General features: G+C 40.9%; 1 protein-coding gene and 4 long non-coding RNA genes across 5 annotated transcripts; 3 read left to right on the plus strand and 2 right to left on the minus strand.

Moving 5' to 3' along the window:
• Window positions 1-2261: 2261 nt before the first annotated feature.
• Window positions 2262-5670, minus strand: LOC146671352 (uncharacterized). Its single transcript, XR_014911441.1, has 2 exons — window positions 4766-5670; window positions 2262-4697 (listed from the first exon to the last, which is right to left on the minus strand). It is a non-coding gene; the product is annotated as an uncharacterized LOC146671352 (long non-coding RNA).
• Window positions 5671-7888: 2218 nt separating this feature from the next.
• On the plus strand, window positions 7889-50055 carry LOC146671353 (uncharacterized). Its single transcript, XR_014911446.1, has 6 exons — window positions 7889-7943; window positions 11483-11616; window positions 13108-13214; window positions 47226-47332; window positions 48578-49036; window positions 49183-50055. It is a non-coding gene; the product is annotated as an uncharacterized LOC146671353 (long non-coding RNA).
• On the plus strand, window positions 14464-15937 carry LOC146671354 (uncharacterized). The gene is made up of 3 exons (XR_014911597.1): window positions 14464-14595; window positions 14847-14918; window positions 15065-15937. It is a non-coding gene; the product is annotated as an uncharacterized LOC146671354 (long non-coding RNA).
• Window positions 22465-24311, plus strand: LOC146671355 (uncharacterized). The gene is made up of 2 exons (XM_085405004.1): window positions 22465-23211; window positions 23976-24311. The coding sequence occupies exons 1-2, from the start codon at window positions 22465-22467 to the stop codon at window positions 24309-24311; spliced, it is 1083 nt and encodes a 360-aa protein (XP_085261130.1).
• LOC146671356 (uncharacterized) lies at window positions 36379-39787 on the minus strand. Its single transcript, XR_014911440.1, has 2 exons — window positions 38883-39787; window positions 36379-38814 (listed from the first exon to the last, which is right to left on the minus strand). It is a non-coding gene; the product is annotated as an uncharacterized LOC146671356 (long non-coding RNA).
• Window positions 50056-72089: the final 22034 nt, after the last annotated feature.

Consider the following 72089-nt stretch of genomic DNA (forward strand, 5'->3'; position numbering starts at 1 on the left):
CACTGAGGTTGTCCGTCTGTAAGGATGCTGGTTCTTCGTCACTGCCAGTACAGTCTGGGGCTGGAACACGCGCGGCCTCCCAGAGAGTCCTTGGTTTTAGTGGCTTCTCCAACATGCATCTCCTTGTCTCCACTGGTGGAACTGTGGAGGGGAAAGGCTGAGAGAGACAAACTTTCTGATAGTTATTATTCAGTTTTTCTACCAGGTTGTGAACATCAGTGGACAATGCAATATACATCACCTTCTACTAGCGGTGCCCCTCTGGAAGCTGACCATTGTGTTGGAAATAGTCTTATTTCAAATGGAAATAATTTGGTTACTGTAGATTGAGTCATTCTAATCTCACACAGGACTTGAGTAAGTAATTTGACCCAGGTCATTAAAGTTTTAGCACACTTTTGAATTACTTCTAATGTGAATGAAGATCCTCTATCACTGTTAATCTGGTGAGGTATTCCGAATCTGGGTATTATTTCATTGCTCAACTTTTGACAGACTACTTCTGCAGTTTCTTTTGATGTTGGATAAGCTTCTACCCATTTACTAAATTGGTCCACTATTACCAGTAAGTACTTGATGCTTCCTTGCGCTGGCATATGTGTAAAATCAATTTGTAATGTATGAAATGGAAAATCTGGTTGTGGTAAATGCTGATGTTTTGCTTTTGAGCTACCTACATTAGTTCGCGCACATGTTAGACAGGTTGCTAATATGCTTTTTACTGCATGTGATGTTTTCTCAATTACAAATCTTAATTTTATTGCCCCTATTACCCCTCTTTGTCCGACATAACTCACACAGTGAAAATGTCGGGCAAGGACTGGCACCAGGGAATATGGGAGGGCAATCAAACCCTTAAGATTTTGTATAAGCCATCTCTGTCTTCTAAGGTACAGTCATTATTCTCACAATAGGTGTAATCACATGCACAGGCTTGCTCTTTTATAAATTTTAAATCAACATTTTTGTCTAAATAGTCTGGGAGTGTAACAAGTGGCAGCTGTAGGGGCACAGATAATACTTCCTGCGGAGGTGGGAGCTGTGATGCAGCTGCAGCCTTGGCTGTCACGTCTGCTAAGGCATTATCTGTTGCTTCGTCTGTGTCAGCTGTACTGTGTCCTTTCGTTTTTACAACTGCAACGGCCGATGGCAGCTGTATAGCCTGAAAAAGTCTTTCAACAAAATCAGAATTTAGCAATTTATTTTCCATCAGCAGATCTAAATCCTCTCTGTCTCCACAATGTGCCAAAGTCATGCACAACGCCAAATGCATAGCGGCTGTCTGCGTAAATTGTCACATGCTTATCCAAATGTAGCTCACAGGCGCGTATTAAAGCCATGAGCTCTGCTTTTTGTGCTGAGTGAAATGGTAATGAGTGAGCCTCTATTATCATGTCAGGCAATGTCACCACTGAATAGCCACAAAGAAATGAGTTGTCATTCGGCCTTGAACAGGACCCGTCCACATAAACCGTGGCTGAGTCTGGGATAGGTGTCTGCTCTAAATCTGGACGTGGTGCTGTGGATTCCTGTATACGTGTCATGCAGTCATGATCGTCAAGCCTGTCTGAGCCATCCTGTCGGTCAGAAGAACACAGCATAGGATCAATAAATGTACTGGCGAATTGTGTGCTGCTCGCTTTTACAGTGAGATTTGCATATGTTGTGTAGTTATGTTTGCTAGAATGGTCGTGACCTGGTGATTGGTGTGTAGAATAGTGTCATGTGAGAGTGTGAGCTTCTCGCAGTCCCTTATCATGATAGAGCAAGCTGCTACTGCCCTCAGGCAGGCCGGCATTCCTGAACAATTCAGGCAGCACCTTTGAGTGGCGGAGGTCAGCACTCCCTGTAATGCATTGAAAGAGGCAGTCATTTCTGTGGACCACAGTATTCGAGGAGGCTTGTCTTTTTTACAACAGTCACGCAGAATGTGGTCATGAAAAGAACAGTCTGGTATCCACTGTCTGCAATAGTTCACCATGCCCAGGAAGGACAACATTTCCTTCTGTGTAGTGGGCCGAGGGACAGAGGTCACAGCTTTGATCCTGTCTGCAGTCATGGAACGTTTTCCGTGAGACAGTGTGAATCCCAAATATTGAACAGAAGTCTGACAGTACTGCATTTTCTTTGCATATGCTTTGTGGCCAGTCTTTTGGAGGTGCTGGAGAAGCATGTGTGTAGCAGTTTGACACAGTTTTTCACTTTCAGCACAGAGGAGGAGGTCATCCACATGTGGATCAGGGTGTAGCCCTGGAGGAGTGAAGCACCATTGAGAAAGCAGCAGAGCTGTCTATCATGCCTTGGGGCAAACGAGTCCAAGTGTACTGCTTATTTCTATGTGTGAATGCAAATAACGGCTGTGTGTCACAGGTACTGAGAAAAAGGAGCGGAGCATAAATCCACCACGGTAAAATGTGTATGCAATGCATGTCAATATGCTGTGAACATCTGAAACGAGAGGTGGCAGAGGAATGTTGACTGCATTAATTTGCCTTAAGTCTTGTATGAAACGCCATACGCCAGGTTTGTTAGGCTTTGGCACAGGATTGACAGGAGTGTGGGCTTTATTGCTCCTGTAGTCAATAAATCTCCTATGATGACATCTAGAGCTGCGGCTTTTTCGGCAGAAATGGGATGTTGCTTGACATATACTGGCTTGTTGTGTTTTAATAGGTGTACGTGATAAAGTGTACAGTCAATAAATCCTATATCATTCTCACTTTTTGACCACAATGTCATATTCTGGTATTCAGCTGGCAACGTAAGTGCAGAAATAGTACAGTCGATAGGGTAGGTTAGATCTATGTGACGACATATTTCGTAACCTATGTCTGAGTTATGTAACAAAATCACTGTTTGACCTTCACTTGTGTGAGCAGTTATCATGTTGTTGAACAGTGTGAGAGAAACAAAAGTGTGGCTCCCAGTCATGGGATTACCTGGTAGTGGCGTCTGTACACGTTTTTTTGGCACAGTGTGTGACATAGAGTACCGGACAAAAAGGATGTTGAGTTCATTCTCTGCTGAGGGTCCAGCTGACACAGAGGATGTTCCTTCTCCATCATGTCGGTACATAGGGCAGAGAAAACATAAGCTGTTATCAGTGTCAGCAAACATTTCACACTTTGTGTTAAATTAAATACACAAATTCATTTTTGCTCTGGGTGTCTGCGGCTGCTGGAAAACTGAGCTAAATTTGCACCTCTAGCTTGTCCAACAGTGCATAAAGCGTTTTATGAATACTAGGATAGATTCATCAGGCTTCTGTTTACACATAGTTACTGCATTTAAGTCAATTTTGTCTCTGGACATTGTTAGCAGGAATTTCTTTAGATTCTTAAAGAAATCGGTGATTTTGTCATTATTTACCCACAAAAACTCTGCAGTTGTGGATGCTTTATCATGCTTTGGGTCTGTTTGTTTACTACCGCGAGTGTTGGCGTGAGGACCTTTGTCATTCCGGCTTTGTTTTTCCTTTTTTCCTTTTAGATAAGTCTTTATTAAAGTTCGGGTAACAGGTATTTCTTTAGCTACCTCTAAACCTCTAGCTACGATATCGTGGCGTTTCATGTGGGTGTCTATTGTGGACACTGCCTGATGCAAAAGTTTTTCTTCATAGTCGTCTGAATTGTTTTTCATAAGTTCCTCACATTCTTCTTTCAAAAGTTTTTCTCTCTTTTTTTTTATGTTCTGCTAATTCTTCCTTGCGGCGTATATATTGTTTTTCCTGATCCTGTTTAAAGAGATGGCTAAGATCCGTTGCATATGATTCAGGTTTTTTGTCACTGTCTTTTAAGCTGGTTGGATCAGAATGCTGACATTGTTTGCGTGCAGCTGCTACAGCGACTATTAATTCGGTCTCATCTTCGTAAGGCGGCGGGGCTGTGGGCTGAATGGCTGAGCATGCAAGACTAGCTTTTCCCGCGGTAGATTTATTTTCTATGCTAGAGCCTGCACTAGTTTTATTTGATGTAAAAGTATCTACGCCTGGTTCCGGTCCTTTTGTCCATAGCGGTAACATTTGATGCATCACGTCGCGGCATTCTATCATATTTTCTACAGGACTTTTTAAGCAGACTACTTTTCTTATCACAAATGATATTCAACATTTCTACTGACCTGGTTTCTGGCGATAATCGTTCGGGATAAGGCTCCGAAAAGAGATTAGAATGCATTGTACTCACAGTCCGTAAGTTGTAAACAAAGTCAGTCACATAAGCACTTCCGCATGTTCTGGATACGTAATCATGGAAGTCTTCGCCGATTCGTGGACGTGGGTTACACGTAACTGGAAATGGGAGTCGTACTGAGCTGTTGTTTGAGACTTTAAATTTAATTTTTTTTGGTTTTACAGGTAATTTTGATTTTTTATCGGACTTGTCTGTGGTTTTTGAATTATTCTGACCCATGTTCAGTGATTTCCAGAGGGGTTTACACGCTTGAAGGATTTATGTTAGTATTTTCGCTGCGGCACAGCTGAGGTCACTTTAAATTTATTGCTAGCAATTTTTTGTTTGTGTGAGCAACTCTCACTTAGCGAGCAACTTCTCGCTTAACGAGCAACTTCTCGTAAAACAACAGGCAACTTCCTGTGTCTTTCTGCTTTTAATTTACTGCTTTTAACCCTTGTATGGTAATCGGGTCTGTGAGACCCGTTCAACTTCTCCCTGTGTCACTCTTTGGTGAGCAACTTCTCACTTAACGAGAAGTATTTAAGACAACAGGCAACTTCCTGTGTCACTCTTTCTGAGTGAGCAACTTAAACAAAATTAAAATATTCAAGACAACAGGCAACTTCCTGTGTCCACCAACACCACACAAGGGTTAATTTACTTTATTCGGGGACTGAGGAAGTCAGTCAGTGTATCTCTCTGGATCACTAAGTGAAACTTCGTCAGCATATCCCGTTTTTTTATGGATCGATCACTGAGAGAGGTATAATAGGTCTTTATATAAATATGAAAGACGCATATTTACCTTCTGTCAGTCATCCCACTTCTGACACCAAAATTGAAGGAAATTGCCGTCCCGGGTTTCCTCCGTGGCGTGAGCGATAAGCAGAGTTTTGTCCTTTCCTTCTAAGATTCCTAATTATTTAAAGTAACACTCAGGTATGCCATTCAGCGTGTTAGTACGAGCTCGGGAGCAGCTTGGGAGAACAAGAAAACAGAGACTGCTTTAGGTTGCCTTCCCAATCGACTCAAAGGTTTATTTGATACACAGCAGTTTATATAGATGAAAAAAAAGGTTCGTGTGTCAGCTTTCCCAGTTCAAACCGGTACAGACTAAATAAGGAAACGTCTTCCTGCCTTGTGAGCAAAGAAGTATCCTGTGTGTAGTTTATCAGTTCAGCTATAATTTATGATCATCCCAGCAAAATACACTCCTAGACATAGAATACAGAGTTCTTTCATTAGTGAATTCTGAAACGAACCACCTAGCCTTTAACGAGCCTTTTCCAGGAGATAAAGAAAAAGGGAGGATGGGAGTAAGGAAGTGGTCTCATCTCTGTGGTGTTTTCGACCTTGGGGTACCAGCTTGTGAGTCTTACACCTTAATTCTTGGGTCAGAGAGAAAGAGAAAAACAACTAGTAGATGGGCCATATTGAGTAACAGTTTTCCTGTATAAAACAATCTTCTGTAAATGCTAACCGTGGTATCAAAATATCATAACAGTTTATTTTTATGAGTTTTACTGCATGTTTTTTATGGTATTTATTTGGTGACTTGTCCTGGAAAGACTCCGCCCCTACCTGATTATAAACCTGATCACACCTGGGAGGTCACAGAGGCCAATAAGAGGGCCTGGCAGACCATGGAGAAAGAGGCTTGAGAGACGGGCAGGCGTGAGTGGTGTCAGGCGGCGGCGCCTGCAAGCCCGGAGGGCTGGTGGAGCTTGGCGTTCAGGAGAGGAGGATACAGTGCCAGCAACACGGAGCGAGCGGTCCGACTGCTGCAGCAACAGGAGGCCAGATTACGTGTCTGCAGGGAATTAGAGGCGGCGAGGCGGGCCGGTGCCGATTGGCGGTTACAAAGAAGCGGCGGGCAGAGTTAAGAGCTCTGCCCACCCGGGGTAAGTCTTTTGACTTGTCCCCTTTAATGAATTATAGCTGCCTAAAAGAATAGTGACTACCGCTGCCTTCCTTTCTTTAGCGCACCGGGGCGCAGAACGCGGAGAGGAAGGCGAGGACGCCGCCGGGTTTCCCTCCTGCACCGCTTCACTGGATTTTTAATTCTTAGTGACTCTTATACACTCAAAGTGAAATTTGGTGGTTTATTGCATTTACAAGACTCTAACATGTAATTTGAACACAATGAATTTATGTTTCTAAGGTGAACGTAATAAAATCATATAAGATCTACATGAAATTCACCAACTAGCACCTCTTAAATTCTTGTTGATATGACATGATAAAATCTAACAAGAGTGGTTAGCTGCCTTAAAGACTCGCGATATCACAAGATCACGTGAGATTCTAAACAAGAGGCAGGAAAGCACATGGTTTGCTCCACAGTCATCTTGGAAAGGTAAGAGTGAATCTATCTTCATCCATCTTGATGAAAATACTTTTTGCACAAAGGTATCATTAGTTTGTCGATTCTTTTCAGTTCTATTTATTCACATTTGTTCTGTTGTTGTTGTTGTTTTTTTTAAATCTGTTTATGCCATTCTAGCTAGCTAACACGGCAGCACGGTGGTTAGCACTGTTGCCTCACAGCAAGAAGGTCCTGAGTTCAATTCCAACATCAGGCCGGGGTCTTTCTGTGTGGAGTTTGCATGTTCTCCCCGTGTTTGCGTGGGTTCTCTCCGGGTACTCCGGCTTCCTCCCACCGTCCAAAGACATGCAGCTTGTGGGGATAGGTTAATTGGATAATCCAAATTGCCACTAGGTGTGAATGTGCGAGTGAATGTGAGTGTGAATGGTTGTCTGTCCCTGTGTGTTAGCTCTGCGACAGACTGGCGACCTGTCCAGGGTGTACCCCGCCTTTCGCCCTATGACAGCTGGGATAGGCTCCAGCGACCCTGAAAAGGATAAGCGGAAGCGAATGGATGGATGGATGGATGGATAGCTAGCTAACACATTAGTGCAAGAATATAGCACAATGTCATGATAGCCTAATATGAAAGACTTAGCTACTCCAAATATAGATATTGTTTATAACTTAAACTCTGCACATAAGCTAGTTTGGCTCTACCACAGAGACTGTTGTGATAAATTTACATTTTACGTGTGGGTTGTTGAAATTTGTAAGTTGCAACTGATGGAGAGTGGTTTATTTAACAACTTGTGTTTTTAGTACACTGAGGAGGAAAGACAAAACATGAACAGATATGTTTTCCTGTTTTGTTTTTTGTTTTTTAAATTAAATATTTTTCTACTTAAACTTAGACTTGCAGTTCCCTCCTGTAAAGATAATAAATGTTTAATCTTATCAGGTGGTGAAAGGTCTGGAGAGCTGGCAGGCCCGTTCATCAAATTCATGGTGAGCTAATATTTTTCTTAAATTATCACATTCCCATGTTAAAAATTTAATATATTCATTTGTAAGTGACATAGTTTTGAGACCAAGAAAACATTGCATTCTGATTTTATGTACACATCTAAACTTTCTTGAATTGGGGGTATGGCATGATTAAATTAATACAAAGTAAAAAACAATATTAGAATGACAGAATTGTCTAAAATGCATGAATACTATTTGAAAAGATTAAGACTGTAAAACAATAGCCTCTGTATTTCTCACAAATTCCTGGTAATTCAGTTAAAAGTTCTTTAATCCCACTGCTAGGTCGTTGAGATGGATTTCCGTATATATTTGTTTCCCCCCCCCCTCCCCCCCCCACTCTGTGTACTGATGCTGTTGAAATCAGAAGAGAATACATTGCCAAAGGTCTTTGCGTGTACCTGAATGAAGATCCTGAGCTGGTGAAGGATTACCTGGTATGTTAACTTGCCTGTATCCTTAACTAAGGAGATGATCAAAGATAAGCTTGAACTACATGCAAAAAGTTTCAGGGGATGGGGTTTTCCTATAAATTACCGGTGGCTGTAAAAAAATAGCTTTTAAAATGGGAAAAGTAAGAGCTTTAAGTTTCTCACTGGATACTACACGTAGGGCTACTCGATTATGGCAAAAATGATAATCACGATTATTTTCACTGAAATTGAGGTCTCGATTATTTGACGATATTTAACCCTTTAAGACCTACTATAGAACAGTCCGCCAGAGCTTATATTATTTTTTTACATGTTATAGTGCCATTGGGAGCATTTCAAGTTGCTATACATCAATACAACTGTTATAGCCCATATTTTAATAATATGTATGCATTAAGTCCATAGTAACTACATTAAAATGGAGCACTGTAACAAAAAATAATTTCCCCCAGGGATCAATAAAGTATTCTGATTCTGATTAATTGCAAAAAGTGCAATAAACTACAAAAAAATTGAAAATGGTTTTTTACATATATTTCTACTTGGAGAAATTTAAGAGGTTTATCCCTCAAAACTTTAAATGCAAAAAATAGTTTACAACAACAGGAAATTTATTTTGAGTGTCTTCATAGTTTTATTTTGGAGATAAAGCAATTTTTATATACTGCAGGAAAAACAATCCTATGATTCAAATTTGCAAAGAAAACAGCATGTGCATCAAAATAAACTATTTCCAGCAGTGCAATATGAGTTCTAAGCATCCCAGAAACTATTCAGTAAAGTCTAACATGACTTATAAAAACACCAGTATAGGTGTTTAAGGCCTACAAGTAAAAAAACTACAGTTTCCGCGAAGATGACGTCACTTCGGGTTTCTGGCAGGAAATGGCGGACGTGCGATAGTTCGCGCTGACGTCTGTTTCAATGTGGGAAGTGTTGCGAACAGCTGATCAAATCGGCAAAGCGTGTTTCTGGAATATTGTGTTTGTTCCTGCTAGTGCGTTTTGTGCAATTTTTGCAACCGTGACCTAGGACAAGCTGATAGCATAAGATGTAAGTACAACTCCTCTGGTTTCATATGCAAAAAATTATTGCGCTAGCTTACGCGGTTCCGGTTCTACAGGGATTTAAAAATAGTTACGCAAAACGGAGCATGCCCGCTCTGACTGTAAAGGTTAACAATAACAATGTATTGAATAATGACTTTAACAAATAATATAAAATAGTGTGCAAATACTGATAACAGTGCAAATGTTTGCAATATAAGAAATAAATGTGAACATCTGTTTAGTGAACTTTGCAGTGGTGCAGCTACAACACCGTAGCAAAGTTTACACACGATGTCTGACTCGGCGAACCCATAATGTTTCCACACCACTGAAGTTTTTTTTGTTTTTGTTTTTTTACCCCTCTTTTCAACCAACGGCAGTCACTCTCCTCTCCAAATAACTTCTGCTTAGCTTTCCGAGCTTCCCTCGGGTCCTCTTAATTGTTGTGACACGTGTTGGAAACAAGAGGTGCGCTCGATTTGCCACACGGAGCAGCGCGAGAGTAAAGCACGAGGGAGGGGCTAATAATCGGCTCAGTCACTTTTAATGATCGTTGAAAGTAGGGCTGAACGATTATGGAAAATAATCTAATTGCGATTTTTTTTTTTTGCCCCAATACTGCGATTGCGATGCGATTATTATTTTTTTAAGGTCTTTGTCTTCTGTATTATTAAACAAAGACAAGCAATACATCATATAGTATGGCCAATACTATATTACATTAATTTTAAACTGTTCTTTCCTGGAAGACAGACCTCTGTTATGATGACATGAGGTGATGCATGAATTGATGACTGACATTTTTATTTAACTTCTTCAATCACAACAGTATATTTGAACATACACAATAGTTTATTTTTAGCTTACAAACATCTGAGCATAAAGTGCTGACAAGGAACCCTGGTGTAAACATTAAAATGAAAGTCAGTACAATGTGCAGATTGCAGAAATATACATAAAAAAAAAAAATCAGTGGCTTTACCACACTCAGTTTTTCGACATCTGTGAACTACTAGACAGTCATTCAATTAAAAAATAATATTAAATAAATAAAACTAATAAATAAAAAATACACACATCTTACTGATCTCTGCAGTCAGTAACATTACACATAAAGTGCAAACATAATAGCAATTGTATAAACACACACACAAACACGCCTTTAAAGTTTAAAGGCGTGAAATTGGACGGTCTAGCCTTCTGAATCAGAAGGCTAGTTCTGATTAGCGTCACCGCTGTCTCGGTGGAGTTTAATAAACTCGGACGTCTGCTTCTTGCTATCTAAAATATAACCAGACACTGGTGTAAATTCTCGACTGTCTCATACTTCTGTTTAATAAGTTTTCTGTTTGACGTTTAGTCAGCTGTGTGAAAACCAAGGAGGAACCCACCCGGGGGATTAATAAAGTTTTATTTTATCTAATCTAATAACTTTAATCTCAGCCAAACCGATTTACTCACGAACAAACAAAACACTGAAAAAAGCCCAACAATAACATTTTTAGGTTGTCTAAGTGACTTATATATTACGTTTAACCCGAGCAGCGAAACTCCGCGGTGATCTGAAAATAATGTGCCGGGAGTTGTGCCGTTCTCGGCCGCATCAGTAATCCTCGAGCTCCCGGCTAGCTGTCGAGCTGGTGGGTAGCAGACGCCTCTGAAAACGTCGAAGCACTTTTGCAAATATGGGATATCTTGATAAACCGAGCAGATATTTGATGTTTACACAACTACTTTCTCGCCTGAAAATATGTTAAAAGTTTATTTTGTGACCCAGAAAGATTAGTATGAGTAATTTTAAAACTTAGTAGCGGCCGCCATTGCTGGAAACTGGAGTTTGGCTGGGCCGCGCTATGAATTCTGGGATATGGTAGTTATTTGGACAGCCTTATAATCGCAGCCTTTGCGGTTAGAAAATTGCACTTGATCATGTCGCGATATTATCGCAAATGCGATATATCGTTCAGCCCTAGTTGAAAGCCCAGATCGTAATCGTGATTAAAATTCGATTAATTGAGCAGCCCTAACTACACGCAGCATTCTTGAGTGTTTTATACTATCATTATTATAATATCATTATAACAACCTCATTCATACAAGATTTTTATGTAACATTTACACTTCAATGGATGTATCAGGAGCAACTTGGGGTTCAGTGTGTTACCCATTGATAGTTTTAGTATCAGATTAGAGAAGCCAGGGATTAAAGCAGTAGACAACTTGCTCTACCTCCTGTGCCACAGTCACCCCTATCACAACTCAAGATTTTGAAAGACAGAACATTGTTGAGGTATTGAATGAACTTCTCTTGAGTGAGGAAAAATATCGGGCAGTCATTTTTGATTACATTTACATTATTATAAGGCTTGAATGAATAAAGCTTTTAGGTATTTTACATTAATGTAAAACAGATGTACTTTTAAAACTGTTTGCAATGGACATTAGTGAGAAATCATTATCTTTTTTTTAAATTTGTTTGTTTTATTGTCACAGGAAGTTGATAGAAAGCATGGCCACTGCCATAGCAGAGACAGTCTTTGGAATCTGTGTCATTCGGTCAGAGGGTGCGGAGCCTGGCGATGACCCTCAGGATGTTATGATTGTTCTAGAGGGGGTGGAAGTGATGGGTGAGTTGGGCAATGTAGTTTTTGCAGTGACAATGTTGCTTGGTCTGGTCTATTCACTGAACCTGAAATTTGCTAGAAATTGGAGAAAACAAAAAGATGTGTATGACAAATTTGTATTTACCTTTTAGATGTAATAGTGAAATGTATGTTAACCAGACTCTAGACTTTGTTAAATGCTCCAAAAAATTACTCTTTAAATTAACTTCAAATAATCATGGAAAGAATTTCCATGTGATTAAAGTGCTTTCTATTAGCATTAAAGACTTGTGTTGGAATAACTTAATTTGTATGAGTTGGTTTAACTCAATTAACTTAAGCTGGGACCAAATTTAGTAAATTAGTTGGAGAAAACCTGAATTGAGTTGGAACAAAACTCTTTGTTGGATCAACACTATTAAAATATATTGGATCAAAATGCAGTAAATACATTGATGAATCAATCTTTAATTAAGTTGGTCCGACTTGAGTGCATTAAGTTGGAGTAACAGAATTGCATAATGCTAAAATAAAGCAATTTAATCACGTGGAAATTCTTTCCATGATTTTTTTTTTTTTTTTTTTTTTTGTTCATTTAAAGAGTTGTTTTTTTGTTTTAGTGTACCGTGGCGGACGCCACTGGACTTTTAATGTTGTGTTTTATTGATTTTTATTGTGTTGTCCCCTGGCCAGGGTTGTTTTAATTCATTTTATATTTTTAACTATAAATATCAATCTGTCAATCCTTTCCGTGGCCGGGTGAGGTTTCCCATGTTGAGTCAAATTAAGCCGCAGGCTCCACAGTTTTTAATTTGTGTGCTTTCCCTTGGCGACTCCACTGCTCTGTCCGTTTGGAGGAAGGTTTCCCTCCTTTAAAAACACTGTGGAAAAAATAAAATCACCTTTGCTCCGTTACACACGCAGGAGCGAACCGCAGCCTTGGGCTGTATATTTTGCCCCTTGGTTTAATTTCCAGTGGTCTTTGGCTACTGCATTGTGCATTAGCATATGCGAAGGGCCTGTCCCCCAGCTCCATCTGTCCTCCTCAGAAATGGCAGTAGTGGCCCTCTGATGCCCTCTACCCAGTCGGTGTAGAATTACCTGGCAGACATTGTAAAAACAGCCCCTTGCTGCTGCTGCTGCTGCTGAAGGTTGAATGGCACTATTTGGGCCTCCCCAACAGAAAAAGCAAGAACTGCGACTGTTCTCGCTCCCATCGGCTGCTCATGGTGCATGGCAGTCCGCAGCTCTCTCCTCCAGGCCCCAGCGTTCCAACTGAAATAGGGGAGGCATGATTGAACAATGGCTGCCAGCCATGCTGAACCCACAGCACCACCCCTGGATGTTGCCTTGCATGGAGGGAGAATAAATAACAGACTGTGACACTTGCACTTCGATTAGTTGATTAGTAGTGTATGATAGCAATAAATCAACAAAAGGATCAATGAGTGCATTTCTGGCTCTGGTCACACCCCTCATTCTATGATGTCATTCTAATGGTATCATGTTGTCCAGGTCATGGAGGATGCCATCAGACTGAACAATGCTGTGGACACTCATCCGGAGTATTTTAAGGATGAGGAGGAAGTGGAGGAAATTCAGGAGTCACCATAAAACGCGAGGTTTTTTCTGCCCTTTATCCCCGTCCCTCTTCTCCACTGTTTCTCCCCCCTCTTCCTTTCTCCCTTTTCTTTTCCTCATTCAAGTCAGTCCCGTATCTAGCGAGTGAAAATAAAAAAATAAGATGCAGCAATTTTACGAGGAAAATACTAAAAAACTGGAAGACAAAGCCAATGCTGCAGACAGAAAGTTAGAAGAGGTCATTGAAATGTATGATTCCAAAATAAAGCTTAAGAGAACAGTAAAAAATAGTAGTGTGGCCGTCAATGCGGTTAAAGAACGCGAGGAACAACATCAATCCTCGCAGTGTGGATTGAGGGTCTTTTGACCTGTAATACAAAGTTACAGGACCAAACTGAAGATTTAACAGATGAGAGAGCAAATGGGCAAAGCGAGTGAAAATAAACCATAAAAGATGAATCAAATAGACCATTACGGCAAGGCTGGGATGGTCAATTTGGTAAAGTAAATCCGTTGGGCATCTTTTCTCGCCTTCAGACAATAATTCTGATGGCCAAAGAACCAAACGGGACAGGCAAAAAAAAAAGAATAAAATGCACTTGAGTTTGAAGTTGAGGAATAACTCAAAAGAAGCTATATGACAAGGGAGTGAATTATGGAAAAAAGAAAAAGTGATTGAAGTAGTTTTAAAAGAGTGACTTAGGAGTGCCCTCGTACTGAGTGATCAAAACCAGTGATCACTGTAGAAAGAAATAAAATAATTTAACAAGGTGGTAATGTTTGAACATGTATTTGTCTTGTCACAGCAACTTATTGAGAGATGACTGTGTGTGTGTGTGCGCCTCTCTTTCAGGAGAGGAAGCATAGCAGATTTGGATAGGAAATTTATAGTTTAGTGTTGATACGTTGTTGTAATGGGGTTATCTTATGCTGAATCTAAGTATGTTAAAGTGCATAAAGGGGGCGATTGTTGTGTGCAAATTGTGTGGTTTTAACAAGACTTTCGGTGTATTGAGGAGGTGAAATTACATGAGTTGACCTGGGAGTGTCAGGACTCTGGTGGCACAACTTTTTGTTTAAGATTTTTGAGGTTGTTGTGGAGATGGGTTGATTCTGTCAGTTAGGTTTGGGTTGTTTTTGTTTTTAATAGAGGGAGTTTTATTAAACATGGACGTCTAAGAAGGGGCCCATTATTTTTGTAACAGTGCACTTAAAGAAAACCTGTCAGGTGCTTTGATGAGCTAATAATCAGCTCTTTTTTTTTTTCTCATTTTTGTTCTAAGCAGGCCTGCAACAGTGAATAACAGCGGTGACAAATTCTCGGGAGAGCAAATATAAGGTGGGCTTTCCAGATTACAACTGGCTGAGGAGAAGGCTACCAGTGGGGACCTGATCAGATTGAAAGTCCCTGTCTAAAAGGAGGTATGGGTTCCCCAAGCGAATTCGGTCAGATAATGGGACCCATTTTAAAAACAAAGATTTGGCGGAGGCAGAACAGAGGCTGGGGGTGCAACACACGTTTGGAACTGTGTATCATCCTCAGTCCCAAGGGAAAGTAGAAAGGATGAATCTAAATTTGAAGAACAAAATTTGTGCTCAGACGGGGCTAAATTGGGTCGCATCCCTGCCCATTGCATTAATGATCATAAGATGTTCTGTTAACCAATCCACAGGCTTCACGCCGTACGAGCTGTTGACAGGACGACAGTTTCCAGGTCCCTGGACGGCAGTCCCGGCTGAAGAGAGTATAAAAAGTAACAGAACGCATGCAGAATATTGGAAAGAATTAAAAGCTCTTGTGTCTAGTTTCACACAACAGGTTGCAGCAGGAGTGACCACGGTGGACAGGTCCGCACCCGACGCCAAGGTGGTGTGGCTGAAGGTCATCAAGCGAAAGTGGAAAGACCCGAGGTGGACGGGGCCATTTGAAGTGAACGCTCGTACCACAACAGCGGTCCAGTTGAAGGGGAAAGGCCAGACCTGGTTCCATTGGTCTCAATGTGCAGTGGCAGACGAGAGCTTGGTGGAGACAAGCTCATCCCCAAATAGTCTACCTGGGAAGTCGAAGAAAGAAGAGAAGGATCCGGGGCGTCTCTTCACTCAAAGAGGAGGTGCCAAAGAGGCGTGAAGCGTGATAGGCTGGGGCTCCAGTCTAGAGTTAGAGGAGAGTAGGGGAACCAAAACCATGGGCTTGTGGGGAGATTGGAAAATAACTGGGGTGTTGGCGTGCGTGAGTGTTCTAATGTTTCTTTGTTTTTTGGCAGACAGGTGAATTGCCCAGACGCAGAGGTCTACCCGCTTCAGAGTCCAAATTGATTGCGTTGCCAAGGAAGGTTAAGCGTGAAGTCTCAGGTAAAAGGGATGAGTGCCTCAGCATATATGGTGGACTAGAATTAGACTATGTTAATGGGTCCACCACTTCATTCACGTTTGATTTGTGCAACGTTTTTATCTGTAAGGGAGCTGACAGTAGCTGGAGGGGATTTAATGTGTGGGTGTGTTGGGATTATGCTGTGAACACATATTGTGAAAGGGGAAGTCGTCCTTATGCCAATTGGTGTCGGAACTGGGATCAGGTAAAAGGTTACACTGGGGAAGATTGGGAGGCGTCAGAGCAGGGGCCAGAGAATGAGCTAAAACTTCAGAGAGATTATAGTCCGGCCCAGAATCCATTGACCTTGTCAATGGGGAACTGGTGGCGTCAAAATTCCTTATATTTAGTTCTGGGTGTGGAAACTGTAGGGATAGATCCAAAAAGGTTAATAAAAGTTAATTTTCTTAGTAAAGCTAAACCAATGAGGCCTGTAGTAAGGGACAATGGGACATCACTGATAAAAATTAACCAAAACTCAGATAGGAAGGTAGTTGCAGTTGACTACACTTGCCTGAAAAGATTTAATTGAACGTGCCACCGGATTCAGTGACAGCAATCTCTGGCTGGATTGGGTGGCTCAAAATGCTAGGGAACAGCATGTAGATGATTGTGTTGCCTGTGCTACAGCTAGACCTCGTTTGTTTACTGAGCCTGCGCCTCTGTATCCAGAGGATGAGTGGGGTTATAATTGCATGTTGAGATTAACTAGAGAAGCTGTGGCCACGGGTGACTGCATCACACTGTCAAGTTTATATCCACCAATTGACAAGCGTACGCAGACAGGTTCATTCATACCTAAACAAAATAATTACACGTTTTGAATTTTCTACGGACGCCGTGAAATACACTCTGGGAGAAATTGACCCTAGTTGGTGTGAGAGGACGCTCACGGGAAGGACCACAAATAATGTAAGTGACCCAAACACCATAATAGGTACATGGGCTAGAGGTGGGTTGTATTATTACTGTGGACATCACACCCTTTTGGTGCGTGTTCCTTTGGGGAGTGTGGGGACATGTGCTATGGTGCTGTTAGGAGCACCATTGATGCTAATAGGGAGTAGGGTAAAAGCCATTCCACAACATGACACGCGTACATTGACAGTCAGATGTAGGAGACGCATGTTGAGGGAAAGAAGCACAACGGGTACACAGATTTATGACCCGAGAACGGACTCGCCTACCTGGATTGACTCGATTGGAGTTCCCAGGGGAGTTCCTGATGAATATAAATTAGTTAACCAAATAGCAGCAGGATTTGAAAGTGTGTTCCTATGGATAACTCCAAATAAAAATGTTGATCGCATTAATTATGTTCATTATAATTTGCTGAGGCTCTCAAACCTTACCAGGGACGCCATGGTGGGCTTTGCAGAACAACTGGGGGGGAACATGCATGTTGTTTTTCATCTGCGGTGACGCATATTACTGGTCATCATATGCATGTTACACCCCAAGTATTGTTCGGGGAAGATCGCCGCTGTTTGAGTGATCGTGCTCTACTCCCCCCCCCCCCCCCCCCCCCCCCCCCCCCCATATATATTTCAATAAAATCCTTGTTTTGACGCACCTTATTGGGACTTTGTAGTCGTTTGTCTTTTCTTCAAAATACGAATCGGGACAATAATAGCGAGTCAATCCAGTCCAAAAGCATAAAGAACTATTTTACTATGACAAATAAAACAAATGAATGAGCTCATTTTGCTGAGAGTGGAGAATCTGATTACTTGCGCGGGAGGCTCCACTATTAGCAATACCTGGTGTGAATACATGGTGTGGATGTGTGTGACTGGATGACGGTGGGGATGAATAAATGTGGACAAACCACTTGCCATGCCAGCAAGAGAAAGGGTATGCTTTGCTTTGCTTTTGCCATAAGCAGGAGGAGTGGAAGGCTTAATTCTGGCGATGTTGATTTTGGGTTGCTGATGTTTGCTTTGAGAAAATTTCTGTTTTATTGACTGGGGTTAGATTATGGTATTATAGTATATTGTTGGGAGAATGCTAAAGGGGAAACATTTTTTTTGATATAACTCATGTTACCATTAACTGAAGAAACACATGACTGATAACTGTTCTAAGTTTATTTTTATAACACAGATTGGATCATAAGGGGGAAAACTGAGTATGGAATGTGAAGTTCAGGTTTTGTTTTTAGGAAGTTCCAAGGATGCAGGCTGTGGATAGAGCTGGGAGTTCGAAAAGATGTGACATGATGATTAAATGGATTTCATTCCTTAAAGACAGGTTTGCAGGGTCGGAGCAAATATACCTGAGAGGAGGATTGCTGAGGTGTTTTGAGGGATGATATGACTAACTGTATTTTTCTTTTAATTTCCTAAGCTTGGGTGGAGCATTTTTAGTTTGACACATGAGATGTGTCAAAAAAGGGGGAATTTAAGGTTTAATTTGAAATGGGTTTTAGGATTATTTTATAACTTTTGGGGTTTTTGATCATTTAGATATGGTAAAACTGAAGCAGAAATTGTTATTTTTATGTTAAGGTTAAAGGATTAAAGTGAACTGAATCCTGTTTAGAAGATACAATGCCGGTGTTTTTAAAGCTGTATACAAATCTTAGAGGGAAATTGTGGGACACTTTGACAAAAAGATATGCTTTGGGGAAAACTAGTGAAAGTTGTAGGAGTAGAAAATGTCTGAGTTCTTTTTGATTTCTAGAAGAAGTGGTTATAATGTTATTACAGATTTATTTTTAGGATAGAGGGGAGAGCTTATACGTAGAAATGATTTTATATACATTGCATTTTGATGCTTATTAAGGAGTTGTGGCTCAGTCTATTAAAATGAAGGTCAAAAGCTTTGTTTGGCGCGAATGTCCAGGCAATCTATTGTGCTAAGTGACTGGAGCATAGAAGGCCGCACATGCTTACAAACACATAGAATCCATAAACCTGTCAGGCCAGAGGCCTGAAATTCATTTAGCTTGTAACTGAACTTGAGCTGGCCCTGTAACAAGTGACAGAAAAGAGGAACTGGATAAGAGTTTCTTGCTTTAAAGAAGGACCAAAGGAAGGAAAGCATTTATTTTGGTTAAGTCTGATAAACTAGAATTAGAAGGTATTGTTACATTAAAAGGAGCAAAATGAAATAAAAAGGCTATACCAAAAACGGGTTATAACATAGGAAATGTGAGTGTTAAAATGAAGTTGGTGTTAACACACAGGAGTTGTTTTTAGGCAGCGTTTAGCTATGATAAAATGTATGCATGAGTAATTGCTTATATGCTTAAACTTAATTGATTAAAATGGTTGTTCTCTCTTGGATCTTTTAGTAGAATAGGCGCTTATAATGATTTTCTTGTGAAAGGTGACTTTAGATCAGAGTTAAGGCACTTGCAGCAGCGACAGTTTTGTGTACAGGATGTTGATGATCAGATAAGGCGAGCAATAGGAAACATGCAGGGACGTGAAAGCAGCGCTTAAAATGAGTAACGTTGAAGAGTATATATGTGTGTGTGTGTGTGTATGTATATACAAGTCAATAAGTCAAGAACATAATTAGGATCATGCTTTTGATTAAAGAGTCCCAAACATGATAAGTTAGGGAGGCGCAGGAAAAGCTGTTTTGTTTCCTTTGCAGAAGATCTCGGCGACCACAGGGGGGTGAGGATCCTGGAGGCCCGAGGCCTGATGGACCACGAGAGGGACGCAGAAAAAACCTAATCTTACGCATGGAGTGTTCTCAAGTGGGAGCTGGCATTTTATTATTGGACCACCTAGATGACATGAGGTTGTCTGATTTGCTGAGCCAGAGGATGGATGTCAGAGAAATGAAACAAGTAAAGTGTAGTGACCCTCTTTTTAGGGAAAGTGGGTCAAAAGAGGGAGTGTGGAGATCAGGGAAATTATTTTGCTGCTATTGTTAATAATCATCATCATTACCATTGCATTAATAATATAATCTACAGCACTGATATTGCATTCAGATGTTTAAACATATTGGCACCCAATTAGCCTTTGTTACAGGTGCAGTTATAACCAATTTAAACTGTTGAGTTGAATCTATAATAAATGCTTTTGATTGAATGCTTGTTATAATCTTAAGTGTGTATGTGCTGATTCTGTTGATTCTGAGTACACTCTGTGCAAAGTCAGAGTGACAGGAAACTCCGACTACTCCCCCCACGCGTGTGTTCATTAAAATCAATTGTTTGACCAAGCTCTTCTGGACCATGGTTGTTTTTACTCTCCTTCCTCAATATTTGAACTCTTAACAGTTGTCAAGTATAAAAGTTTTGCACTCTGTCACGGTCTCGATGTCTGCCCGGCCGGCTCCGCAAGGCTACATATGTTTATTGTGTTGCTGCTTTCTTCCACTCGTCATTCTGCCTGGGCGGAGCTCAGGCCCACGCACCTGTCTGCAATTACGCTGCAACGTGTCCTGTCTGTATGGAGCCTGAGAGCTGCCAGAGTAATAATGTAGATACAGGCCTCTTTCTCCTTCTGCTGGTGTTCATGGTTTTATTCCATTGATGTTGCTATCATTTGTAAATATATTTATTTGGTGTTATTTTATCAATTTTCTACTACTGTCGTTCATGTATTTATTTTTTTTTTGTATTTAAATATGATTTTTTTAAAGTAATGCTGCGAGTTAAAGGTTTCATTGAATAAAAAAAAAGATTTAAAGATGACTGGTGGCGGAAGCAGAGCACAGACTGTGAGAATCTATCGCCATCGTGTGGTGCAGAGATATATTTCCATTGAATTTAGACAACGAAAGCTTGGCTCACAGAGCAGCTGCAACACGAACAAAAAACATTAAATAGCAACATATTATATTATATTATATTATAGTGCAAACAGTGCAGGCTTCAGCTCTGGGGAAGAAGCTGTTCCTCAGTTTGGGTGGATTCTGTCACTCACAGCGTTGTTAGCCCTCTTGTGCGCGCAGACTGCAACCCCCCTCCCCCGCCCCCCCACTGTGCGTTGCCCTGATATCTGCAGTGTGAGGTTGGATCGCTCATTTTCATCCTCACACTGATGCCACTTATTTCGGTCTTTGTTTGACATAAAAGGGCATATTTGTCACTTTATTGCAACTATATTTGCACTCTTGAGCTCCTTCATTCACTGACTGATTATAAAGTTATTACTTGCGTTATGTATTCATCCTTTTGAACATAATTAATGAAGCCACATGTAATCACTAAAATTTGTATTTTGGGTACAATAAGAGTTTCAGATGTAATGCTGTTTTGTTTTGTTTAAATTTCACCAACTTGCTGATGCCCACGGTTGTGAGTGCAGCTTCTTACAGTACATGGGTGGATGGTTGTAAATCACATCACAGATGCCAAAAACCTCTCAAACCAAGCCCTCTTGCCGGTGATGCTGTGCGCAACCTCGTGACAACCACATGACTGATACTAACTCCTGAGCTGACTGTATGCTAACATGCGCCACAAATAAGGGTCATATTTGGATTTAAAACAATCACCGAGAAGCTTCCACTGAATGCTACTTTCCCCTGCATGACACTGAAATCATTAACACATACTAACCCTCCATACCCTGTAGGAAACTAACTTGCTTGGAATAACATTTCAACAGGGAAAGAGTTGAGAGCAAATGTCCTTCTCTTGAACCTTCTGTCAGTCAGACAAGTGTAGCTTGGGCTTTTCTTTGCACAGGACAGGATTAACAATGGCGACATAAACGAGCTAAGGAAGCATAGAAACTGCAGAAAGGGCGTATGGCTCCTGTGTCAGTGAATCCAAACTACCTCTATGTTTGAACAAATCCAGTTACACAGCTCAAGAAAATATTACTCTAACGGAAGAAAAAGGCAGTATGTGTCTCAGTAGTACTAAAAAGCTATTATATCAAAACGTAAAGGGAAAACAGTTTGATGAGCTGTATAGTGAACTGAAACTGAAAAAAAACGAAGCCTATCATTAGGAATACTGACTTTTTACAACTTCAGTTCTTTTTTCACTCAGTAGGTGGCAGCAAACTACAAACAATGGTTGCATTTTACACTCATCCGTTTTCATTAGAGGCAGAACCCAGAAGCACATCCAGGTTTAGGTCTACTGCTTGGTGCTACACAGAAACAGGCTGAACAGACTGGAACTCACATGAATTTGGACGAATCGAAGTAAGAACGTCACTTCTGCTCAATTGAATTGATTATCATGACCCTCACTAATAGCCACCTTAATAAGTTAAGAGCAATGTGCCAAAGTAGTATAAATATTTTAACTTTTGGCAAATCCAGCAGGTTGATTAAGTGATTTCACATCATGTGTTCAAACGGCTTGTCAGTTTTTAATATATCCCATGTGCGCATACTTAAGCTTTAAAAAAATACAGTCCAATGACCTGATAGATGTTTGCTGAACATTGTGGTTTACATCAGCACTTAAATTAAATCATAAAGAACCTGTTTTGTGTGGGCTGTTCGATACCATGAAGCAAGACCTCTGAACATCTCACTTTTTACACACAAACACACGCACGCAAGCAAACAGTGTTTTATGTTCTGTCGTCTAAAATATTATAAATTTGCCCAAAATAGAAGTGTTTAAAACTTCTATACAGATCCTGTGCAGCTGCAAAGCAAAAATAAAAAACTCCCTCCAGGCAGAAGCGGCCATTTTCGTATGTGGGGAAAACCCCCACAAAAACAGAGGGGACAGGCTGGCACCAGAACACCACGGATGTGCCCCGAGATGAGTGTGAAAATGTGATTATCAACAAGCCCACCTGGGCTTCAGGTAGGCCGCACGCTTGTCCAGAGTTCACTTTGTCTTCAAGCGTTTTAATTTAAAACATAAACTGAGGCCTACCCCAAGCTAAAAGAAGCTAAACCTATACACCATGGACAGAGACAGTCTGATTGAGTTTTATTTTAGGCTGGGAATGAGCTACAAACGCATTTTGAAAAGCCTGGCAATGCAAGGAACCATCATTACGGAGAGACATTTAAACCGGATATTGAGAGCCAAGTCGCTTTACAGACGTAAGTACGACCTGGACGCCGGGATAGATTTTATTGTGAACCAACTGCAAGGGCCTGGGAAGGATCACGGTTATCGGTGGATGTTTACAAAGTGCAAACAACACGGCACTGCGATCAGGAAAGAAGACGTCAGGATCCTCATCTCTTTACTGGACCCATTAGGTTCCCAGGTTCGCCAGACCACACGTCTCAGAAGGAGGCAATATTTTGCTCAGGGGCCTAACTTTGTGTGGCACATAGACTCTTATGACAAACTAAAGCCATATGGGATATGTATTAATGGATGCATCGACGGTTTCTCACGCAACATCATTTGGCTGCGGGCCGCACACACTAACAGTGACCCAAAGGTTATCGGAGCTTACTTTGTGGAAGCAGTGGAGAGTCGTGGGGGTTTCCCCAGGCTCGTACGAACTGACATGGGCACTGAGAACGTGTTGGTCAGAGACCTCCAGCGTTATTTACAGAGAAATGACGGGGATGATAGAGCAGGAGACAGAAGCTATGTCACAGGAGCAAGTACGGCAAACCAGAGAATTGAGAGCTGGTGGGCAGTGATGAGAAAAGAAGGAGTCGAGTCATGGATCAAGCTTCTAGGAGAACTGAAGGACGAAGGATTCTTCTTTGGGGATTTCATTGACAAAGCTCTGTCACAGTTCTGCTTCATGTCAATCATTCAGGTAAATGACCCATATTATGATAACCAGTGGTGGTAATTAATTACATTAAATTACGCTGTTTTAGCAGTAAGGGTAACAAAATAATCGTTTACATACCGTAGTTAAAACGACATTACCTTTACCGAACGGTAAATGCAATGTATTCCTAACGTTGTTGAAGTAGGTCAACTGCACTCTGTATGTGCGTAATGGAGGCTGAAGCATCGACCCAGCCAAAGTTTTTAAATCAGGGAACACTTTGCCAATTGAACTGATCAGAAGTCAGCACGACTTAAATGTTGTTTTTTTCTGATCGGAGGACATTATCCTTGTCTGCGCTCATTCTGCATCAGCAGTTATGCTGCAGCTACCGATCTGTCACTGCCAGTCTGTCAAAAGCAGTCAGAGGCTTCACGCATCAGTAACTCTTCAGCGCTCTATCATTGGTACATTCAGGACTCAGATGATATTGGATCCCCTCATGGGATTGAAAAATATTGATTTTGTCACCTGTATTATGCGCATAAAGTTGAAAAGCTTTGCGCATCCGGACCAAGATTAGTATTAGTATTAGTATAAAGCCCAGATCCCACAACTCAGTGGTTTGCCTGGTGTGGTTCTTTCTTTTCTTTTTTTGCAATCACTCCCTCTTCCTTTGGTTTTCATTAAACTGCATCCAAACATTGCTGCTTTTCAATTCATTTAAGGATGCACCACACTTATTGTCGACCATTTTAAAAATGCCTTGTATTACAGCTCTGACCTAATTCTTGTTTCTTCATCAGGAGGTATTGAATGACATCCGGAGTGTTTGGAATGCTCACCGTATAAGGCCCTCAAAGAATAACAACGTGCCCTGTGGGATACCTGATGTCATGTACATGGCCCCTCACCTTTGGGGTGCAGAAGACTGTCTCGTTCCACTGACAGAAGATTTGACCTTGTGTAAAAATAGTTGCACTTTTGTTAGTTCAGGCCCATGTGATGTGCAAGTGTTTGATTTGTGCACAATAATAATGGAGGAATCAAGCTTGGAATTCCCATCTACCATGTCCCAGGCCCTTGATTTATATTTTCATCTCAGGGATACAGTTCGTTCACAGTTATTTGAGGCTACTTAAATGGACACAAACATACAAATGTAGTACATTTTGTACTTCAGTACGTATTCCTACAGCTTAATGTACTTATTATTAAGTAATTATTTTTCTCCAGTGTGTACTTATCTTGTCTTTGTATCAAAATTATCAGAAAAGACTGTATAACATAATTTTCATTTTATCCATGTCAGTAAATTAACTCATCATGAAGTGTTGCTTGCTCTTGGTAGTGTTAAAATCTCCCAATTCTTTGAATCTTTGGGCTGAAGGAAGGACAATACTCGGTGTATAAATGCTCAATCAACAATCTTTTATTTCCATACAATCCAACACTTTATGAGCATAAGCCATCATGATGGGGAGACATGCATGAAGAGGATCACAGCAAATCTCAAAATGGTGACGGGCTACTCCGCTTCTTATAGCCTCTAGTGGCCCCCACCTAGTCGTAAAAGCCTAAACATTCACATTCTTTCTCTGTTACGGCGCCTAAGTTATGACCTCGGCTCCCTGTCTTTCTGCTCTCTGTAAAGGTGGGGGTATGGAATGTGGTCTGTCTCTTCTATTATCGGCACAAGGTCCTCTGCACACAACATTCTCTTCATGATTCAGCAGTATGAAATGTCAAGAAACAGTGTAACACATTCACAGCAGATCAAGGGTACAGGGTAATCCACACCTGTCTAACAAATCCAAAAATGGTCACATTCTTTTAACCTAAAAATATAAGGGAAACTAAGCTACATACTTTGCACACAATCTAGACTAAGGGATACATATATGTTCTACAGCTGTTAACATAATTCAACTACTTTAACTACAGATATAAGATAACATATGATAACAGAATAATCTCACAGTAGCTACAAAGCGTGGAGTATTAAACTAAAATATGATACAGGTTAGAAAAAAATAAATCCTTTTGGGATTGAGTTAAACTTATCAAACTGTTAAAGCATCAAAAGTTGTTCATAATAGTTTTTGGTAGCAAAAATGTGTTCATTTCTAACAAAAACAAGAGCACCTTGGATAACAACCACATAGACTGGCAATATAGCTAATGTTGTGATCAATTAGACAAGAAGACCAAGTAGGCTAAAGTGTAGAATCATAGTTGTGTCACCAATGCTCCAAATGTTTCTTGAGCCTATATTTTTGTTATTGTGGAATAGATTAAAGCAATCCCATGTTTGATAAAGAACGGCTTCTTTTCTTAAAAATCACAGCACGTGTATGACATTATAGAATGAGTAATTAAATAACTTTCAGCGGTGTCATTAGACATGTTCATGTTTAAAGATGTATAGAATGTAACAGAGAGGACAATGTTTTGTACAAATGAGAATGGTTTACTGGTGTCTTTCAAAATACACCATACTCAAAAACAGGTTGTATTTTGCATATAATAACAGGCTAAAATAACAGTTACATTGTGAAGAGGTTATACAAACCTCTTCACAATGTAACCAATCTCTGTAATTGACAACTTTTCTTCTAAACCCATTAGGAACATAAAGGTTCACATTCTTGTTTCTATTAAGATTTCTGCAAACATCTGAAATACTTTAATATAGAACATGCTTAATCAGTTGGAATATGGTATTTGTAATGGTGTTGTACTTATGTTTGTATATACAGTAGACAGCACTCAGCAATCTTCCAGTTTGTAGAACTGTTACTGTATGCTATATTGGAAATATTTGTTACTCTTCCTGTAGTAAAAAAGTATTAGAATGTTAAAATTAGTCATTTATTTTGGCACTAGCCAAAAACACAGTAACAATGTGTGCAGCAGGAACAGATGCACTTCTATGTTTAGTGTACGGATTCCTGCCAGGTGAAGCACTGAAAATTAAAATCATTTAAATATGTATATGTATTTTCAACTGGTGTTGTTTTGTGGTCTCATTCCCCAAGCAATTTGTTGCCTTATTTTGTCCCCAATATCTAACTGCTGCTTCTGCAAAGTCAGAGTGCTAAGTGCTGTCTACTACAGGCAACTCCACTTCAAATAACCTGAACATTCCCTTTAGCTTACTATTTTAATTAGCGGGAGAAACTAAGAAAGCACTTACTGACCAGATGAAAAAAAAGGCTGCACATGAAAAAGGCACAACGGGCTACACCGTTAAGAGAACTTAACGGCCCAGTCTATTGAACATTCACATTCATTCCTTCATGTTACTGTTAACTACACCCGTGTTTCTATGAACTGTTAGGGTGGAAAACCTAAAACGTGTAGGGCAGAGTGCCTTGAGGACCATGGTTGGGTAACACTGACCTACACCACATCCATCACCCACATAGAGCTTGCGAGAATGCTGTTAAATTCACTGCGAAAGTCTGGTTAGCTGTGATAACCAAGGGGCAGCTTTAGCACACATCCACATGTGTGGGATTGTGGTCTGCAGAGGAAATCTGTAGTTTCTATGAACTCAATTAGTATGGCTTTATCGAACAGATTGGATCCTGTACAGAACCGCAGGAAAAGCTGAAGATATCAATTTCTCCAATGTACCTTTTCAGGTAACGAGAAACTGTTGACTGGGCAGCTGTCATCTCCTCTGGAAAGATTAGAAGCTCCTTCACTGTTTTTACAGTTGGTTTTTTTTCTGCAATGAAATGATGCAGTCCTTCTGGTGGGAGTAAACCAGCTACAGAACCCACAACGGGACGCCAGCACTTGATTACAAACATTGGGGCCTGAATAAGTACTTTGTGTCCTATCTGTGATATTGACCTCAGATGAAATAATGTTTGAGTCCTCAAAGGCACTGATCAAATCAGTAAGACAATGACCTCTTCTAACAGTTAGTATTACGGGACAAGATCGTGGTTCAGGGGGTGCTTGGTCAGGAATATTGGCCTCTCCTGTCAGCCCCGGTGAGAGAGACAATGTGTGATGAGGTGGATCAGACTCTTTTTCTGTAAACAGTGTTTCAGGGTTTAGTTCAACCACACTAATATCCACCCTGTTATCCCCACTAATAATAACAACTGCATCAGAATCTTCACTTTCACCTACATTTGGCAGACCATCCCATGGTAATGTGTCATTCAGTTCCAAATATCCACTTATGGAAGCTCCATCATTAATTACAAAGTTTGATGGTTCTGAATTCACGTTTTCCACCAACAGATCATCAGCGGCCTGATTAGGTTCATTGTCAGTGAGATCTACCACAGAGGGCTGGGTTATTGCATGATCGGCCTCTACGTCTTGAGGCTGCTGTTGTGTTTTCTTTCTGGTACACAGATAAAGTCGCAGAATTTTGACCTTACTTTGCTTATACAACTCATCAACTGTACTGGAAGCATCCACATGCATCTGTGAGCTCTCAATATGAGTTGAATAGTGTGAAAGACTTTTGGTTTTTTTTGAGGTGCCATTGGGGAAAAACTGATTTTCAGCCATAAGTTTGATATTTGACACTGTTTCATTTTTATCTACAGATAAATGCCTTGTTGGGGCGACCATGGCTCAGGGGGTTGGGAAGCGTATCTGGGATACCAGAAGGTCGCCGGTTCGATCCCTGGGCTCTCTGTCCTGGTCGTTGTGTCCTTGGGCAAGACACTTTACCCTACTGCCTACTGGTGTTGGCCAGAGGGGCCGATGGCGCGATATGGCAGCCTCGCTTCTGTCAGTCTGCCCCAGGGCAGCTGTGGCTACAACTGTAGCTGCCTCCACCAGTGTGTGTGAATGTGAGAGTGAATGAATAGTGGCATTGTAAAGCACTTTGGGTGCCTTGAAAAGCACTATATAAATCCAATCCATTATTGTTCCACCACCACTTACACACGTCACCTGTTTGAACCCACCCTTCTCCTCATCAAAATCCATCCAGCCAACCTCAATTCGTCTCACTGTTCGTTTTGCATTTGTATTTTCTGCCCACTGAGACAATTTCTTTTTAGGAGGCATTCCCTCAGCTCCTGTCAGTCTTTGTCGTAGCCTTGAGAGTATAGATTCTTTCCTGGATGGTGACGTGTTGCTTGTCTGCAGAAGGCCACAGTGGAGACTCTATCGCCAACTTTGGGGATGTACTTTGCCAGGTCACTGTCTGTCATTAAGGGAATGAGAGTTTCATCAATCTGAAAAATATAAATAACAAATTAATAAAAGTGTCAATATTAAAAAAACAATGAATACATACAACTGCATATTTTAGAGTTGTTTTTTGCTATCTACTTTTGATAACAGATACTTTTGGTAATGTGGTACACATTTGTCCAACATAAGATGAACAAAAATTACTTTTTAAATTACTCTTTAAACATATCATGTCATTAATTAATGTCATTGATTAAACCAAAATATGAAATTCAATAATTTATTTTAGAATGTGCATAGTAAATTGTGGATTGCGGCTCTCCGTTCAAAAACAAACACACAGACACACGCACACAGCAACAGCTGCAGTGGCTTACATTCTCATCTTCAAGTTTCTTGATCACATCTTCTTCAACTTTACGCTCTGTTAAAAATTCTCGCAGCCGAGTATCCATAGCTGACCTCCAAACCACATGAAAATGAAATTAGTATTTTTACACTCGGTTATAAATTTTATGTAGCAGATTTTTACATGATAGCCTACCTATAAAATCACTTTATATATGGCAAATCAGAATTTGATAATGATTGTTTTATTACTTAGATATTATCTATGGTAATGAGGAATGGAGCGATTGTCTACTTGGAGTTTAAGTAGTTCAGTATTAGCAATGGCAACCTGCATCAATACAAAATCATTCTGATCACTGTATGCTTTATTAGTTCCCTTGGCAACGTGATACCTGCAGTGAGCTACTGTAACTGCAAGGCTTCATCCGGTGATGCATTGAAAGCTACGGCTCATTTAGCATGCATTACCTTGACAAGTGTGACTCACATGATGCTACTTTCAAAGGAGATGTTCAGCGAAAAAAAGAGGCAATTTTAAGATGCTTTCCGTCTAAAACTGTTATTATTGTCCAGACCAGATTAGTTGCACCAGCTAGTATGGTGATGTGGCCAGGGTAAAAGAGAGACAACTTCGTGACACAGAGAACTAAGGTTTTATGTTGAACATACCTCGTTTATTAGTAGCCTTCAGCCTTGCTCTACTTTGAAACGTCCTACAGTTAAAAATGAGTTTACGGCTACATATTAGCACAACAAAACAACGTGTAGTAGCAACATGAGGATACAACATTTGAAACGTCAGCAGATACAATTTAGAACATAGTAACAATATAGGTCTGAATAAATAACTGCCGAATTGCGGGATAACAATATGAAATAAATATAAAATATAATACACTCACCTTAAGGACATCACCAACAGCAAGGACTCCGTACTATGGCTGACGCAGGCTCTAGTGAATGTGCCCTGGGATGATATATATATATATATATCATCAAGTGTTTCGTGGGCACGTTATACCTATTTCGTGGCCTTGAAATGGTATTTCGTGGCCACAATTTATTTATTTTTTGTACCATGTCATCAGAGGGGCTCCGTACAGATCAGCTGCCTTTACACAGAGAAATGTGAATGCTCTAGAGTTATGGGCAGGGATAGCTCAGTAGGTACAGTGGTGGCCCTATGATTGGAAGGTTGGGGGTTCGAATCCACTGAACGGCTCCCCCGAGGTACCCCTGAGCAAGGTGCTGTCTCTACGCACTGCTCTTTGGGTGCCCAGTGTCTTCCCACTCCTTCTCTGAGTGAATGGGTTAAATGCAGAGAGGGATTTTCCCTCGGGGATCAATACAGTATTCATTATTATTATTATCTTATTAGTATTGGGCTAGGATAAATCAAGCTAGAAGCAGTCCATGAGCTAAAATGAGTGTGACGCTCCTGCAGTAACTGATCACCTACACACAGCTTGAACTGGATTGCCAAAAGGGTTGAAATTACATACAGAGTAAAGAGAGTGGTTCTTATATACAGAACATGCCTCATTCACCCATTCATAAAAGCAACTTTTCTGTGTTTTTTATCACACTCTGATGAATGCATCAGAAAGCAATTCAGGGTTCAGTATCTTGCCCAAGGGATGCAGCCAAGGACTGAACCACCAACCTTCTGATTAGTGACCTGCTCTACCTCCTGATTAACAGTGCACTGTGTGAATTGCCTGTCTGTGTGAATCTCAGGTGCTACTTGTTGTTTTCAGGTGAACACAAAACTTCACAAGACAAGAAGCTGTGGAGTAAACCAAGTGGAGGGGGGTGGCCCAAGGACATCGACCCTGCTGACAAGAAACAAACCAGCCTTTTCAGGAATAAGGTCGAAAAGGACGAGAGCTACATCAACAGTGTTCTGCAGCTGTGCAGAGTAAGATTCAAATGAATCCACAGCAGTCCACCTAGTCTTACTATGATGCATGCTGTCTGGTTGGAGTTTTGGGTTGATGCATGTTGGCTGGATGGTTGCTGGCTTTATGGATAGTTGGGTTAATGCAGGTTTGTTGGTTGGATTGATATTGAATGGATACATGTTGTTTATGGATGTTGTGTAGCCCAGGGTTACAAACAGATAAAAGTTAGAAACCTTTTTTTAGAATTATTACACAAGTTGTTAATGCATTTAAGTTAAAACATTCAAAGCTAAAAGAGCAACACTGGTTACGCTGGTGAGGCTGCTTGGCTCTACACTTGCTGTAGCTGTGCCTCTGACGTAAGAGGAACATTGTTGCTGTTGAAGCAGAGAAGCAGGTGAAAGCGTAATGTGTCTTTTGTTAGCTAGTAGATCTGGAGACTTGAAGCTCTTTCCTTATAAATACACAGTGTTTGCACTAACAGTTACAGCTGCTTAAATGTTAAAGCTGTTCACTTGGTAAACAAATGTCAAAGATTACAGTTCTATGTGATTAGCTAACTGGTGCTGTCTAAACTCACACTCCTTTGTGTTGGTGTTTTGGTTTGGAAGTTGAGTTGTTGTTGTGAGTTGAAAGCAAATGAACATCCATGCCTATTTGCACTGAGTTGTTTTAAAGTAGTGTTTTTGTTTACCACTGGTGTTATTAATTGGTATAATGAATAGAATATAGCGAGTTTGCTGCCTTAAAGGAGCAGTATGGATTAGATCTATGAAACGAATTAATTTAGTTTCACAATCGGTAAGGACCATATTACTATGTAACATAAAAAAATGAATTTGATAGTTGTACAACACATTAGAAAAAAGAACTTGCATTTAAATGTATTGTCCTTAGTTCCTTAAGCAGCAATTTATGGATTATTGGTAGCATGCGTGTGAAGTAATCGAGTGGTGTCGTTATAGCAATGTGGCCAAATATCGCATCAATCACAGCAATCACATCAATCTGTTCCCAAAGTCAAGGTGTGTGTCACGTGTCACGGGGTGGAAAGGGACAAGTTATCTAGGGTTTTTTACTATGCATGTTTTGCTGTGTTTTACCTTTTCAATATTTTAATATTGTACACTGGTTTATGAAGGAAATTGCCGTCCCGGGTTTCCTCCGTGGCGTGAGCGATAAGCAGAGTTTTGTCCTTTCCTTCTAAGATTCCTAATTATTTAAAGTAACACTCAGGTATGCCATTCAGCGTGTTAGTACGAGCTCGGGAGCAGCTTGGGAGAACAAGAAAACAGAGACTGCTTTAGGTTGCCTTCCCAATCGACTCAAAGGTTTATTTGATACACAGCAGTTTATATAGATGAAAAAAAAGGTTCGTGTGTCAGCTTTCCCAGTTCAAACCGGTACAGACTAAATAAGGAAACGTCTTCCTGCCTTGTGAGCAAAGAAGTATCCTGTGTGTAGTTTATCAGTTCAGCTATAATTTATGATCATCCCAGCAAAATACACTCCTAGACATAGAATACAGAGTTCTTTCATTAGTGAATTCTGAAACGAACCACCTAGCCTTTAACGAGCCTTTTCCAGGAGATAAAGAAAAAGGGAGGATGGGAGTAAGGAAGTGGTCTCATCTCTGTGGTGTTTTCGACCTTGGGGTACCAGCTTGTGAGTCTTACACCTTAATTCTTGGGTCAGAGAGAAAGAGAAAAACAACTAGTAGATGGGCCATATTGAGTAACAGTTTTCCTGTATAAAACAATCTTCTGTAAATGCTAACCGTGGTATCAAAATATCATAACAGTTCTCCCCTTTTATCATGAAATGATAACATAGTATAAAGACAGAATGTAATAACATAATATAAAGACAAATCATAACTGTAACTGGTCCTTCGAGCAAGCTTAATATCAAAAATTCTGAGAGCGTATACATGGTATCACACAACAGACAATAATCATCAAAAACATGCTGCAACGGTTACAAAGGCTACAATTAGTTCCTTCCATCTTCCAAACGTGTCCTGTAGCCACTTATGTAGCCACTGACCGTGGCCTGTATCGGCAATTAGTTCTATCTGCAATGCTTCAAGTTTATTCATAGCTTGTGTGAATGAACCGTTAGGGGCGGTATTATTGGGAATGAAAGTACAGCATACATCAACGGTTACTAGACCACAGGTACCGGTCCAATTAACAGGTAAAGCTAATCTAAGGGTATTATTGCACATCCAATAAGCATGTGGGATTGGTCTAGTTAGGCGCGTGACCATGTGTGATTTAACTAACTCCCCCCAGTCAGTGTCATTTAATACACCGTCTGGGGGAACAATGATCGAGTCTCTGCTCGAACTTGAACTGTGTGTGTGTTCCTCCAGATATGATAAAACTTCAGCTACAGAGACAGCTAGCCATGTCTCATTACAGCGTGCACCTGGGGAGTCAGAGAAGAACGTATAGTTATCCTTTGTATAATCTATGTGTGTGTCTGGGCCAGTTAACTTTAGTCTGCGCAGACATATCATACTAGTATTAAAATGGAGAGGGATCTGTCCTAAGGGCAGTGAGGGCTTTAACCTATTCTTAGGGCGTTTCATTGGGGCGCAGGTCCCTGCGGTGTCATTAGATAACTTCAATAATTCGCCTAATGGAGTCTCAGGGTTAGTTGGTGTGTGTGTGTGTCTAAGTAGGCAGTCGAGAGGGCTCAGAGTCAACTGTAAAGTGTCTTTAATGAGAGCATTATCTCCGCCGATTTTCTCTAGTCCCTCAGTGAGGGGGAAACCGGATATGGGGTATCCTACTATTACCTGTTCTGGATTAGCCTTTGAACAGACATAACAGTTACTGTTTCCTAAATCACGAGCGGCTGTTCTGGCATTTTCATACCAGGCGTTAGCTCCTGTTCTAGAGGGCGCATAAGATGGTTTATTAGTGGCGTCTATGTTGCTATATACTGATTTTAGGGAGCGTGAGGAGTGCATTAAGTAGGTGTCTTGCAAAATGGAGCATGAGGTATAGTCAGCAAAATATGACCTGCAGAAATGTGAACATGGTTGCAGTTTACAATACAAAATAGCAAAGAGAAATCCTAAGGTTACTGCGATAGATGTGATAAATAACCTAAATATATAAGAAAGACAGTTCTTCAGTCGTCTTCTGGCCTGGTCCCAGGTTCGAGAGACATTGAATAAGCGTCGTATGATGACAATGGGCATTTCATTTTCTCCATTATCAGGATGGAATGAGTCTGGCTTTATCAGGTTAGACATCATGTGGTACTTTTGGCTTTCTGTTCCTGCTGGATGTTTGAGTACCTTGTTGTTGTTCTTTCAGGCGTTGTGTGTTAATCAGTGATTGTGTGTGTGTATGTAACTTTTGGATCCGGGCGCTGGCTCGCCTGAGATGTCATCTACCCGTGTGTGTTTATTTGCTCTAGTTCCGGGCGCTGGCTCGCCGGAGATGTCATCTGCTTGATCCGACGCCTGAGATGGTCCGATTGGGCTGGTCTTAACCCTGCTGGCATGAATCCACTGAGGTTGTCCGTCTGTAAGGATGCTGGTTCTTCGTCACTGCCAGTACAGTCTGGGGCTGGAACACGCGCGGCCTCCCAGAGAGTCCTTGGTTTTAGTGGCTTCTCCAACATGCATCTCCTTGTCTCCACTGGTGGAACTGTGGAGGGGAAAGGCTGAGAGAGACAAACTTTCTGATAGTTATTATTCAGTTTTTCTACCAGGTTGTGAACATCAGTGGACAATGCAATATACATCACCTTCTACTAGCGGTGCCCCTCTGGAAGCTGACCATTGTGTTGGAAATAGTCTTATTTCAAATGGAAATAATTTGGTTACTGTAGATTGAGTCATTCTAATCTCACACAGGACTTGAGTAAGTAATTTGACCCAGGTCATTAAAGTTTTAGCACACTTTTGAATTACTTCTAATGTGAATGAAGATCCTCTATCACTGTTAATCTGGTGAGGTATTCCGAATCTGGGTATTATTTCATTGCTCAACTTTTGACAGACTACTTCTGCAGTTTCTTTTGATGTTGGATAAGCTTCTACCCATTTACTAAATTGGTCCACTATTACCAGTAAGTACTTGATGCTTCCTTGCGCTGGCATATGTGTAAAATCAATTTGTAATGTATGAAATGGAAAATCTGGTTGTGGTAAATGCTGATGTTTTGCTTTTGAGCTACCTACATTAGTTCGCGCACATGTTAGACAGGTTGCTAATATGCTTTTTACTGCATGTGATGTTTTCTCAATTACAAATCTTAATTTTATTGCCCCTATTACCCCTCTTTGTCCGACATAACTCACACAGTGAAAATGTCGGGCAAGGACTGGCACCAGGGAATATGGGAGGGCAATCAAACCCTTAAGATTTTGTATAAGCCATCTCTGTCTTCTAAGGTACAGTCATTATTCTCACAATAGGTGTAATCACATGCACAGGCTTGCTCTTTTATAAATTTTAAATCAACATTTTTGTCTAAATAGTCTGGGAGTGTAACAAGTGGCAGCTGTAGGGGCACAGATAATACTTCCTGCGGAGGTGGGAGCTGTGATGCAGCTGCAGCCTTGGCTGTCACGTCTGCTAAGGCATTATCTGTTGCTTCGTCTGTGTCAGCTGTACTGTGTCCTTTCGTTTTTACAACTGCAACGGCCGATGGCAGCTGTATAGCCTGAAAAAGTCTTTCAACAAAATCAGAATTTAGCAATTTATTTTCCATCAGCAGATCTAAATCCTCTCTGTCTCCACAATGTGCCAAAGTCATGCACAACGCCAAATGCATAGCGGCTGTCTGCGTAAATTGTCACATGCTTATCCAAATGTAGCTCACAGGCGCGTATTAAAGCCATGAGCTCTGCTTTTTGTGCTGAGTGAAATGGTAATGAGTGAGCCTCTATTATCATGTCAGGCAATGTCACCACTGAATAGCCACAAAGAAATGAGTTGTCATTCGGCCTTGAACAGGACCCGTCCACATAAACCGTGGCTGAGTCTGGGATAGGTGTCTGCTCTAAATCTGGACGTGGTGCTGTGGATTCCTGTATACGTGTCATGCAGTCATGATCGTCAAGCCTGTCTGAGCCATCCTGTCGGTCAGAAGAACACAGCATAGGATCAATAAATGTACTGGCGAATTGTGTGCTGCTCGCTTTTACAGTGAGATTTGCATATGTTGTGTAGTTATGTTTGCTAGAATGGTCGTGACCTGGTGATTGGTGTGTAGAATAGTGTCATGTGAGAGTGTGAGCTTCTCGCAGTCCCTTATCATGATAGAGCAAGCTGCTACTGCCCTCAGGCAGGCCGGCATTCCTGAACAATTCAGGCAGCACCTTTGAGTGGCGGAGGTCAGCACTCCCTGTAATGCATTGAAAGAGGCAGTCATTTCTGTGGACCACAGTATTCGAGGAGGCTTGTCTTTTTTACAACAGTCACGCAGAATGTGGTCATGAAAAGAACAGTCTGGTATCCACTGTCTGCAATAGTTCACCATGCCCAGGAAGGACAACATTTCCTTCTGTGTAGTGGGCCGAGGGACAGAGGTCACAGCTTTGATCCTGTCTGCAGTCATGGAACGTTTTCCGTGAGACAGTGTGAATCCCAAATATTGAACAGAAGTCTGACAGTACTGCATTTTCTTTGCATATGCTTTGTGGCCAGTCTTTTGGAGGTGCTGGAGAAGCATGTGTGTAGCAGTTTGACACAGTTTTTCACTTTCAGCACAGAGGAGGAGGTCATCCACATGTGGATCAGGGTGTAGCCCTGGAGGAGTGAAGCACCATTGAGAAAGCAGCAGAGCTGTCTATCATGCCTTGGGGCAAACGAGTCCAAGTGTACTGCTTATTTCTATGTGTGAATGCAAATAACGGCTGTGTGTCACAGGTACTGAGAAAAAGGAGCGGAGCATAAATCCACCACGGTAAAATGTGTATGCAATGCATGTCAATATGCTGTGAACATCTGAAACGAGAGGTGGCAGAGGAATGTTGACTGCATTAATTTGCCTTAAGTCTTGTATGAAACGCCATACGCCAGGTTTGTTAGGCTTTGGCACAGGATTGACAGGAGTGTGGGCTTTATTGCTCCTGTAGTCAATAAATCTCCTATGATGACATCTAGAGCTGCGGCTTTTTCGGCAGAAATGGGATGTTGCTTGACATATACTGGCTTGTTGTGTTTTAATAGGTGTACGTGATAAAGTGTACAGTCAATAAATCCTATATCATTCTCACTTTTTGACCACAATGTCATATTCTGGTATTCAGCTGGCAACGTAAGTGCAGAAATAGTACAGTCGATAGGGTAGGTTAGATCTATGTGACGACATATTTCGTAACCTATGTCTGAGTTATGTAACAAAATCACTGTTTGACCTTCACTTGTGTGAGCAGTTATCATGTTGTTGAACAGTGTGAGAGAAACAAAAGTGTGGCTCCCAGTCATGGGATTACCTGGTAGTGGCGTCTGTACACGTTTTTTTGGCACAGTGTGTGACATAGAGTACCGGACAAAAAGGATGTTGAGTTCATTCTCTGCTGAGGGTCCAGCTGACACAGAGGATGTTCCTTCTCCATCATGTCGGTACATAGGGCAGAGAAAACATAAGCTGTTATCAGTGTCAGCAAACATTTCACACTTTGTGTTAAATTAAATACACAAATTCATTTTTGCTCTGGGTGTCTGCGGCTGCTGGAAAACTGAGCTAAATTTGCACCTCTAGCTTGTCCAACAGTGCATAAAGCGTTTTATGAATACTAGGATAGATTCATCAGGCTTCTGTTTACACATAGTTACTGCATTTAAGTCAATTTTGTCTCTGGACATTGTTAGCAGGAATTTCTTTAGATTCTTAAAGAAATCGGTGATTTTGTCATTATTTACCCACAAAAACTCTGCAGTTGTGGATGCTTTATCATGCTTTGGGTCTGTTTGTTTACTACCGCGAGTGTTGGCGTGAGGACCTTTGTCATTCCGGCTTTGTTTTTCCTTTTTTCCTTTTAGATAAGTCTTTATTAAAGTTCGGGTAACAGGTATTTCTTTAGCTACCTCTAAACCTCTAGCTACGATATCGTGGCGTTTCATGTGGGTGTCTATTGTGGACACTGCCTGATGCAAAAGTTTTTCTTCATAGTCGTCTAAATTGTTTTTCATAAGTTCCTCACATTCTTCTTTCAAAAGTTTTTCTCTCTTTTTTTTTATGTTCTGCTAATTCTTCCTTGCGGCGTATATATTGTTTTTCCTGATCCTGTTTAAAGAGATGGCTAAGATCCGTTGCATATGATTCAGGTTTTTTGTCACTGTCTTTTAAGCTGGTTGGATCAGAATGCTGACATTGTTTGCGTGCAGCTGCTACAGCGACTATTAATTCGGTCTCATCTTCGTAAGGCGGCGGGGCTGTGGGCTGAATGGCTGAGCATGCAAGACTAGCTTTTCCCGCGGTAGATTTATTTTCTATGCTAGAGCCTGCACTAGTTTTATTTGATGTAAAAGTATCTACGCCTGGTTCCGGTCCTTTTGTCCATAGCGGTAACATTTGATGCATCACGTCGCGGCATTCTATCATATTTTCTACAGGACTTTTTAAGCAGACTACTTTTCTTATCACAAATGATATTCAACATTTCTACTGACCTGGTTTCTGGCGATAATCGTTCGGGATAAGGCTCCGAAAAGAGATTAGAATGCATTGTACTCACAGTCCGTAAGTTGTAAACAAAGTCAGTCACATAAGCACTTCCGCATGTTCTGGATACGTAATCATGGAAGTCTTCGCCGATTCGTGGACGTGGGTTACACGTAACTGGAAATGGGAGTCGTACTGAGCTGTTGTTTGAGACTTTAAATTTAATTTTTTTTGGTTTTACAGGTAATTTTGATTTTTTATCGGACTTGTCTGTGGTTTTTGAATTATTCTGACCCATGTTCAGTGATTTCCAGAGGGGTTTACACGCTTGAAGGATTTATGTTAGTATTTTCGCTGCGGCACAGCTGAGGTCACTTTAAATTTATTGCTAGCAATTTTTTGTTTGTGTGAGCAACTCTCACTTAGCGAGCAACTTCTCGCTTAACGAGCAACTTCTCGTAAAACAACAGGCAACTTCCTGTGTCTTTCTGCTTTTAATTTACTGCTTTTAACCCTTGTATGGTAATCGGGTCTGTGAGACCCGTTCAACTTCTCCCTGTGTCACTCTTTGGTGAGCAACTTCTCACTTAACGAGAAGTATTTAAGACAACAGGCAACTTCCTGTGTCACTCTTTCTGAGTGAGCAACTTAAACAAAATTAAAATATTCAAGACAACAGGCAACTTCCTGTGTCCACCAACACCACACAAGGGTTAATTTACTTTATTCGGGGACTGAGGAAGTCAGTCAGTGTATCTCTCTGGATCACTAAGTGAAACTTCGTCAGCATATCCCGTTTTTTTATGGATCGATCACTGAGAGAGGTATAATAGGTCTTTATATAAATATGAAAGACGCATATTTACCTTCTGTCAGTCATCCCACTTCTGACACCAAAATTGAAGGAAATTGCCGTCCCGGGTTTCCTCCGTGGCGTGAGCGATAAGCAGAGTTTTGTCCTTTCCTTCTAAGATTCCTAATTATTTAAAGTAACACTCAGGTATGCCATTCAGCGTGTTAGTACGAGCTCGGGAGCAGCTTGGGAGAACAAGAAAACAGAGACTGCTTTAGGTTGCCTTCCCAATCGACTCAAAGGTTTATTTGATACACAGCAGTTTATATAGATGAAAAAAAAGGTTCGTGTGTCAGCTTTCCCAGTTCAAACCGGTACAGACTAAATAAGGAAACGTCTTCCTGCCTTGTGAGCAAAGAAGTATCCTGTGTGTAGTTTATCAGTTCAGCTATAATTTATGATCATCCCAGCAAAATACACTCCTAGACATAGAATACAGAGTTCTTTCATTAGTGAATTCTGAAACGAACCACCTAGCCTTTAACGAGCCTTTTCCAGGAGATAAAGAAAAAGGGAGGATGGGAGTAAGGAAGTGGTCTCATCTCTGTGGTGTTTTCGACCTTGGGGTACCAGCTTGTGAGTCTTACACCTTAATTCTTGGGTCAGAGAGAAAGAGAAAAACAACTAGTAGATGGGCCATATTGAGTAACAGTTTTCCTGTATAAAACAATCTTCTGTAAATGCTAACCGTGGTATCAAAATATCATAACAGTTTATTTTTATGAGTTTTACTGCATGTTTTTTATGGTATTTATTTGGTGACTTGTCCTGGAAAGACTCCGCCCCTACCTGATTATAAACCTGATCACACCTGGGAGGTCACAGAGGCCAATAAGAGGGCCTGGCAGACCATGGAGAAAGAGGCTTGAGAGACGGGCAGGCGTGAGTGGTGTCAGGCGGCGGCGCCTGCAAGCCCGGAGGGCTGGTGGAGCTTGGCGTTCAGGAGAGGAGGATACAGTGCCAGCAACACGGAGCGAGCGGTCCGACTGCTGCAGCAACAGGAGGCCAGATTACGTGTCTGCAGGGAATTAGAGGCGGCGAGGCGGGCCGGTGCCGATTGGCGGTTACAAAGAAGCGGCGGGCAGAGTTAAGAGCTCTGCCCACCCGGGGTAAGTCTTTTGACTTGTCCCCTTTAATGAATTATAGCTGCCTAAAAGAATAGTGACTACCGCTGCCTTCCTTTCTTTAGCGCACCGGGGCGCAGAACGCGGAGAGGAAGGCGAGGACGCCGCCGGGTTTCCCTCCTGCACCGCTTCACTGGATTTTTAATTCTTAGTGACTCTTATACACTCAAAGTGAAATTTGGTGGTTTATTGCATTTACAAGACTCTAACATGTAATTTGAACACAATGAATTTATGTTTCTAAGGTGAACGTAATAAAATCATATAAGATCTACATGAAATTCACCAACTAGCACCTCTTAAATTCTTGTTGATATGACATGATAAAATCTAACAAGAGTGGTTAGCTGCCTTAAAGACTCGCGATATCACAAGATCACGTGAGATTCTAAACAAGAGGCAGGAAAGCACATGGTTTGCTCCACAGTCATCTTGGAAAGGTAAGAGTGAATCTATCTTCATCCATCTTGATGAAAATACTTTTTGCACAAAGGTATCATTAGTTTGTCGATTCTTTTCAGTTCTATTTATTCACATTTGTTTGTTGTTGTTGTTGTTTTTTTTTTAAATCTGTTTATGCCATTCTAGCTAGCTAACACGGCAGCACGGTGGTTAGCACTGTTGCCTCACAGCAAGAAGGTCCTGAGTTCAATTCCAACATCAGGCCGGGGTCTTTCTGTGTGGAGTTTGCATGTTCTCCCCGTGTTTGCGTGGGTTCTCTCCGGGTACTCCGGCTTCCTCCCACCGTCCAAAGACATGCAGCTTGTGGGGATAGGTTAATTGGATAATCCAAATTGCCACTAGGTGTGAATGTGCGAGTGAATGTGAGTGTGAATGTCCCTGTGTGTTAGCTCTGCGACAGACTGGCGACCTGTCCAGGGTGTACCCCGCCTTTCGCCCTATGACAGCTGGGATAGGCTCCAGCGACCCTGAAAAGGATAAGCGGAAGCGAATGGATGGATGGATGGATGGATAGCTAGCTAACACATTAGTGCAAGAATATAGCACAATGTCATGATAGCCTAATATGAAAGACTTAGCTACTCCAAATATAGATATTGTTTATAACTTAAACTCTGCACATAAGCTAGTTTGGCTCTACCACAGAGACTGTTGTGATAAATTTACATTTTACGTGTGGGTTGTTGAAATTTGTAAGTTGCAACTGATGGAGAGTGGTTTATTTAACAACTTGTGTTTTTAGTACACTGAGGAGGAAAGACAAAACATGAACAGATATGTTTTCCTGTTTTGTTTTTTGTTTTTTAAATTAAATATTTTTCTACTTAAACTTAGACTTGCAGTTCCCTCCTGTAAAGATAATAAATGTTTAATCTTATCAGGTGGTGAAAGGTCTGGAGAGCTGGCAGGCCCGTTCATCAAATTCATGGTGAGCTAATATTTTTCTTAAATTATCACATTCCCATGTTAAAAATTTAATATATTCATTTGTAAGTGACATAGTTTTGAGACCAAGAAAACATTGCATTCTGATTTTATGTACACATCATCTAAACTTTCTTGAATTGGGGGTATGGCATGATTAAATTAATACAAAGTAAAAAAACAATATTAGAATGACAGAATTGTCTAAAATGCATGAATACTATTTGAAAAGATTAAGACTGTAAAACAATAGCCTCTGTATTTCTCACAAATTCCTGGTAATTCAGTTAAAAGTTCTTTAATCCCACTGCTAGGTCGTTGAGATGGATTTCCGTATATATTTGTTTCCCCCCCCCCCCTCCCCCCCCCCCACTCTGTGTACTGATGCTGTTGAAATCAGAAGAGAATACATCGCCAAAGGTCTTTGCGTGTACCTGAATGAAGATCCTGAGCTGGTGAAGGATTACCTGGTATGTTAACTTGCCTGTATCCTTAACTAAGGAGATGATCAAAGATAAGCTTGAACTACATGCAAAAAGTTTCAGGGGATGGGGTTTTCCTATAAATTACCGGTGGCTGTAAAAAAATAGCTTTTAAAATGGGAAAAGTAAGAGCTTTAAGTTTCTCACTGGATACTACACGTAGGGCTACTCGATTATGGCAAAAATGATAATCACGATTATTTTCACTGAAATTGAGGTCTCGATTATTTGACGATATTTAACCCTTTAAGACCTACTATAGAACAGTCCGCCAGAGCTTATATTATTTTTTTACATGTTATAGTGCCATTGGGAGCATTTCAAGTTGCTATACATCAATACAACTGTTATAGCCCATATTTTAATAATATGTATGCATTAAGTCCATAGTAACTACATTAAAATGGAGCACTGTAACAAAAAATAATTTCCCCCAGGGATCAATAAAGTATTCTGATTCTGATTAATTGCAAAAAGTGCAATAAACTACAAAAAAATTGAAAATGGTTTTTTACATATATTTCTACTTGGAGAAATTTAAGAGGTTTATCCCTCAAAACTTTAAATGCAAAAAATAGTTTACAACAACAGGAAATTTATTTTGAGTGTCTTCATAGTTTTATTTTGGAGATAAAGCAATTTTTATATACTGCAGGAAAAACAATCCTATGATTCAAATTTGCAAAGAAAACAGCATGTGCATCAAAATAAACTATTTCCAGCAGTGCAATATGAGTTCTAAGCATCCCAGAAACTATTCAGTAAAGTCTAACATGACTTATAAAAACACCAGTATAGGTGTTTAAGGCCTACAAGTAAAAAAACTACAGTTTCCGCGAAGATGACGTCACTTCGGGTTTCTGGCAGGAAATGGCGGACGTGCGATAGTTCGCGCTGACGTCTGTTTCAATGTGGGAAGTGTTGCGAACAGCTGATCAAATCGGCAAAGCGTGTTTCTGGAATATTGTGTTTGTTCCTGCTAGTGCGTTTTGTGCAATTTTTGCAACCGTGACCTAGGACAAGCTGATAGCATAAGATGTAAGTACAACTCCTCTGGTTTCATATGCAAAAAATTATTGCGCTAGCTTACGCGGTTCCGGTTCTACAGGGATTTAAAAATAGTTACGCAAAACGGAGCATGCCCGCTCTGACTGTAAAGGTTAACAATAACAATGTATTGAATAATGACTTTAACAAATAATATAAAATAGTGTGCAAATACTGATAACAGTGCAAATGTTTGCAATATAAGAAATAAATGTGAACATCTGTTTAGTGAACTTTGCAGTGGTGCAGCTACAACACCGTAGCAAAGTTTACACACGATGTCTGACTCGGCGAACCCATAATGTTTCCACACCACTGAAGTTTTTTTTGTTTTTGTTTTTTTACCCCTCTTTTCAACCAACGGCAGTCACTCTCCTCTCCAAATAACTTCTGCTTAGCTTTCCGAGCTTCCCTCGGGTCCTCTTAATTGTTGTGACACGTGTTGGAAACAAGAGGTGCGCTCGATTTGCCACACGGAGCAGCGCGAGAGTAAAGCACGAGGGAGGGGCTAATAATCGGCTCAGTCACTTTTAATGATCGTTGAAAGTAGGGCTGAACGATTATGGAAAATAATCTAATTGCGATTTTTTTTTTTTGCCCCAATACTGCGATTGCGATGCGATTATTATTTTTTTAAGGTCTTTGTCTTCTGTATTATTAAACAAAGACAAGCAATACATCATATAGTATGGCCAATACTATATTACATTAATTTTAAACTGTTCTTTCCTGGAAGACAGACCTCTGTTATGATGACATGAGGTGATGCATGAATTGATGACTGACATTTTTATTTAACTTCTTCAATCACAACAGTATATTTGAACATACACAATAGTTTATTTTTAGCTTACAAACATCTGAGCATAAAGTGCTGACAAGGAACCCTGGTGTAAACATTAAAATGAAAGTCAGTACAATGTGCAGATTGCAGAAATATACATAAAAAAAAAAAATCAGTGGCTTTACCACACTCAGTTTTTCGACATCTGTGAACTACTAGACAGTCATTCAATTAAAAAATAATATTAAATAAATAAAACTAATAAATAAAAAATACACACATCTTACTGATCTCTGCAGTCAGTAACATTACACATAAAGTGCAAACATAATAGCAATTGTATAAACACACACACAAACACGCCTTTAAAGTTTAAAGGCGTGAAATTGGACGGTCTAGCCTTCTGAATCAGAAGGCTAGTTCTGATTAGCGTCACCGCTGTCTCGGTGGAGTTTAATAAACTCGGACGTCTGCTTCTTGCTATCTAAAATATAACCAGACACTGGTGTAAATTCTCGACTGTCTCATACTTCTGTTTAATAAGTTTTCTGTTTGACGTTTAGTCAGCTGTGTGAAAACCAAGGAGGAACCCACCCGGGGGATTAATAAAGTTTTATTTTATCTAATCTAATAACTTTAATCTCAGCCAAACCGATTTACTCACGAACAAACAAAACACTGAAAAAAGCCCAACAATAACATTTTTAGGTTGTCTAAGTGACTTATATATTACGTTTAACCCGAGCAGCGAAACTCCGCGGTGATCTGAAAATAATGTGCCGGGAGTTGTGCCGTTCTCGGCCGCATCAGTAATCCTCGAGCTCCCGGCTAGCTGTCGAGCTGGTGGGTAGCAGACGCCTCTGAAAACGTCGAAGCACTTTTGCAAATATGGGATATCTTGATAAACCGAGCAGATATTTGATGTTTACACAACTACTTTCTCGCCTGAAAATATGTTAAAAGTTTATTTTGTGACCCAGAAAGATTAGTATGAGTAATTTTAAAACTTAGTAGCGGCCGCCATTGCTGGAAACTGGAGTTTGGCTGGGCCGCGCTATGAATTCTGGGATATGGTAGTTATTTGGACAGCCTTATAATCGCAGCCTTTGCGGTTAGAAAATTGCACTTGATCATGTCGCGATATTATCGCAAATGCGATATATCGTTCAGCCCTAGTTGAAAGCCCAGATCGTAATCGTGATTAAAATTCGATTAATTGAGCAGCCCTAACTACACGCAGCATTCTTGAGTGTTTTATACTATCATTATTATAATATCATTATAACAACCTCATTCATACAAGATTTTTATGTAACATTTACACTTCAATGGATGTATCAGGAGCAACTTGGGGTTCAGTGTGTTACCCATTGATAGTTTTAGTATCAGATTAGAGAAGCCAGGGATTAAAGCAGTAGACAACTTGCTCTACCTCCTGTGCCACAGTCACCCCTATCACAACTCAAGATTTTGAAAGACAGAACATTGTTGAGGTATTGAATGAACTTCTCTTGAGTGAGGAAAAATATCGGGCAGTCATTTTTGATTACATTTACATTATTATAAGGCTTGAATGAATAAAGCTTTTAGGTATTTTACATTAATGTAAAACAGATGTACTTTTAAAACTGTTTGCAATGGACATTAGTGAGAAATCATTATCTTTTTTTTAAATTTGTTTGTTTTATTGTCACAGGAAGTTGATAGAAAGCATGGCCACTGCCATAGCAGAGACAGTCTTTGGAATCTGTGTCATTCGGTCAGAGGGTGCGGAGCCTGGCGATGACCCTCAGGATGTTATGATTGTTCTAGAGGGGGTGGAAGTGATGGGTGAGTTGGGCAATGTAGTTTTTGCAGTGACAATGTTGCTTGGTCTGGTCTATTCACTGAACCTGAAATTTGCTAGAAATTGGAGAAAACAAAAAGATGTGTATGACAAATTTGTATTTACCTTTTAGATGTAATAGTGAAATGTATGTTAACCAGACTCTAGACTTTGTTAAATGCTCCAAAAAATTACTCTTTAAATTAACTTCAAATAATCATGGAAAGAATTTCCATGTGATTAAAGTGCTTTCTATTAGCATTAAAGACTTGTGTTGGAATAACTTAATTTGTATGAGTTGGTTTAACTCAATTAACTTAAGCTGGGACCAAATTTAGTAAATTAGTTGGAGAAAACCTGAATTGAGTTGGAACAAAACTCTTTGTTGGATCAACACTATTAAAATATATTGGATCAAAATGCAGTAAATACATTGATGAATCAATCTTTAATTAAGTTGGTCCGACTTGAGTGCATTAAGTTGGAGTAACAGAATTGCATAATGCTAAAATAAAGCAATTTAATCACGTGGAAATTCTTTCCATGATTTTTTTTTTTTTTTTTTTTTTTGTTCATTTAAAGAGTTGTTTTTTTGTTTTAGTGTACCGTGGCGGACGCCACTGGACTTTTAATGTTGTGTTTTATTGATTTTTATTGTGTTGTCCCCTGGCCAGGGTTGTTTTAATTCATTTTATATTTTTAACTATAAATATCAATCTGTCAATCCTTTCCGTGGCCGGGTGAGGTTTCCCATGTTGAGTCAAATTAAGCCGCAGGCTCCACAGTTTTTAATTTGTGTGCTTTCCCTTGGCGACTCCACTGCTCTGTCCGTTTGGAGGAAGGTTTCCCTCCTTTAAAAACACTGTGGAAAAAATAAAATCACCTTTGCTCCGTTACACACGCAGGAGCGAACCGCAGCCTTGGGCTGTATATTTTGCCCCTTGGTTTAATTTCCAGTGGTCTTTGGCTACTGCATTGTGCATTAGCATATGCGAAGGGCCTGTCCCCCAGCTCCATCTGTCCTCCTCAGAAATGGCAGTAGTGGCCCTCTGATGCCCTCTACCCAGTCGGTGTAGAATTACCTGGCAGACATTGTAAAAACAGCCCCTTGCTGCTGCTGCTGCTGCTGAAGGTTGAATGGCACTATTTGGGCCTCCCCAACAGAAAAAGCAAGAACTGCGACTGTTCTCGCTCCCATCGGCTGCTCATGGTGCATGGCAGTCCGCAGCTCTCTCCTCCAGGCCCCAGCGTTCCAACTGAAATAGGGGAGGCATGATTGAACAATGGCTGCCAGCCATGCTGAACCCACAGCACCACCCCTGGATGTTGCCTTGCATGGAGGGAGAATAAATAACAGACTGTGACACTTGCACTTCGATTAGTTGATTAGTAGTGTATGATAGCAATAAATCAACAAAAGGATCAATGAGTGCATTTCTGGCTCTGGTCACACCCCTCATTCTATGATGTCATTCTAATGGTATCATGTTGTCCAGGTCATGGAGGATGCCATCAGACTGAACAATGCTGTGGACACTCATCCGGAGTATTTTAAGGATGAGGAGGAAGTGGAGGAAATTCAGGAGTCACCATAAAACGCGAGGTTTTTTCTGCCCTTTATCCCCGTCCCTCTTCTCCACTGTTTCTCCCCCCTCTTCCTTTCTCCCTTTTCTTTTCCTCATTCAAGTCAGTCCCGTATCTAGCGAGTGAAAATAAAAAAATAAGATGCAGCAATTTTACGAGGAAAATACTAAAAAACTGGAAGACAAAGCCAATGCTGCAGACAGAAAGTTAGAAGAGGTCATTGAAATGTATGATTCCAAAATAAAGCTTAAGAGAACAGTAAAAAATAGTAGTGTGGCCGTCAATGCGGTTAAAGAACGCGAGGAACAACATCAATCCTCGCAGTGTGGATTGAGGGTCTTTTGACCTGTAATACAAAGTTACAGGACCAAACTGAAGATTTAACAGATGAGAGAGCAAATGGGCAAAGCGAGTGAAAATAAACCATAAAAGATGAATCAAATAGACCATTACGGCAAGGCTGGGATGGTCAATTTGGTAAAGTAAATCCGTTGGGCATCTTTTCTCGCCTTCAGACAATAATTCTGATGGCCAAAGAACCAAACGGGACAGGCAAAAAAAAAAGAATAAAATGCACTTGAGTTTGAAGTTGAGGAATAACTCAAAAGAAGCTATATGACAAGGGAGTGAATTATGGAAAAAAGAAAAAGTGATTGAAGTAGTTTTAAAAGAGTGACTTAGGAGTGCCCTCGTACTGAGTGATCAAAACCAGTGATCACTGTAGAAAGAAATAAAATAATTTAACAAGGTGGTAATGTTTGAACATGTATTTGTCTTGTCACAGCAACTTATTGAGAGATGACTGTGTGTGTGTGTGCGCCTCTCTTTCAGGAGAGGAAGCATAGCAGATTTGGATAGGAAATTTATAGTTTAGTGTTGATACGTTGTTGTAATGGGGTTATCTTATGCTGAATCTAAGTATGTTAAAGTGCATAAAGGGGGCGATTGTTGTGTGCAAATTGTGTGGTTTTAACAAGACTTTCGGTGTATTGAGGAGGTGAAATTACATGAGTTGACCTGGGAGTGTCAGGACTCTGGTGGCACAACTTTTTGTTTAAGATTTTTGAGGTTGTTGTGGAGATGGGTTGATTCTGTCAGTTAGGTTTGGGTTGTTTTTGTTTTTAATAGAGGGAGTTTTATTAAACATGGACGTCTAAGAAGGGGCCCATTATTTTTGTAACAGTGCACTTAAAGAAAACCTGTCAGGTGCTTTGATGAGCTAATAATCAGCTCTTTTTTTTTTTCTCATTTTTGTTCTAAGCAGGCCTGCAACAGTGAATAACAGCGGTGACAAATTCTCGGGAGAGCAAATATAAGGTGGGCTTTCCAGATTACAACTGGCTGAGGAGAAGGCTACCAGTGGGGACCTGATCAGATTGAAAGTCCCTGTCTAAAAGGAGGTATGGGTTCCCCAAGCGAATTCGGTCAGATAATGGGACCCATTTTAAAAACAAAGATTTGGCGGAGGCAGAACAGAGGCTGGGGGTGCAACACACGTTTGGAACTGTGTATCATCCTCAGTCCCAAGGGAAAGTAGAAAGGATGAATCTAAATTTGAAGAACAAAATTTGTGCTCAGACGGGGCTAAATTGGGTCGCATCCCTGCCCATTGCATTAATGATCATAAGATGTTCTGTTAACCAATCCACAGGCTTCACGCCGTACGAGCTGTTGACAGGACGACAGTTTCCAGGTCCCTGGACGGCAGTCCCGGCTGAAGAGAGTATAAAAAGTAACAGAACGCATGCAGAATATTGGAAAGAATTAAAAGCTCTTGTGTCTAGTTTCACACAACAGGTTGCAGCAGGAGTGACCACGGTGGACAGGTCCGCACCCGACGCCAAGGTGGTGTGGCTGAAGGTCATCAAGCGAAAGTGGAAAGACCCGAGGTGGACGGGGCCATTTGAAGTGAACGCTCGTACCACAACAGCGGTCCAGTTGAAGGGGAAAGGCCAGACCTGGTTCCATTGGTCTCAATGTGCAGTGGCAGACGAGAGCTTGGTGGAGACAAGCTCATCCCCAAATAGTCTACCTGGGAAGTCGAAGAAAGAAGAGAAGGATCCGGGGCGTCTCTTCACTCAAAGAGGAGGTGCCAAAGAGGCGTGAAGCGTGATAGGCTGGGGCTCCAGTCTAGAGTTAGAGGAGAGTAGGGGAACCAAAACCATGGGCTTGTGGGGAGATTGGAAAATAACTGGGGTGTTGGCGTGCGTGAGTGTTCTAATGTTTCTTTGTTTTTTGGCAGACAGGTGAATTGCCCAGACGCAGAGGTCTACCCGCTTCAGAGTCCAAATTGATTGCGTTGCCAAGGAAGGTTAAGCGTGAAGTCTCAGGTAAAAGGGATGAGTGCCTCAGCATATATGGTGGACTAGAATTAGACTATGTTAATGGGTCCACCACTTCATTCACGTTTGATTTGTGCAACGTTTTTATCTGTAAGGGAGCTGACAGTAGCTGGAGGGGATTTAATGTGTGGGTGTGTTGGGATTATGCTGTGAACACATATTGTGAAAGGGGAAGTCGTCCTTATGCCAATTGGTGTCGGAACTGGGATCAGGTAAAAGGTTACACTGGGGAAGATTGGGAGGCGTCAGAGCAGGGGCCAGAGAATGAGCTAAAACTTCAGAGAGATTATAGTCCGGCCCAGAATCCATTGACCTTGTCAATGGGGAACTGGTGGCGTCAAAATTCCTTATATTTAGTTCTGGGTGTGGAAACTGTAGGGATAGATCCAAAAAGGTTAATAAAAGTTAATTTTCTTAGTAAAGCTAAACCAATGAGGCCTGTAGTAAGGGACAATGGGACATCACTGATAAAAATTAACCAAAACTCAGATAGGAAGGTAGTTGCAGTTGACTACACTTGCCTGAAAAGATTTAATTGAACGTGCCACCGGATTCAGTGACAGCAATCTCTGGCTGGATTGGGTGGCTCAAAATGCTAGGGAACAGCATGTAGATGATTGTGTTGCCTGTGCTACAGCTAGACCTCGTTTGTTTACTGAGCCTGCGCCTCTGTATCCAGAGGATGAGTGGGGTTATAATTGCATGTTGAGATTAACTAGAGAAGCTGTGGCCACGGGTGACTGCATCACACTGTCAAGTTTATATCCACCAATTGACAAGCGTACGCAGACAGGTTCATTCATACCTAAACAAAATAATTACACGTTTTGAATTTTCTACGGACGCCGTGAAATACACTCTGGGAGAAATTGACCCTAGTTGGTGTGAGAGGACGCTCACGGGAAGGACCACAAATAATGTAAGTGACCCAAACACCATAATAGGTACATGGGCTAGAGGTGGGTTGTATTATTACTGTGGACATCACACCCTTTTGGTGCGTGTTCCTTTGGGGAGTGTGGGGACATGTGCTATGGTGCTGTTAGGAGCACCATTGATGCTAATAGGGAGTAGGGTAAAAGCCATTCCACAACATGACACGCGTACATTGACAGTCAGATGTAGGAGACGCATGTTGAGGGAAAGAAGCACAACGGGTACACAGATTTATGACCCGAGAACGGACTCGCCTACCTGGATTGACTCGATTGGAGTTCCCAGGGGAGTTCCTGATGAATATAAATTAGTTAACCAAATAGCAGCAGGATTTGAAAGTGTGTTCCTATGGATAACTCCAAATAAAAATGTTGATCGCATTAATTATGTTCATTATAATTTGCTGAGGCTCTCAAACCTTACCAGGGACGCCATGGTGGGCTTTGCAGAACAACTGGGGGGGAACATGCATGTTGTTTTTCATCTGCGGTGACGCATATTACTGGTCATCATATGCATGTTACACCCCAAGTATTGTTCGGGGAAGATCGCCGCTGTTTGAGTGATCGTGCTCTACTCCCCCCCCCCCCCCCCCCCCCATATATATTTCAATAAAATCCTTGTTTTGACGCACCTTATTGGGACTTTGTAGTCGTTTGTCTTTTCTTCAAAATACGAATCGGGACAATAATAGCGAGTCAATCCAGTCCAAAAGCATAAAGAACTATTTTACTATGACAAATAAAACAAATGAATGAGCTCATTTTGCTGAGAGTGGAGAATCTGATTACTTGCGCGGGAGGCTCCACTATTAGCAATACCTGGTGTGAATACATGGTGTGGATGTGTGTGACTGGATGACGGTGGGGATGAATAAATGTGGACAAACCACTTGCCATGCCAGCAAGAGAAAGGGTATGCTTTGCTTTGCTTTTGCCATAAGCAGGAGGAGTGGAAGGCTTAATTCTGGCGATGTTGATTTTGGGTTGCTGATGTTTGCTTTGAGAAAATTTCTGTTTTATTGACTGGGGTTAGATTATGGTATTATAGTATATTGTTGGGAGAATGCTAAAGGGGAAACATTTTTTTTGATATAACTCATGTTACCATTAACTGAAGAAACACATGACTGATAACTGTTCTAAGTTTATTTTTATAACACAGATTGGATCATAAGGGGGAAAACTGAGTATGGAATGTGAAGTTCAGGTTTTGTTTTTAGGAAGTTCCAAGGATGCAGGCTGTGGATAGAGCTGGGAGTTCGAAAAGATGTGACATGATGATTAAATGGATTTCATTCCTTAAAGACAGGTTTGCAGGGTCGGAGCAAATATACCTGAGAGGAGGATTGCTGAGGTGTTTTGAGGGATGATATGACTAACTGTATTTTTCTTTTAATTTCCTAAGCTTGGGTGGAGCATTTTTAGTTTGACACATGAGATGTGTCAAAAAAGGGGGAATTTAAGGTTTAATTTGAAATGGGTTTTAGGATTATTTTATAACTTTTGGGGTTTTTGATCATTTAGATATGGTAAAACTGAAGCAGAAATTGTTATTTTTATGTTAAGGTTAAAGGATTAAAGTGAACTGAATCCTGTTTAGAAGATACAATGCCGGTGTTTTTAAAGCTGTATACAAATCTTAGAGGGAAATTGTGGGACACTTTGACAAAAAGATATGCTTTGGGGAAAACTAGTGAAAGTTGTAGGAGTAGAAAATGTCTGAGTTCTTTTTGATTTCTAGAAGAAGTGGTTATAATGTTATTACAGATTTATTTTTAGGATAGAGGGGAGAGCTTATACGTAGAAATGATTTTATATACATTGCATTTTGATGCTTATTAAGGAGTTGTGGCTCAGTCTATTAAAATGAAGGTCAAAAGCTTTGTTTGGCGCGAATGTCCAGGCAATCTATTGTGCTAAGTGACTGGAGCATAGAAGGCCGCACATGCTTACAAACACATAGAATCCATAAACCTGTCAGGCCAGAGGCCTGAAATTCATTTAGCTTGTAACTGAACTTGAGCTGGCCCTGTAACAAGTGACAGAAAAGAGGAACTGGATAAGAGTTTCTTGCTTTAAAGAAGGACCAAAGGAAGGAAAGCATTTATTTTGGTTAAGTCTGATAAACTAGAATTAGAAGGTATTGTTACATTAAAAGGAGCAAAATGAAATAAAAAGGCTATACCAAAAACGGGTTATAACATAGGAAATGTGAGTGTTAAAATGAAGTTGGTGTTAACACACAGGAGTTGTTTTTAGGCAGCGTTTAGCTATGATAAAATGTATGCATGAGTAATTGCTTATATGCTTAAACTTAATTGATTAAAATGGTTGTTCTCTCTTGGATCTTTTAGTAGAATAGGCGCTTATAATGATTTTCTTGTGAAAGGTGACTTTAGATCAGAGTTAAGGCACTTGCAGCAGCGACAGTTTTGTGTACAGGATGTTGATGATCAGATAAGGCGAGCAATAGGAAACATGCAGGGACGTGAAAGCAGCGCTTAAAATGAGTAACGTTGAAGAGTATATATGTGTGTGTGTGTGTGTGTGTGTGTGTGTGTGTATGTATATACAAGTCAATAAGTCAAGAACATAATTAGGATCATGCTTTTGATTAAAGAGTCCCAAACATGATAAGTTAGGGAGGCGCAGGAAAAGCTGTTTTGTTTCCTTTGCAGAAGATCTCGGCGACCACAGGGGGGTGAGGATCCTGGAGGCCCGAGGCCTGATGGACCACGAGAGGGACGCAGAAAAAACCTAATCTTACGCATGGAGTGTTCTCAAGTGGGAGCTGGCATTTTATTATTGGACCACCTAGATGACATGAGGTTGTCTGATTTGCTGAGCCAGAGGATGGATGTCAGAGAAATGAAACAAGTAAAGTGTAGTGACCCTCTTTTTAGGGAAAGTGGGTCAAAAGAGGGAGTGTGGAGATCAGGGAAATTATTTTGCTGCTATTGTTAATAATCATCATCATTACCATTGCATTAATAATATAATCTACAGCACTGATATTGCATTCAGATGTTTAAACATATTGGCACCCAATTAGCCTTTGTTACAGGTGCAGTTATAACCAATTTAAACTGTTGAGTTGAATCTATAATAAATGCTTTTGATTGAATGCTTGTTATAATCTTAAGTGTGTATGTGCTGATTCTGTTGATTCTGAGTACACTCTGTGCAAAGTCAGAGTGACAGGAAACTCCGACTACTCCCCCCACGCGTGTGTTCATTAAAATCAATTGTTTGACCAAGCTCTTCTGGACCATGGTTGTTTTTACTCTCCTTCCTCAATATTTGAACTCTTAACAGTTGTCAAGTATAAAAGTTTTGCACTCTGTCACGGTCTCGATGTCTGCCCGGCCGGCTCCGCAAGGCTACATATGTTTATTGTGTTGCTGCTTTCTTCCACTCGTCATTCTGCCTGGGCGGAGCTCAGGCCCACGCACCTGTCTGCAATTACGCTGCAACGTGTCCTGTCTGTATGGAGCCTGAGAGCTGCCAGAGTAATAATGTAGATACAGGCCTCTTTCTCCTTCTGCTGGTGTTCATGCTTTTATTCCATTGATGTTGCTATCATTTGTAAATATATTTATTTGGTGTTATTTTATCAATTTTCTACTACTGTCGTTCATGTATTTATTTTTTTTTTGTATTTAAATATGATTTTTTTAAAGTAATGCTGCGAGTTAAAGGTTTCATTGAATAAAAAAAAAGATTTAAAGATGACTGGTGGCGGAAGCAGAGCACAGACTGTGAGAATCTATCGCCATCGTGTGGTGCAGAGATATATTTCCATTGAATTTAGACAACGAAAGCTTGGCTCACAGAGCAGCTGCAACACGAACAAAAAACATTAAATAGCAACATATTATATTATATTATATTATATTATAGTGCAAACAGTGCAGGCTTCAGCTCTGGGGAAGAAGCTGTTCCTCAGTTTGGGTGGATTCTGTCACTCACAGCGTTGTTAGCCCTCTTGTGCGCGCAGACTGCAACCCCCCGCCCCCCCACTGTGCGTTGCCCTGATATCTGCAGTGTGAGGTTGGATCGCTCATTTTCATCCTCACACTGATGCCACTTATTTCGGTCTTTGTTTGACATAAAAGGGCATATTTGTCACTTTATTGCAACTATATTTGCACTCTTGAGCTCCTTCATTCACTGACTGATTATAAAGTTATTACTTGCGTTATGTATTCATCCTTTTGAACATAATTAATGAAGCCACATGTAATCACTAAAATTTGTATTTTGGGTACAATAAGAGTTTCAGATGTAATGCTGTTTTGTTTTGTTTAAATTTCACCAACTTGCTGATGCCCACGGTTGTGAGTGCAGCTTCTTACTGTACATGGGTGGATGGTTGTAAATCACATCACAGATGCCAAAAACCTCTCAAACCAAGCCCTCTTGCCGGTGATGCTGTGCGCAACCTCGTGACAACCACATGACTGATACTAACTCCTGAGCTGACTGTATGCTAACATGCGCCACAAATAAGGGTCATATTTGGATTTAAAACAATCACCGAGAAGCTTCCACTGAATGCTACTTTCCCCTGCATGACACTGAAATCATTAACACATACTAACCCTCCATACCCTGTAGGAAACTCACTTCCTTGGAATAACATTTCAACAGGGAAAGAGTTGAGAGCAAATGTCCTTCTCTTGAACCTTCTGTCAGTCAGACAAGTGTAGCTTGGGCTTTTCTTTGCACAGGACAGGATTAACAATGGCGACATAAACGAGCTAAGGAAGCATAGAAACTGCAGAAAGGGCGTATGGCTCCTGTGTCAGTGAATCCAAACTACCTCTATGTTTGAACAAATCCAGTTACACAGCTCAAGAAAATATTACTCTAACGGAAGAAAAAGGCAGTATGTGTCTCAGTAGTACTAAAAAGCTATTATATCAAAACGTAAAGGGAAAACAGTTTGAGCTGTATAGTGAACTGAAACTGAAAAAAAACGAAGCCTATCATTAGGAATACTGACTTTTTACAACTTCAGTTCTTTTTTCACTCAGTAGGTGGCAGCAAACTACAAACAATGGTTGCATTTTACACTCATCCGTTTTCATTAGAGGCAGAACCCAGAAGCACATCCAGGTTTAGGTCTACTGCTTGGTGCTACACAGAAACAGGCTGAACAGACTGGAACTCACATGAATTTGGACGAATCGAAGTAAGAATGTCACTTCTGCTCAATTGAATTGATTATCATGACCCTCACTAATAGCCACCTTAATAAGTTAAGAGCAATGTGCCAAAGTAGTATAAATATTTTAACTTTTGGAAAATCCAGCAGGTTGATTAAGTGATTTCACATCATGTGTTCAAACGGCTTGTCAGTTTTTAATATATCCCATGTGCGCATACTTAAGCTTTAAAAAAATACAGTCCAATGACCTGATAGATGTTTGCTGAACATTGTGGTTTACATCAGCACTTAAATTAAATCATAAAGAACCTGTTTTGTGTGGGCTGTTCGATACCATGAAGCAAGACCTCTGAACATCTCACTTTTTACACACAAACACACGCATCCAAGCAAACAGTGTTTTATGTGCTGTGAGGTTTATAATATTATTTTATGCCATGTTAGACCCCTAATTAAAGATTGTGAATTATTATGTAGTTTTAGTTTGCATTATTCTCCTGAATTAGGAGAGGGTGATAACTATTGCATTTGTTAAACTGATTTGCATTACACTGCTGATTTATTGTGAATGGATGATATTGTTTCATGATGCATTATACTGCTGAGTTATAAGAAATACTGTTTGCAGAAAAGTCATCGCCTTATTTGTCTGATTAGAAGAGAACGGAACATGCTGGAGTTTTCTGCCCCATCTCAGCAGGAGCAGATAAACAGGGAGCCAAGGTCGTAGCTTAGGCGCCGTGTGAGAGAAAGCATGTGAATGTTTAGGCTTTTATGATAAGGTGGGGGCACCAGAGGCTATAAGAGTTTGATCAATGCTCCACCATTTTGAGATCTGAGGCTGTCTGCATACAGTGTCCATCTCCCACGCGTGTGATCATTAAAATCATCGTTTGACTTAACCCGGCCGGACCAGTGTTGTTATTGTGGTTTTTCCTCTTGTCTCCATCCCCAATTTTTGAACTCGTAACAGTGCTGTCGTCTAAAATATTATAAATTTGCCTAAAGTAGAAGTGTTTAAAACTTCTATACAGATCCTGTGCAGCTGCAAAGCAAAAATAAAAAACTCCCTCCAGGCAGAAGCGGCCATTTTCGTATGTGGGGAAAACCCCCACAAAAACAGAGGGGACAGGCTGGCACCAGAACACCACGGATGTGCCCCGAGATGAGTGTGAAAATGTGATTATCAAGAAGCCCACCTGGGCTTCAGGTAGGCCGCACGCTTGTCCAGAGTTCACTTTGTCTTCAAGCTTTTTAATTTAAAACATAAACTGAGGCCTACCCCAAGCTAAAAGAAGGCAGATTATGTTCTCAGATAAAGCAAGCAATGAGGGCGAAGCAGAGAAAGTACCTGCACAATACATTCACATAAATCTAAATGGAATTTCTTTGAGGACACAAACATCTGGGGAGTAAACAGCTGTTTCAATACCTAATCACAGATGATGAGGACGAAGTCGAAGTCCTGCAAGGACTGCTGGAAACAGCAAAAGAAAAGGTGGCACGTCAGGAATTTCACAACAGCCAAGTTGTTGAATTATTATTGAAACGCCACAAAGAGGAAAAAAAATAAGATGCAGCAATTTTACGAGGAAAATACTAAAAAAAACTCGAAGACAAAGCCAATGCTGCAGACAGAAAGTTAGAAGAGGTCATGGAAATGTATGATTCCAAAATAGAAAAGCTTGAGAGAACAGTAAAAAATAGTAGAGGTGTGGCCGTCAATGCGGTTAAAGAACGCGAGGAACAACATCAATCCTCGCAGTGTTGGATTGAGGGTCTTCTGACACGTAATACAAAGTTACAGGACGAAAATGAATTGATGGATAAAACCGTGAAAGAATTAACAGACGAGAAAGATCAAATGGGCAAAGTAATAGACAACCAAAAGGCCCAGAATATGGAGATCAAACAGAAATGTCAGAGAAATATTAGGGCTCTGGCCTTTGAAAAGAAAATGAAGGCTATGGTCGAAGATGAAGTTGATTCTTTGAAAAAGAAAAATGAAGACCTAAAAAAGGCCCTAAGTAAAGAGAAGGAAGAACACAGAAAGACAGCAGTGGACAGGCATAAAGTAAAAACGGCACACAATCAGGCACTGGCTGAAAAGATCTCACTGGAAGAGCAACTGCGCGCCACAAAAAAGCAAACAGAAATATTCACACAAAAAATGAATTGCCTGGAAAAGAAAAAGCGCCACTTCCAAGAGGAATTGTACCAGTGCGTTTTGTCCTTTGAAAAGGCATTTCCACATGCAGGTCACTTCAGAGAAAAAGAAAAGGTGGAATTTAGGGATATATTCCACAACTTGAAAAAGAAATACGTAGACGGTGTGGAAGGCATCCCCTTTGTTGGAACAGTTCAGCTGTTTCTTGAAAAACAGCTGAACTGTCTACGTACCAGATGCAAGGATCTAGATGCAGCTTTACTAGATAAAACACGGGAGCTGGAATCATTTAAAAAGCAGTACAATGATATGGTAAAGTCTTCCGAATACGCTTTATTCAAACAAAAACAGGAGCTCATTGGACCAGTGAACCAGATGATCAGAAAAGCTGGCAATGAAGAAAAAGAGATAGGTCATCTAAAATCTAGAGTGAAAGACGTTCAACTCCAGCTTAAATTAGAAAAACAGAAAGGACAAAAGCTCGCACTGTTGGTCCATAGAGGCGTGATGGGGAGATGTTATGGGGAGACTCCGTCTCAGATCTTTCCACAGATTAAACCTCGTCCACCTCCAGTGCAAACTAAATTTATTCAAGTGGCTCCAAAACACCCTGGCAGACGAAGGCCTTCCCCAGAGTCTCCATCAACACCACCTTTCCTCAATTCTTATGATGTATTACCACCAATTGGAATAGGCCATTAGAAGTATACTTCATCTTGTCTCCCTCTATTCTCTTTCCATCACCCCCAACCGGTCGCAGCAGATGGCCGCCCCTTCTTGAGCCTGGTTCTGCTGGAGGTTTCTTCCTAAAGGGAGTTTTTCCTCCCCACTGTCGCCCAGTGCTTGCTCAAAGGGGATCTTTGGATTGTTGGGGTTTTCTGGCTTTTTCTGTAGTGTTTTCACCTTACAGTATAAAGCAGCTTGAGGAGACTGTTGTTTTGCCATGATGCTATATAATCTTAAATATAACTGAATTTTCTAAACATCTATTATAGCATCAAAGTAAAACAATAAAACTAAAGTATACTTCAATGAAATTAATCAAAATCTCTAACCCTACGGTGGCCCTGAGAGGCCAAACGGACACCAGCAGTAAGAAAAATGCTGCAAAAGCACACAAAACACAACGGAAATAGGAAAAACAAAACAGCATTTTTCTTATCGCTGGTGTTTTCTAAAGTTGCAGTCCGTTTGGCCTCTGAGGGCCACCGTACTAACCTGACCAAAAAAGAAGAGAAAAAATGAATAAATAAATAAAAATCCAAATCACAAAAACCTTCTGATTTCTGTTGTGTTTTATTGTGTTGTATGAAAGGACTTATATTGCAAGGTAAAATCCCCAATATATAAACCAGAAATCCCAACAATAGCAAGTCATTTCACACTTGCTAGAATTCCAAAAACGTCCAAATCTTTTGCATCTGTGTGAGTTTTTGATACAATTTTATATCAGCTTCAAAAGAAACAGAGCGATAAAGTTTTTCTCTTGAGTTCTGCATCTCCCTGCCCTTTTACAACATTTTTGTTTTGGTGGCTGAGTGGCAATTTAGAAAGCTAGCATGTGATTGACAGTTTCCAATTGGCTGAAAGAAGAGATTTAAATTAAGTTTGATAAAACCTTATCTGGTTTCATAATTTATGCTGCTAGTTTGGTGAGTTAAAGTTTATGACGCACTCATCTGATAATTCATCGAGATAACTTTTGACTTCTTTCCTTCTTTATTATTATTATTATTATTATTATTATTATTATTATTATTATTATTATTATTTAAAGGAACCTATTAAATCTTTTTTGTAATGAAAATCAATCAATAGTAATTGTCGATAGAATGAAAGTCAAAATGGAATTTCTTTACAGATTTGTCGTCAGCTCTTAAGGATTTACGTATTACATGATTTATGACTCATTACATTTTTGTTATTGTTGGAGCTATTTGTTCTTTCTTTATTTTTTTTTAAATTAGTTAAAGTTTGTTGTTAGTTTACTTATATTTTGGGGTTTATTTGTCGGTTAATATTTTGTTTTAACCCTTGTATGGTGTTCGGGTCTGTGAGACCCGTTTTCAGTTTTTTTCAAAAGAAAAATTAAACAATTAATTATTTTTTCAATCTGAAATTCATTGGCTTTGGCTTATTTTCTGTGAAGAACATAAATCCGAACTAATTTTCAATGGCCTCATACTGTACCTCCCCCCACACATTTACATTACATACAAGGTGTTCGGGTCCACTGGACCCAGGTCTAATAAAAGTGTTGAAAGTGCAGGTCCTGTGTTCCCACACTCTGTCTTCCTCCTTTCTGGTGCTGCTGATAGTGTTTTCTTCCCCTCCTGCTCCCGCACAAAGTTGCAACATTGTTGAAAATTCAACTATCAACACCGTCTGCTCTTACACCTCACACATTTTACCCTCTTTCTTGAGGGATCCAAATTTTATTCTCTCATACCCTGTCCCACACTGGCAAATTAGGGGCATAAATATTATAAATAAGACTTTGCCAGTGTGGTTCTTTATCACAACTGAACAAGATGGCAAAAGATGGCGAGGGCCATCCAATTGATTTTGGAAGAGAGAGGGGCTTTTTATAACATTTTATAAAAAAAAGAAAGAAAGAAAAAAGAGAAGCACATTAATTCATAAATGTGATCTAACAAAGGTAAAGGGAAAAAATTAACCATGTTTGCTGTTCATATGGCTTGTAATTGGGATGAAGTAAACATCTGTTGAGTAATTTAACATAAAATTGTTTGATAGTGTTAATTTGGAAAGCCAAAACTCTAGCGGGTCCACCAGACCCATGAACACTGGCTGAGTAATAAAGATATGAACACCACACAAGGGTTAAATGATTTGTTTTGTTTGTTGTTATTTTGTTAAATTAGTAAGAGCTGTAGGGCCATTTTGTTTCTATGAATAAAGAGACTGGTATAGGACCAGCATGCATTGGGGTGGGCCTGTGGTTTTTTACCAGAGCAGGAGAAGCAGCAGGAAGGATCTTGTTATTGCTTGCCAAGATGGATAAATAAACCAAAACTCTCAACTAAAATGTTTGGACAATGGACTTCTTTTGCCTGCGTACGAAATATTACCTCAATGCAGCAGTGGCTTGTGGACTTTAAGTTGTGGGACGTTTGATCTTTCAAAAGTAAAGGAATTGCAACTACAGTTATGATTTATAATGTATGCATAATAATTTATTATAAAAACCTGTATTGAATTAAGTAGCAGAATGAAACTTTTGCAAATAAATTAACAGTTTCAAAATTGCAGCACAGACTTCTTATTCAGCTACTCAGCACCCTTACCGTAATCTCGATAATAAAAGTAGCAACCTTATCCTTATGTCGTATGTGTATTTTGACTTTTGTTGCCACGATGCCAGATCTCTCTTGGGAATTAGATTTTTAATGAGATTTTTTTTACCTGGATGAATAAAGGTTTAATAAAAACCAAATTCAAGGTGACTTTGGTAATTGCATTCAACAGACCAGCTTTTCTGACTTGACTTGACCTTTCTGGACTACACAGCCGGGGCTGAGCAGCCGCCTCCTTCTCAAAAATGCGTGTGCTTTTTTCCAGCTCGCTCCCGGCTTGTAGGCCTATTACGTTACAGCGACGCGACAAAGACTGTCCAAATTCGTAGACTCCTCCAAATGCAGTCTACAAATGCGTCCTCCTTTTCCCCGAATTTGAAGGATGGGTCAAGTGATTGTAGGCCTACAAATGCGGCCTCAGGAGGATGCAGCCCATGAATTTGGACAGCCCCACATACAAGGCACCATCATTAATTCAAATTCATTTTAAGGCCAATTACGTCACAGCGACGCGACAAAGGCTGTCCCAATTCGAAGGCGGCTCGAAATGCGGCCCTCAAATGCATCCTTCATTTCCCTGAATTTTAAGGATGGGTATGTGTATCCTTCATGGCCCAACATATCCCAGACTTCATAGCATGGCGGTGGGTGTGGATAATTTTGCCAGAAAAAACGGCAGACGGCTGAAGCTTTCAAATATACTCCGCTCAATAGTCAACCTTAGTCTTACAGAGAATTTGATGTTTTTATGGATAATTAAAGTCAGTCATATATCCACAAACACAACAAGCTGAAAGTCAGTGATGCTGCTCGGTTTGCAGTCCTGAATATCACGGCACAAGCAGGATTCACTGCACTGTTAACTTTAGCTATGTTATATTGCTGCCTCTGTTCGGTGATGTCGAACCAAACAGACTTTAACGTGTCGTTGAACGAGCTGGCGGTTCACTCGTTAAGCTGAAAGAAAGATGCTTTAATCACAGGAGTCACACATGTGTCCACTGAATCATCTGGGAACTCTTCTTGTTTAGCACTTGTAATAACACAAACACCAAATCCTCCTTCTCTTGTGCTGTTTGTAGCAGTGTGTACACCTGAGACTGTCACCTGTCTGTCTGTCCTGCACTCTCTCTCTTTGTCTTTCTTTCTGATTGTGTAATAAAAGTATGAACATGTATTTATAAGTTACACTTGTGTTTGAATCCTGCAGCTTCTCACACATTTGATTTCCATGTGTGACAACTGCAGACAGACTGAGGGACCCACTGCTGCACATCATCTGTGAGGCTTTGCACCCCTGATGATCCATCAGGACAAACTCAGCAGTGTGTGAGGAAGCAGAGGAGGAAGAGCCAGCAGCAGCTGACAGATGGAGAGAATAGACAGACTGTTCCCTGTTTGTGAAGGACTGCTAGAAAAGTTTAAAATAACTAATTGTCTGTCCTGAATCAGTCTTATTAGGTAATGTTCAAATAATGTTATCATCCCAGTGTTTTCAGTGTGGGAGAAAGTACTCAGGGCCTTCAAGTTACACACTATGAAAGGCAGCAACAAGTTTAATATTCAGAAACATAAAGTATGTATCAGCAGCAGAATGGACCTAAAAATAAATGTTTGTTTCAGTTCTATGAAGCTTTGAGTATTTTGGATTAGTAGCACTGCTGTGTTTGTTGCATCACATTACTGTAATTGTATGCTTTATATATTCTGAGGTAAGTTGATCTATAGTGTTACATCATATTCTATAAGGATATTATGTGTTTGTATACTTTCTGCCCAGTTAGACCCATTTAGCAGAAGTCAGCCTGTTTAAGGCTCTGATATCTATTCTGTGTGACTTAAAGCAGTTATGACATGGTCTGATTTTCTCACCCAATAAAGGAATATTTAATATATCAGTCTACTCTTCATTCTATCAGAAACAGTTATCACAGCTCGTACATTTTCTTTTTACACATTAATGTAAGCATTGAGCCAACATGTTAAAAGAACAATATTTGTCTCTTATATATAATACATGTGTGTGTATATATAAACTGTGAGAGATACTTGTCTTTGAGTGAAGATTTAAGGTGATAGGAAATATAAATAACTGCAACTTGAATCTTTACTGAAGCTGTAATAACTAATATTGATTAATATAATACTAACTTTAATATTGGCCATATTATATTTACATTACCAAAGTGAGATGACTTTAGTCTCATGAACAACATTAGCTAATTGTTATTTACTAACTAATCCTAAAATGACTGTTCAGTACAAACATGAAGCCCAACAATCATGTTTTACAGTCCTCTGGTCTCAGCCTCAGATACTTATCAAATCACGCAAAGCTCATGTTGACACAAACAAACAAATGAACAAAAGATTTTCTCCTTCATTTCTGTCAAACAAAGCTGTTTGAAACGTTTCCAGCAGTTCGTATCATGGTTGCTGGGCAACCTGGGCAGCGCGACAGAGGCTGGACCGTCCCATTTCACAGGCCTCGCACTTCTGGCCTTAGCGGTCTTTGAGTACGCGGCCCTTGTGGACCGTTAAGGCTGCGTACTTTAAGGCTGCAGAGTGCAGACCCTGAATTGGGATACAGCCACTGTCAAACCTAAAATGAGGATGTGGGCACACCTGAGTGAAATAAGTGGAAGCTGAATGAAGCTCCACCCCCTCATGTCACTCATCTGAGAGAAACGAGGAGTCAGGCTGTTCCACTTCTTTATTAAAGACAGATGCACAGAGTGTGCAACAAGTCAATCTAGAGCATTTGCATTAAATTATTAGCAGCAAATGACTGCTTCTTACCCTTTTAATTCCCATGGAAACAGTAACAGTATAGTTTTTCACATACTGCTTCTGCATTTTGACTCAACTTTTGCTACATAAACATAGATGTAGTCAATATGTGATAATCTGAGGTTGTTTTTACTCATTTTACAACCACATGACTGATACTAACTCCTGAGCTGACTGTATGCTAACATGCGCCACAAATAAGGGTCATATTTGGATTTAAAACAATCATCGAGAAGCTTCCACTGAATGCTACTTTCCCCTGCATGACACTGAAACCATTAACACATACTAACCCTCCATACCCTGTAGGAAACTCACTTCCTTGGAATAACATTTCAACAAGGAAAGAGTTGAGAGCAAATGTCCTTCTCTTGAAGGACAATATTTGAACAAATCCAGTTACACAGCTCAAGAAAATATTACTCTAATGGAAGAAAAAGGCAGTAATTAATTAACAATATGTGTATCAGTAGTACAAAAAAGCTATTATGGGGCGACCGTGGCTCTGGGGATGCCTCCACCAGTGTGTGAATATGAGAGTGAATGAATAGTGGAATTGTAAAGCACTTTGGGTGCCTAGAAAAGTGCTATATAAATGCAATCCATCATTATTATATCAAAATGTAAAGGGAAAACAGTCTGATGAGCTGAATGGTGAGCTGAAACTGAAACAAAATAAAGCCTATCATTAGGAATTTAGGAGCAACTTTATTGTAACGTGTTTGCTTTTTACAGCTTCAGTTCTTTTTTCACTCAGTAGGTGGCAGCAAACTACAAACAATGGTTGCATTTTACACTCGTCTGTTTTCATTAGAGGCAGAACCCAGAAGCACATCCAGGTTTAGGTCTACTGCTTGGTGCTACACAGAAACAGGCTGAACAGACTGGAACTCACATGAATTTGGACGAATCGAAGTAAGAACGTCACTTATGCTCTTCAGTTTTCTCAGAAATGGATTAAGCCTACACCTAAACCAACGGATATGTTCACTGACTTTTTCTCTTAGTCTGGAAATACTTAGTCAGCCCATTACGCAATTGAATTGATTATCATGACCCTCACTAATAGCCACTTACTAAGCTAAGAGTAATGTGCAAAACCCATTAGCCAAAGTAGTATAAATATTTTAACTTTTAGCAAATCCAGCAGGTTAATTAAGTGATTTCACATCATATGTTCAAACAGCTTGTCAGTTTTTAATATATCCCATGTACGCATACTTAAGCTTTAAAAATAAAGAAAAGTGCAATGACCTGATAGATGTTTGCTGAAAATTGTGGTTTACATCAGCACCTACATTAAAATACAAAGACCCTGTTTTGTGTGAGCTGCTCGATACCATGAAGCAAGACCTCTGAACATCTCAGTTTTTACACACACACACACACACACACACACACACACACACACACACACACACACACACACACACACACACACACACACACACACACACAAGCGCAAGCAAACGGTGTTTTATATGCTGTTGTCTAAAATATTATAAAATAAACCGTCTCTTTTTACATGTGGGGGGGGGGGGGGGCACTCAAAAAACGGAGGGGACAGGTTGGCACCAGAACACCACAGGTCTGCCCCGAGATGAGTGTGAAAATGTGATTATCAACAAGCCCACCTGGACTTCAGTTAGGTCGCACGCTTGTCCAGAGTTCACTTTGTCTTCAAGCGTTTTAATTTAAAACATAAAGTGAGGCCTACCCCAAGCTAAAAGAAGGCAGATTATGTTCTCAGATAAAGCAAGCAATGAGGGCGAAGCAGAGAAAGTACCTGCACAATACATTCACATAAATCAAAATGGAATTTCTTTGAGGACACAAACATCTGGGGAGTAAACAGCTGTTTCAATACCTAATCACAGATTGTGCTCTCTGTTTTACATGTTTTTAGTAAGGCATAATTAACTAAAAGGCTAGAGAGATGAAAGGATGCCAAGCTGATACCAGGCCTCAGTCACATGGATTGTTTCTTAAATTCTGAAATTAAGTGGACATGCAAAAAGATCTGGCACTTCATATATTAAACTGAGAAGCTGTGCTGACCCAAGAAAGCGCCCAGAAATTTGGGCAAATGTCTGCTCTGAAGTTTTTAGCCAAACCAAACTGCAGGTCAGTTTAAAGCGCAAAATTGTGCAAGTAGTCCAAACTAAACCGTTCTTGAGATGCAGAAATGTTGTCACACACAAAAATCAGACGATTGTGCCTCCAAACAAATTGCACTTACAAATGCTTGTAACATAAATGATGAAAATAGTAACTGCAAAGTTGAGACTGAACAGTGTTTCAGTTAAAGTGATAAGCTAGCCATTCAGCTGACTCATTGGTGATTGCAATGATTGCAGGTTTCATTATAGAAGAATATCAAGGAGAAGACAGATGGCAGGGAGTCAGAAACGGGGGATGGAAATGCAAGATATTGAGGACAACTTATGAGCCCAGGCGTCAGGTGTGAACAACAACAATAACTGGGCTGTATTTAGGTGTACAGATCACATGACCATCAAAAGAGCAGTGTAGGAATGAGAGAAGATCAACAGGGGAGCACACAAAGAGGTTTATGGACACAAACTGGGAAAGGTGGCATGCTCAGTTGATCAGTAGAATACCACACTAGACTTTCTTCCAGGACGGTTGAGGACCCTGTTGTGGGGGCGAAGCTTGGGTCCAATGTTCCCTCTAATTTTTCATGTGTCTGAGCGAACACACAAACTCTCTGAGCGGTCCCTTGGACCACTGTGAGCAACAGCAGGCGTGTGCACTGTGGTCACGTCAGCATTGAATCCATCCAAGTTACATGGTTTATTAAAATAATCAAATTACAACATTTAAATTTATGTTAGACTTTTTTTTAATTAACTCCTTTAGCCCACTTACAACAAAAATTCAAAAAAAAATCTTGTTCATGACCTGTGTAGTATGTTAACACTATTGGAAGTAAAAATAACTTGAACTCCAATTTTGAAAACACAACTTTCTTTTTTTAAAAAAAAAAAAAAAAAAAAAAAAGCTCTGACTTGTATTATGAGTATGAGTCTGTGGTCTGGGAGAGAGTCCTGTAACTCTCTGTCTGCAAAATACAGTATATAATGACCAATGTTGGGCAATTAATTATATAATTACGTCTTCAAAAAAGTAACTGATCTATGCAAACAAAGTTTTTTGCAGCTGTTTACTTAAAATGCAGCCAAGGCGTTTTTTTAAATAAACATTTCAAACTATTTACAGAACAATCAGCTGTTCTGCATCAAATTTGATGCCACACAAATTATTTGTGCCACTCCAAAAATAATTTCAAATCAAAATCAAATCAAATCACTTTTATTGTCACATCACATGTGCAGGTACATTGGTACAGCACATGTGAGTGAAATTCTTGTGTGCGAGCTTCACAAGCAACAGAGTTGTGCAAAATACAATAATGTAAACAAGCAAAATACAAGAATGGCTACATCTGAAACTAATAAATATATGTACAATATATAATAGTATATGCATTTCTGGATGTGTATACTAAATATTTTTCTACGTGTGTGTGTGTGTGTGTGTGTGTGTGTGTGTGTGTGTGTGTGTGTGTGTACATATTTTACAAATTAAATAGAGTCAACAATAAATAAAATATATAAAAATATACAGAGTTGAGACATGTGCAAAACAGTGGCGTTACTGTACAGTATGGAGTGCATAATGTTAAAGTTCCAGTAGTGAAGGTGAGGTGTCTATGAAGTGTTCAGCAGTCTGATGGCCTGATGGAAGAAGCTGTCTCTCAGTCTGCTGGTACGGGACCGGATGCTGCAGAACCTCCTTCCTGATGGAAGCAGTCTGAACAGTTTATGGCTGGGGTGACTGGAGTCCTTGATGATCCTCCCCGCTTTCCTCAGGCACTGCTTCCTGTAGATGTCTTGGAGGGAGGGAAGCTCACCTCCAATTATCCGTTCAGAGCACCGCACTACTCGCTGGAGAGCTTTGCAGTTGTAGGCGGTGCTGTTGCCATACCAGGTGGTGATGCATCCAGTGAGGATGCTCTCAATGGCACAGTGATAGAAGGTCCTGAGGATGCGGGGGCTCATGCCGAATCTTTTCAGTCTCCTGAGAAAGAAGAGGCGCTGCTGCGCCTTCTTCACTGTTTTGTTTGTGTGTACTGACCACGTAAGATCCTCAGCCAGATGTACACCAAGGAACCGGAAGCTGCTCACTCTCTCCACAGCAGCGCTGTTGATGGTGATGGGGGTGTGTACTTCTCTGCACCTCCAGAAGTCCACTATCAACTCCTTTGTCTTTGCGACGTTGAGTGTGAGATGGTTGTCTTGACACCAGTGGGTCAGGGCGCTGACCTCCTCCCTGTAAGCCGTCTCATCACTGTTGGTGATAAGACCCACCACTGTAGTGTCGTCCGCAAACTTCACAATGATGTTGGAGTTGTTAGTGGCCGTGCAGTCGTAGGTGTAGAGTGAGTACAGGAGAGGGCTCAGTACACACCCCTGTGGAGCACCAGTGTTCAGTGTGATGGGGGATGAGGTGATGCTGCCCATTCTGACCACTTGGCGTCTGTCAGACAGGAAGCTAAGGATTCAGCTGCAGAGGGAGCTGCTCAGTCCTAGATCCTGCAGTTTCCTGTCCAGCTTCGAGGGAACGATGGTATTGAATGCTGAGCTGTAATCTACAAACAGCATTCTCACATACGTGTCTCTCTTCTCCAGGTGTGACAGGGCAGTATGTAGTGTCAGGGCTATGGCATCATCAGTGGACCTGTTGTGGCGGTATGCGAACTGTAGAGGGTCCAGTGAGTCGGGTAGTGCAGAACAGATGAAGTCCCTGACCAGCTTCTCGAAGCATTTGCTTACGATGGGGGTCAGGGCTACAGGTCGCCAGTCGTTCAATGAGGAGATGGTGGAGGATTTGGGTACAGGGACGATGGTGGCCATTTTGAAGCAGGCTGGGACTACAGACAGAGAGAGGGAAAGGTTGAAGATGTGCGTGAACACTGCAGCCAGCTGAGCCGTGCATGACTTGAGGAATTTCTGTCCACTATGAGATAAAGGAGAACAACAGGAGATGTATCACTCCTGTAACACCTGTAACATTCAACAGTCGCCTCATTGTTCTGACACACACAACAAAACTATTGACTACACTACACAAGTTTTGCGCTAAATGTCTCAAATCTCTCACATTTCAATGGTTTGATTTTTGCTCACAGGCTTTTGAACGTTTTCCTTATAAAACGCAGTTTTTACTGTTTCTTTTTGCAGTAAATATAAACAGCGATAGTATTCAGGAAGAAAAACAAACATTGCATATATTTTTAGCATAACTCTGGTTTTACGTGGCCTATCAACACAATTTAAAAACTAGTATAAAGTCCACACTTTTCCATCAATTGATCTGTCTGTCCTGCTCACATCTCCAATGGTTGTACACGGTGTCATTAACGTGGTTTCACAAACACCGGTTTTAGCCTTTGCTGCATTTTTAGGTAAAAGATTGCATGTAACTTTGTTGTTTGCAAAACTTGTGGATACATTTTTAAATTAAAAATTTCTATTTGCATTTCAAGTTATGAAGATATTTTGTTAAAAATGTTTGTGGTGTTACAGTAAAAACGTAACTTTTTTTCTACTGGTCTGACATGGTTGCTGGCGACTTCAACCACACCAACTTAAAGACAGTCCTCCCCAGATTCCACCAACATGTCTCCTGCCACACCAGAGGAGACAAGACTTTAGACCAGGGCTGCCCAATCCCGGTCCTCGAGAGCTACTATCCTGCAGCTTTTAGATGCATCCCTACTCCAACACAGCTGAATCAAATGGTTTGATTACCTCTTCAGCATGCCATCATGTTTGGCAAAGGCCTGATAACAAGCCATTCATTTGATTCAGCTGTGTGGGAACAAGGATGCATCTAAAAGCTGCAGGACGGTAGCTCTCGAGGACCGGGATTGGGCACCCCTGCTTTAGACCATGTGTATTCCAACCTGGCTGGAGCCTACAAAGCCACACCCCTCCCCCACATTGGACAATCGGACCATCTCTCCCTGTTCCTCACACCTAGGTATTCACCACTCATCCAACGTGTGAAACCTGCTGTGAGGACAATTAAAGTGTGGCCAGAGGGGACAGACGAAGTGCTCCAGGACAGATTTAAAAACACAGACTGGAATATGTTTACCCACACAGACCTGGACCAGTACGCCTCATCTGTACTGGATTACATCTCCGAAACCACAGACAGTGTCACCACCCAGAAACGGATCACCATGTACCCCAACCAGAAGCCTTGGATGAACCGGGATGTTCGTCTCCTCCTGAAGGCCCGCAACACCGCCTTTAGGTCAGGAGATGCACACGCCTACAGTACAGCCAGGACTAATCTAAAGAAGGGCATCAAAAAAGCCAAACACCATTACAAAAAGAAGGTAGAAGAACACTTCTCCAACTCCAACCCCCGACGCATGTGGCAAGGACTCCAGACCATTACAGACTACAGGACCACCAAACCCTCCCCCGCATCCTCTGATGTCTCCTTCCTCAACGAGCTCAACAACTTTTATGCTCGTTTTGAGCGAGGGAACCCCACAACCACAACCAAAGCAGACGTGACGCCAGACCACCAACCTCTGACTCTCTCCCCTACCGATGTAGGAGCGGTGCTGAGCAGGATCGATGTCCACAAGGCTGCAGGTCCTGATGGCATCCCCGGGCGTGTTCTCAGAGTGTGTTCTGGGGAGCTTGCAGGAGTGCTGACAGACATATTCAACCTGTCCATGGCCCTCGCTGTGGTACCGGCCTGCTTCAAATCCACCTCCATCGTCCCGATACCCAAAAACTCCAACCCATCTTGCCTCAATGACTACCGCCCAGTAGCACTCACCCCCATCATCACTAAGTGCTTAGAGCAGCTGGTCCTAGCACACTTCAAATCCTGTCTCCCCCCCACCCTGGACCCCCACCAATTCACATACCGCCAGAACAGGAGCACAGAGGATGCAGTCTCCATTGCACTGCACTCTGTCCTCTCACACCTGGACAACAACAACACCTACGCCAGAATGCTGTTAATAGACTTCAGCTCAGCATTCAATACAATCCACCCCTCACAACTCATCAGGAAACTGACAGACCTGGGCATCAGTTCCCCCATCTGCAAATGGTTACTGGACTTCCTGACCAACCGCCCCCAACATGTCCGGCTGGATAACCACTGCTCATCTACCATCACAATGAACACCGGTGTACCACAAGGCTGTGTGATGAGCCCTTTCCTCTATTCCCTCTTCACCCATGACTGCAGACCTGCTGATGGTTCCAACACCATCATTAAGTTTGCAGATGACACCACGGTGATTGGCCTCATCAGTGACAACGATGAGGCTGCCTACAGGGAGGAGGTGGATCGTCTGGCTGAGTGGTGCGACAGAAACAACCTGCTGCTTAACACCGAGAAGACCAAGGAGCTCATCGTGGACTACAGGAGGAATGCTGACCCACATCCACCCATCCACATTAAGGGGACGGCTGTGGAGCGTGTGAGCAGCTTCAAGTTCCTGGGAGTCCACATCTCCGAGGATCTCACCTGGACGACCAACTGCTCCAAGCTGGTCAAGAAGGCTCACCAGTGCCTCCTCTTCTTGAGGACTCTGAGGAAGAACCACCTGTCCTCAGACATCCTGGTGAACTTCTATCGCTGCACCATCGAGAGCATCCTGACCAACTGTATAACAGTCTGGTACGGGAACTGCTCTGCCTCGGACCGGAAGGCGTTGCAGAGGGTCGTGAAAACTGCCCAGCGCATCGCCGGAGCACCACTTCCTGCCATGAAAGACATCTACAGGAAGCGGTGTCTGAAAAGGGCTGGGAAAATCATCAAAGACCCCAGTCACCCATCACATGGACTCTTCACCCTCCTGCCCTCTGGGAGGCGCTACAGGAGCCTCCGGACTAAGACCACCAGGTACCGGAACAGCTTCTTCCCCACAGCTGTCAGACTCCTGAACTCTGCCTCCTGACATCTGACCCACGTTAAACTCATGGACTGAAC

The sequence above is a fragment of the Rhamphochromis longiceps genome, linkage group LG4 (assembly GCF_057381845.1).
Source record: "Rhamphochromis longiceps isolate RC_006_pf linkage group LG4, R_longiceps_female_GT1.1, whole genome shotgun sequence".
Classification (NCBI taxonomy): domain Eukaryota; kingdom Metazoa; phylum Chordata; class Actinopteri; order Cichliformes; family Cichlidae; genus Rhamphochromis; species Rhamphochromis longiceps.

Bases quoted from the DNA above. Each gene is read 5' to 3' on its own strand.
- LOC146671355 (XM_085405004.1), top strand. From the start codon at position 22,465: ATGCAAGGAACCATCATTACGGAGAGACATTTAAACCGGATATTGAGA. The intron at 23,212-23,975 runs GTAAATGACCCA...TTTCTTCATCAG, and splicing joins GCTTCATGTCAATCATTCAG to GAGGTATTGAATGACATCCG.